This window comes from Ostrinia furnacalis, unplaced genomic scaffold (genome assembly GCF_004193835.3).
Source record: "Ostrinia furnacalis isolate ACB-3 unplaced genomic scaffold, ASM419383v2 OfSCF4587, whole genome shotgun sequence".
Classification (NCBI taxonomy): Eukaryota; Metazoa; Arthropoda; class Insecta; order Lepidoptera; family Crambidae; genus Ostrinia; species Ostrinia furnacalis.
In genome coordinates this window covers 1-66238 of record NW_021134826.1, presented here as the reverse complement: position 1 = coordinate 66238, position 66238 = coordinate 1, and the positions used below count along the sequence as shown (strand labels likewise).

The 66238-nt window shown below is 41.7% G+C and overlaps 4 protein-coding genes across 10 annotated transcripts; 2 read left to right on the top strand and 2 right to left on the bottom strand.

Moving 5' to 3' along the window:
* Positions 1-8230: 8230 nt before the first annotated feature.
* LOC114359683 (RNA pseudouridylate synthase domain-containing protein 1) lies at positions 8231-16306 on the bottom strand. Of its 2 annotated transcripts, XM_028314162.1 has the most exons (7): positions 16085-16306; positions 15817-15911; positions 15100-15242; positions 12911-13025; positions 12589-12638; positions 9581-9698; positions 8231-8468 (listed from the first exon to the last, which is right to left on the bottom strand). In XM_028314162.1, exons 1-7 carry the CDS (start codon positions 16175-16177, stop codon positions 8264-8266), a joined length of 819 nt encoding a protein of 272 aa, XP_028169963.1. In that variant the 5' UTR covers positions 16178-16306; the 3' UTR covers positions 8231-8263. The 2 variants fall into 2 exon arrangements, with proteins under 2 accessions (XP_028169963.1, XP_028169962.1); XM_028314161.1 differs by lacking the exon at positions 12589-12638 and having other exon boundaries at positions 12861-13025.
* A 198-nt stretch (positions 16307-16504) lies between these two features.
* On the top strand, positions 16505-25065 carry LOC114359680 (DNA ligase 1). 3 transcript variants are annotated; one of them, XM_028314154.1, is made up of 6 exons: positions 16505-16822; positions 17073-17240; positions 17753-17945; positions 19456-19505; positions 20216-20294; positions 22683-25065. In XM_028314154.1, exons 1-6 carry the CDS (start codon positions 16598-16600, stop codon positions 25007-25009), a joined length of 3042 nt encoding a protein of 1013 aa, XP_028169955.1. In that variant the 5' UTR covers positions 16505-16597; the 3' UTR covers positions 25010-25065. The 3 variants fall into 3 exon arrangements, with proteins under 3 accessions (XP_028169955.1, XP_028169956.1, XP_028169953.1); XM_028314155.1 differs by having other exon boundaries at positions 19456-19511; positions 20222-20294; XM_028314152.1 differs by lacking the exon at positions 20216-20294 and having other exon boundaries at positions 19456-19584; positions 22683-25064.
* Positions 25066-26020: 955 nt separating this feature from the next.
* Positions 26021-55279, top strand: LOC114359681 (zinc finger protein 37). Of its 3 annotated transcripts, XM_028314158.1 has the most exons (13): positions 26021-26253; positions 26742-26867; positions 27711-27836; positions 28451-28588; positions 30146-30296; positions 31727-31881; positions 47964-48046; positions 48962-49058; positions 51111-51226; positions 52162-52273; positions 53142-53240; positions 54024-54155; positions 55158-55279. In XM_028314158.1, the coding sequence occupies exons 1-13, from the start codon at positions 26149-26151 to the stop codon at positions 55236-55238; spliced, it is 1521 nt and encodes a 506-aa protein (XP_028169959.1). In that variant the 5' UTR covers positions 26021-26148; the 3' UTR covers positions 55239-55279. The 3 variants fall into 3 exon arrangements, with proteins under 3 accessions (XP_028169959.1, XP_028169957.1, XP_028169958.1); XM_028314156.1 differs by lacking the exons at positions 47964-48046; positions 48962-49058; positions 51111-51226; ... (2 more) ...; positions 54024-54155; positions 55158-55279 and adding exons at positions 36337-36429; positions 40690-40896; positions 42373-42579; positions 43169-43417; positions 44179-44611; XM_028314157.1 differs by lacking the exons at positions 47964-48046; positions 48962-49058; positions 51111-51226; ... (2 more) ...; positions 54024-54155; positions 55158-55279 and adding exons at positions 36341-36429; positions 40690-40896; positions 42373-42579; positions 43169-43417; positions 44179-44611 and having other exon boundaries at positions 31727-31885.
* A 2335-nt stretch (positions 55280-57614) lies between these two features.
* On the bottom strand, positions 57615-66238 carry LOC114359682 (mitochondrial ribosome-associated GTPase 2). Of its 2 annotated transcripts, none has more exons than XM_028314159.1 (4): positions 65938-66238; positions 60804-60890; positions 59838-59970; positions 57615-58815 (listed from the first exon to the last, which is right to left on the bottom strand). In XM_028314159.1, the coding sequence occupies exons 1-4, from the start codon at positions 66167-66169 to the stop codon at positions 58650-58652; spliced, it is 618 nt and encodes a 205-aa protein (XP_028169960.1). In that variant the 5' UTR covers positions 66170-66238; the 3' UTR covers positions 57615-58649. The 2 variants fall into 2 exon arrangements, with proteins under 2 accessions (XP_028169960.1, XP_028169961.1); XM_028314160.1 differs by lacking the exon at positions 65938-66238 and adding an exon at positions 65527-65776.

Here is a 66238-nt window from a genome sequence, read left to right as displayed (position 1 = left end):
TTATGTTAACGACGCACAACTACGGAACCCTACACTGCGCGTGCCACGACACGCACTTGGCCAATTTTTTTATTTATAGCTTACAGAATAAACTGGATCTATCCGAAAATTGAATGTTTCCAGATTCTAGAAATATCTCCAATGACAGAACCGGAACCGGTGCAAGAGCCTTCGAACATCAATATACTGGGGGTACAAACGTTAAGGGACGGTATTGTAGTGGACGAAGGCGACGGGAAGGAGGCACAGGTGGTCAAGCGACCTGTGATGAGCGGCAGGATTGATTGGGAGGACAAGATACCGATGGATGTCATATCTTTTGTGGTGAGTCTTGTTTAATAGTTATCGGTACACGCTAATCATCCATGATCCTCTCCATCATCAGGTCAGCTCGATGGTACCATGATATTGTATTGTTCTACATAATAAATGCCAAGTTTCATGATGATAATGTGCGTGTAATTCAGATTCTTAGATTCCATTACATAGTTACATACACGACGACCTAATAAAAGCGTGTTAATGAGGGCTATCGTTTTTATACTTAACAGTTGGCACCCCTGGCGATTGACAGGACCTTACTCTACAGTGGCGCCATCTTGATGAGTGCAAATGCGATAGTCCTCCTACCACTTTCGCGCTCACCAGCTGGCGCCACTGTCTTCGCTACTAGCAAGTGACAGGACCTTACTCTACAGTGGCGCCAACTGGTGAGCGCTAAAACGATAGCCCTCATTAGTCCGCCCGACTTCTCTCTTCTCCGCTCCGGACCTTAGTTTCCGTTATGCTTCAAAATTCTATTTTTATTTATCTCTTAAAACTTTGCACTTTTTAAAAATTTACGTGTGCGTGTGACTGCGTGCAGTGTTAAGTTTTGATAAATTATTTTATTAACCTTACATTTTAGGACTTTTTCAAACGCGACTTACTAAGCATATTTTTTAATAATCTTTCAGGACTCCACAGACATGTCAGTGATAAGTCAAGACAGTGAAAGTGAAAAGCCCAAAAGAAAAAGACACAAAAGTGACGTCATAGACTTGTGCTAACCTAAGTGACTCCAGTGAGTGATATTTGAATTTAGTGTAAAGCCCGGTCCGTGAGCACGTAGAATTTTGTCCAATGACCCCAAGCTACCCATCCTTATCGCTCGCGCGTAATTATATTGCTGTCGCGACTGTGCGACGGGCGCCCGCAGTGAGTGTGCGAGCGCGACAGCAACATAATTACGCGCGAGCGATAAGGATGGGTAGCTTGAGGTCATTGGACAAAATTCTACGTGCTCGCAGACCAGACTATAGTTCCTGACTGATTCGTATACGGTGGTGTATGCAGAAACCAAACTTTTCGCTATAGGTTTAAGGGCGTTTATAGAACGAAGCTCAAAACTCCGTTTTAAGCATAGATTGAGCTTCTGATTGGTTGAATTTCATTTAGGATGAGTTGCACCACCTTCACTTTAACCATAACTATAACCGGTTCATCCAGTGTCTAAGTAGCTCAGATGGAAGAGCAGTCGCCCGGCAAGCGAAAGGTCGTGGGTTCAATTCCCTTTAGGCAGTTCAATTTTTTTAAGTTATTTGTAATTTTCAAATTAGTTTGAGATGAACTCTCTCAACTCTTAACGCTTAAAATTAAATAACTATGTTTGTACGAAGTTCGACAGACTTCGGGACTATTCCCACCACTGCAACTCCTGTGTAGCCAGGATCTACAGCTTGACCGCCACAAAAACCGAATCAATGAAGGTCAAGTTTGTCCCGGGGGAAAGTTAAACTGTCATTGGACCCGCAATGAAATTAATCAGAAGAACATAGGAGGAGTTCGAAATTAAGGTTCGACTTCCCTCCATTGCAAAGCGGATGACAGGTGACAAACGAAGGTTTAAAACCTCTAAGAAAAGATTAAGTATTTATGTATGATTTGTAAGTTCGACAGACTTGACGTTTGCTATAGTTAAAGTAAGATGGTGTAACCCAGGGTGACTTTAAAACCAACCGGTCTGGCAAGCGGGTAGTGTAGACCAAATCCTCCATTTGCCTCTGGTATATTGAGCGTCAATAGTGCGTGACACCCAAAGTAGCCAAAAAGTTCGCAACACGTCTTTGTTACAATGAGGGCTATCGTTTTTATACTTAACAGTTGGCACCCCTGGCGATTGACAGGACCTTACTCTACAGTGGCGCCATCTTGATGAGTGCAAATGCGATGGTCCTCCTATCACTTTAGCGCTCACCAGTTGGTGCCACTGTCTTCGCTACTAGCAAGTGACAGGACCTTACTCTACAGTGGCGCCAACTGGTGATCGCTAAAACGATAGCCCTCATTGCAATAAGGTGGTGTTGTCAACTTTTTGGCCACTTTGGGTGTCACTGAACTGTTTTTGAAACAGAAAATCTTTATTTGACATGAAAACATACACGGAAATACAAATAAAATCTATACTAATATTATAAATGCGAAAGTAACTCTGTCTGTCTTGCTTTCACGCCTAAACCACTGAACCGATTTTGATGAAATTTGGCATAGAGATAGTTTGATTCACGGGAAAGGACATAGGATAGTTTTTATCCCGGTTTTTGAAACGGACGNTACTAATATTATAAATGCGAAAGTAACTCTGTCTGTCTTGCTTTCACGCCTAAACCACTGAACCGATTTTGATGAAATTTGGCATAGAGATAGTTTGATTCACGGGAAAGGACATAGGATAGTTTTTATCCCGGTTTTTGAAACGGACGCGCGCGATAAAGTTTTTCTGTGACAGACAAAATTCCACGCGGGCGAAGCCGCGGGCGGAAAGCTAGTAAGTAAATTTGGCGCTGACTGTACATTAGAGCAGCGGTTCCCGAAAGGTGGACCGCGGAACCCTGGGGTTCCGTGGAAAGGCCGCAAGGGTTCCGTAAAAAATATTATCCCACGTTTCGTGACCGACGTTGTTCGCGCGCACCGACTTGTTTACGCACAAGGGAGGGGCAGGGCGTGCGGGCGGAGTAGTACGGGGGTTCCGCTAGGAAAAGTATAATCAAATAGGGTTCCTTGGCAAAAAAAAAATTGGGAAACCCTGCATTAGAGGGTCGTGCTCCTAGAGTGGAGACTCAATGACCTGATGAATGATTCATTCAATCAAACCAATGACAGAATAATCTATGACTGAGGAATTTAGTTTTGTGCATTTTGTGATACGGATTTTAGTCTTGTAGGCCTTGGATGCGCGCCGCGATATCTTTTGTCGCACCTTTTATCGATAACCGCCTCTGTGGTCTAGTGGTAAGACCACCTGTTTCAGACGCAGAGGTCCCGGGTTCGATTCCCAGTGGGGGCAGATTTTTCTGTTCGGTTTGGTTGGTGGTAGGGCATGTTCTAAGTCCGCCTGGCTAGCTACCACCATCTAACCTAAGTCTGTCGCCATAACAACAATGTTAACAGTAACAGCATTGTTGTGTTCCGTCAGTTAGAGATAAGATAGCCAGTACCTCCGTGGTTGAGACTCGTGGATAAAAAAAATCCTACGCGATAAGCCCATACATTTGTCGTCTAAATCGATAAGATTATATCACGGCATCCTGTCCGACTAGACCGTATATTTCGTGGTAATTTTATGTTTGTTAACTAAAAGCGGATGTAAATAATTTTAGTTGGTTTAAATATCGGTGTTTTAGACCGATTGTATGGGGAACTATCTTCGAAACGTTCAAATCTGACTACTAATACAGAATAAAAAAAAATGTGATCTAATAGAATTCAAAGACGAAATGAGATTTTTTAAATGTATTTTTGTGTATTTAAGTATCCCTGTATTTCAGTTATATGTCTGATACTAGTGTTGTTTAAATATCGATAGATAATTTTATCGACAATATTATCGGTTCGTCCAGTACCATCGATATACACATCACTAGTTATCTCACTTACAACACAAAGCTATTAGATGTAGGAATATTTTCAATGAAGTTACCTCTTCGTTTGTTTATAATCATTTCGACCGTGTAGAATACAAATAAACAATAGGTTATAATATTTTGAATCTCAATAATTTACTTTTACTGTCTGTATAAAGGTCGTAGCACACTTATCAACCCGGAAAGGGATCGTAACCGTATCAACTCCAGGCGGTCAGTATTCTTCAGTGAAGCTATACTACGACGCACACTTATCTTATACACAACCCTCGCCTCGCCAATTGTCAGCGCGCGAAAGGTGATACGGTGTTTATCCCTTTCCGAGTTGATAAGTCTGCTATGACCTTAATAGGGTTAAATTTTCTCAAACTCTCCTGACCTGGACACCACTGTGTGTATGTAGCTAAAGTCCGGTCGCCGAGCACATAGAATTTCGTCTACTGACCCCAAGCTACCCATCCTTGTCGCTCGCGCGTAATTATACAGGGTGTTGATTTCAATACTCGCCATATTTATTTAGGTGATATATTATGACTTACATAAACGCATTATCCACCAAAAAATAAATTACAAACGAAAGTGGAATTTTTAGCGAATATTTTCCGTGCAACATCAACTGTACTATGGCTCGCAATAATGCAATATACGTTTACTGTGGCACGGGCACCCATCGAGCTACGCGGATCGCTCGCTTATCATGTTGGATAGTCTACTGAAGGATACGTAAAGTTGGTAGTGTAAATAGGTATTTTTCTTTGACTAACTAAAGTTAAAGTTCGTTTTAAATTAGTTTGCTGTTTCCTATGTGTGTGCGAGTGTATTGGAGCGCTTTCCGCCACTACCTACCGCGACGGCGGGAGTATTTTCTACACAAAATTACAAGATTCACTTCCTACATTAAAAAGGAATGTCCTTTAAGTTTAGAGTTAGGTACTTACCAATGCGACTTCAGATGCGTTTCCACGTGCCCTCCCGTAACAGTAAACCATGTTTACGTACCTATCTACTCACGAGCACTGTACGTATGGTTAGGCATATTCCTAACACTCACTCACTATTACCACACTCACTATCACACGTTCATTATTGTATTTAAATGAAAGAAGTGCTAAATGATAGAAATTTTGTTTAGATACTGAAATCAATCGAGTTTAAAAACAAAATCTTGTCTTATCTCCTATCGAAAGTGAAGGAACAAGAGTTTGCCAGTGTGTTATTTCTAGGTGTTCAGTTTGCGGTAAGTTAAGTTTTATTTTAATAATTACTATCGTAAAGATGTAAAAGTTATTAAGGTAGAGAGCTAGTAGGTATGTAATGTAAGGAATAACGAACCTGTATGAGAGAGCATTATTGTCATCTGTTTACAGTACTTGTGAATGATAAGTAGGTACAAGCTTATCACACACATAAAAGCATGGTTTAATTTAAAAAAAAATGTAGCTTCTGTAAAATTTTTTATTTTGCGGAAGGAAGCAAATTCGTGTAAAAGGTTTTTTTATTAAAGACCTACTTAATTAATTAGTTTTTAGAACAAAAAATAAACTCGTAACGTGATAAGGTGTAATTAACTAATTTACTCATTACATTTTTAGGGTAGATTTGGATTAAGCTCCGTCCAGTAGTCGTCGTTGAACTCACAGCTGATTGTGGCTGATAGTTGACTGACTCATGGGCGAGCGCGGGTAGTGGGGCGCGGGACGGGGGGCGCAGCGCTTGCCCGGGTCACCGGGTGAGCGCCGCGCGCCGTTTGCGTTGGGGGACTATTCTGCACTGTAGTGGTCGATTATGGAAATCGTAGATATTTAAAATATAATTTAAAAAAAATTTGAAGTCAGTTTTTTTGCTGATTCCTGATCAGAATAAGCTACTTAATCAACTCCCTAAATATGGCGGGTATTGAAATCAACACCCTGTATTGCAGTCGCGACTGTGCGACGGGCGGCCGCAGTGAGTGTGCGAGCAGTGAATGTGCGTTCGGCGACCGGACTTTAGTAATGTAAAATAGTGATAGAGCCTGTAGTCCACGGCAACTGTAAAGTTTTTAAAGTGATAAGCTAGATTTATGACCATGTTTTAAAACATAGTACATAGGGATTGAATATAAGCGTGTATTAATGTGTTTATTTTTAATGTATGTGTCTATTGGAAAAATTGTTACCGATACCAATACCGAAAAGTGTTGTATTGTTATGTAACGTCGAAATTAACGTATAAATAATGTAACTAAAATATCCAGTTTTGATGTGCATGTGGATTGAGTGATCCTTGCTTCAATCTTAACAAAAATCGAGGAAGTTTTACTTAAAATATGTTAAAACATTGCGATGAAGTTTAAAAATTTGTTAAACCTAAGATAAAAATGTTATGGCCAATAAATAGGAGCACTCATACCGCACGCTTTAAGAAAACGTCAACATGTTTATTTCAGAAAATAAAGCCTTTCCACTTCTTTTTATAGTATTGAAAAATTGTTAAGAATATGTTAAAACTATTAACAAATTCAGAAATTCCTTGCACGTCCCGTTCCAAAGTTATGACGATTATTTAGGATCACTCACACCGCACACGGGCCGTATGAGTGCTCTTCAAAATAATGACTTTTTATTAATAAATACGTTTTATTTCTGTTGGGAAATGTGTGCAAACTGACGAGCGAATTTGTTAAAGAATAAGTGTGACAAAACTTAAAAGCTGAAGGAAGAAATTAACCTTTATTCTTTCCTCCAATATGCCGTGTGAGTGATCCTTGGACGGGTAGGCTGGCGCTCGAAGACCTTGGCAGCAGTGATGGGTGGGCCGGGCTATACCCTGGACTCCGTGGGCCGGGATTTCCCTGGACTCCGCTCGAACATGGGCCGGGCTATACCCTGGACTCCGTGGGCCGGGATATCCCTGGACTCCGCTCCTTCAATTCTTCTTTAAGGTGTGGCCGTTAGCTCAAGAGTTGACGTGGCATTGTTGGCCAAATTAAGACGTGTCAACTCACGGCGCAATGCTTTCATAGCTTGGTGACGGCATTTTTTGAAGAGGTAGTATGCGAGTGAAACCACCAAAATGATGAGTACTGCGATCACCAGAATTTCAGCAAGTTGTAGACCCGAAGTTTTTTGCGTGTGGGCGTCGCCGCTGGCAGTTTGAGCGATGATAACTTCTTCTTTGCTTTGCTTGTGTCCCATTTTGAAATGCAGCTAATAATGTTCTTCAATAATTTGTTCAATTTTCTCGTAGTTTCTAGAGTCTTGCCGGTTGATTTTCGCCAGTTGTTCTTGAATCTTCAGTTTCTTTAGGCAGGGTCGCCATGTGGTATGTTAAGTGAAAGACATGCGTAGGGTTTGAATGTCCAATCTTTAATAATTCGAAAAGTACAAATTTACTTAAAACTAAAATATAGCTAACTCAACACATTGAATGTGACACCATGTTGCAGTCACTAATTAAAATATAAATGTTACAGTACAACTAATAAATCAGTATACTTCACCTCCCCGAAAAGTACATATTACACCCCCGCTATTAAAAGAAAAAAAAGTAATGCAATGGNTATACTTCATAATAAACTATTTTTGTTGAATTTTTACTTTACATTTTATTTAACCTCTTAGATTAGAGTAATAAAATGTTGTTTTTAACTGTACCTATCATGTAATTTAATTATTATTTATCAGTTACACTTGGGCCACACATCGCGATAGCATTCGGGCGACAGCGGAGCGAGGTCTATTCGACTGTAAAAAGCAGTAAAGTATACGCATATACACTCGACATCAAATAAATCGCACCTCCCGCGACAAGTACTTTCAAACGAATGCTTCCCCACTTCCCACTAACATTGGCACCATTTAAAAGCCTAGTTCTAAACTTCATTTAATTAAAGGAAAGGTTTTTACCCCAAAAATGTGTCTTTAGAAGGATCCAGAGTCACTTCTTCCAAAAATAGGTAGTTACGCTTGAGCCAACTTTTATGGCTATAAAACTGTTAAGTTGGGATTAATCGCTATTCATCTGTTAAAGAGGACACGTGAGGTCATTATTTGGTTTTATAACCATAAAAATTGGTCTAATTTATCCCAGAGGGGAGCCCAAAGTGAGGTCTTTTTTAAAGTCACATTTATGGTATATGTGAATCATTTATTAAGAAATTAAATGTGTTTTTCTTTTAAAGATATTTATTGGGCTTTCAAATAATACCTTTATTGTTGGGGTACCATGATTGTGTTAGAAGAAAATCTTTAAAGTTCACGTCGCGGAAGGTGCGGTTTATTTGATGTTACTTGGCTACGCACCTTTTTGGGTTATTGTGACGTGGGTGGCCTAGGGGTTAAAGAAGCTAAAAAAAACGCTGTAAAATAAAAACAAACAATTTAATCGCTACAGTTAAACACAGTATACTTCAGCCCCACTTCGTAAGTCTTGTCAATGATGTCACACGCGGCATTGAAGTCCGCTTTTGTCCGGTACTTGCGGAGAACCTTCTCGGATTTGAACTTGCTACTGAACTGGGTATCGGAGAAGAACGGCTCTTGTGTCTGGATGTCCAGAGGTTCGGTCTCGAGAGGAAGAACTAGCCTGGGAAAGAATAGCAGAGATTAAAGTCTGGTCGCCGAGCTGATAGAATTTCGTCCAATGAACCCAAGCTACCTATCCTTATCGCTCGCGCGTAATTATATTGCTGTGCGACGCGACGGGCGGCCGCAGTGAGTGTGGATGGGTAGCATGGGGTCATTGGACGAAGTTCTATGTACTCGGCGACCGGACTTTAGTCTGAAAATTTTCTGGTTCCAGCAGATTTTGCTAAATAGACTTAGGCCGAGTTGCACCATCTTATTTTAAGTTTGAGAAACGTCAAAGATCTGTCAAACCCCATACAAAAAGCACCGGTTATTGTTACGGTTAAAATAAGGTGGTGCAACTTAGCCTTATAACCTCAAGAGGGTAGTTAGTTAGCTATAATGTGTGTTAAGAATTATGTAGCAAATACTCTCTGCTTGCACTATTGAGATACAGCCAAAGAAAACATACGCTATAAGCAAGGAACAGAAGATTTATCAGTAATCAAGGGCTGGAAGACGTAGCGTGGGCAGGCATTCTAGGTGGACCGACGACCTGGTAAAGTTCGCGGGAAGAGCCTGGATGCGGGCAGCGCAGGACCGTTAATTGTGGAAAACCTTGGGGGAGGCCTTTGTCTAGCAGTGGACGTCATTTGGCTGAAACGAACGAACGAACGTTCAGTAATTAAATCGGAAAAAGAAAAAGCTGGACTGGCCCACTGGAAGACTCATGGGACATCGGGATGCGATTTTGCAATATGACCCTTATTCCAACTATACAGGTTGTCCCAAAAAGTAGTGTCAAGCCGAAGCCAACCGACCCGAATCATCACGGTTTTGATAGTTTTCGAGTTATGTTTTTTTACAATATACAGTATTTTTAACGTTTTTAGTTTGAATTCACGTTATGGATGTAAATACTTCTAAATCGTCTAGGCCTAGTATTCATCTAATAATAAAAAAAAACAGGTATGTGACTTGACTATTCGCGCCACAGTGACAAAAAATGTGCATCGAAAATTATCAAAAATCGCAGAACATATTATGGGGGTGATTCGGGTAGATTCGGCTTGACACTACTTTTTGGGATAACCTGTATATGGTGCGTGTAGCTTGTTGATATGCTGTCACCTTGTGGCGTGCAGGAACATCCTATGCGGCGCCGTGTCGAGGGTGTCGCTGTATGTGTAGTCGCCGAGGATCGTGTGTCCCGTAGCCGCGCAATGCACTCGGAGTTGGTGGCGACGACCTGGAAATAATCCACTAGGTCAGAGCTCGGTAACATTTTGAGATAGAAGAACCAGAAGTGGCAATTTATGACCTAAATTTTAAATATACTTCCCGCGACTTTTAGATCGCCAGTCCACCAACCAGTAGGAGGCCTGCCTACAAAAGGACATTGGTCGACACTCGAGAACTTATCGGTTTTACGAGTTATGTGCCCCACCCAGGCCCATAGTAAGTGACCTTCGTCTCCATTCCGTACGCCATCGTTAGAATAACTAGTTTACTCTATGGTTATGGTTTTCAACTTACCAGTGATCGACTTAAGCAGTACCACAGTGACCGGGTCCCGCTCGTAGTGCCCGGTCTCTAACGCCAGTAGCCGGGTGTGCGTCGCTAGAGGCGCTGTAAGGAGGTCTACGTTGGTATAATGACGCACTAGTTCAGCTCACCAGTAATAGGCTTGAGCAGTACCACAGTGACCGGGTCCCGCTCGCAGTATCCGGTCTCTAACGCCAACAGCCGGGTGTCCGTCGCTAGAGACGCTGTAAGGAGGTCTACGCCTGGTATAGTGACACTAGTTCAGCTCACCAGTGATCGGCTTGAGCAGGACCACAGTGACCGGGTCCCGCTCGTAGTATCTAGTCTCTAATGCCAGTAGATGTGTCGCTGTGAGGTCTACGCCTGTAATGGTGATGGAAAAGTGTGTCTTCGCCTGGCATTTTACTCCCACTTACCAGTGATCGGCTTGAGCAGCACCACAGTGACCGGGTCCCGCCCTTAGTGCCCGGTCTCTAACGCCAGCAGCCGGGTGAGCTCCAGATTACAGTATCGGTATGGAGGAGAACTAAAGAAGCCCTTCTTGTACTGGAGTAACGTACCAGATGGACTATCGGTATTTAGGACGGCTGCGAAGCTCTATAAATTCCCTTTTATACCAACTCACCAGTGATCGGCTTGAGCAGTACCACAGTGACCGGGTCCCGCTCGTAGTACCCGGTCTCTAACGCCAGGAGATATGTCGCTGTGAGGTCTAGGCCTGTGATGGTGGATGGAAAGGCGTGTCTTCTCCTGGCAGCGATTGATTACTCCCACTCACTCACCAGTAATAGGTTTGAGTAGTACCACAGTGACCGGGTCCTGCTCATAATATCCAGTCTCTAACGCCAGAAGATATGTCGTTGTGAGGTCGACGCCGGTAATGGTGATGGAAAAGTGTGTCTTCGCCTGGCATTTTACTACCACTTACCAGTGATTGGCTTGAGTAGTACCATAGTGATCGGGTTTTGCTCATAGTAACCGGTTTCGTCCGGGAGCAGCCGGGTGTGCTCCAGATTACAGTATCGGAATGGAGGAGAACTACAGAAGCCTTTCTTGTACCGGAGTAGCGTACCAGTATCAAGGAGCCATGCTTAAAATGGACTACCGGTATTTGGGACGGCTGCGAAGCTCTGTAAATTCCCTGTTATACCAACTTACCAGTGATCGGCTTGAGCAGTACCACAGTGACTGGGTCCCGCTCGAAGTAGTTTTAGTACCAATCAATATGTTGCCCAGAAGTGGTGATAGAGCAAGCTATATTGGGACGCGTGTAAGTGCCCTCAAAGAGTAACTAATGCAGGATTAATCCAGCTCATCAGTGATCGGCTTGAGCAGCACCACAGTGACCGGGTCCCGCTCATAATATCCAGTCTCTAACGCCAGAAGATATGTCGCTGTGAGGTCGACGCCGGTAATGGTGATGGAAAAGTGTGTCTTCGCCTGGCATTTTACTCCCACTCACCAGTGATCGGCTTGAGCAGTACCACAGTGACCGGGTCCCGCTCGTAGTACCCGGTCTCTAACGCCAGGAGATATGTCGCTCTGAGGTCAAAGCCTGTGATGGTGGATATAAAGGTGTGTCTTCGCCTGGCAGCGATTGATTACTCCCACTCACCAGTAATAGGTTTGAGCAGTACCACAGTGACTGGGTACCGCTCGTAGTACCCGGTCTCTAACGCCAGGAGATATGTCGCTCTGAGGTCAAAGCCTGTGATGGTGGATATAAAGGTGTGTCTTCGCCTGGCAGCGATTGATTACTCCCACTCACCAGTAATAGGTTTGAGCAGTACCACAGTGACCGGGTCCCGCTCATAATATCCAGTCTCTAACGCCAGGAGATATGTCGCTGTGAGGTCTAAGCCTGTGATGGTGGATATAAAGGTGTGTCTTCGCCTGGCAGCGATTGATTACTCCCACTTACCAGTGATCGGCTTGAGCAGTACCACAGTGACCGGGTCCCGCTCGTAGTACCCGGTCTCTAACGCCAGGAGATATGTCGCTCTGAGGTCTAAGCCTGTAATGGTGATGGAAAAGTGTGTCTTCGCCTGGCATTTTACTCCCATTTACCAGTGATCGGCTTGAGCAGCACCACAGTGACCGGGTCCCGCTCATAGTAACCGGTTTCGACCGCGAGCAGCCGGGTGTGCTCCAGATTACAGTATCGGAATGGAGGAGAACTACAGAAGCCTTTCTTGTACCGGAATAGCGTACCAGTATCAAGGAGCCATGCTAGAAATGGACTACCGGTATTTGGGACGGCTGCGAAGCTCTGTAAATTCCCTGGTATACCAACTTACCAGTGATAGGTTTGAGCAGTACCACAGTGACTGAGTCCCGCTCGAAGTAGTTTTAGTACCAATCAATATGTTGCCCAAAAGTGGTGATAGAGCAAGCTATATTGGGACGCGTGTAAGTGCCCTCAAAGAGTAACTAATGAAGGATTAATCCAGCTCACCAGTAATAGGTTTGAGTAGTACCGCAGTGACCGGGTCCCGCTCGTAGTACCCGGTTTCTAACGCCAGCAGCCGGGTGTGCGTCGCTAGAGGCGCTGTAAGGAGGTCTACGCCTGGTATAGTGACACTAGTTCGGCTCACCAGTGATCGGCTTGAGCAGTACCACAGTGACCGGGTCCCGCTCGTAGTGCCCGGTCTCTAACGCGGGTCTCCGCCGCTACAGACGCTGTAAGGAGATCTACGCCTGGTATAGTGACACTAGTTCAGCTCACCAGTGATAGGTTTGAGCAGTACCACAGTGACCGGGTCCCGCTCGTAGTGCCCGGTCTCTAATGCCAGCAGCCGGGTCTCCGTCGCACTAGAAACGCTGTAAGGAGGTCTACGCCTGGTATAGTGACACTAGTCCAACTCACCAGTGATCGGCTTGAGCAGTACCACAGTGACCGGGTCCCGCTCATAGTACCCGGTCTCTAACGCCAGCAGCCGCGTGTGCGCCGCGCGGGTCTCCGCTGCATTGGACGCGCTGCTCGTCTTGGCTACCATCCTGTGGCTGGACGTCGCTGTGAGGGGGTCCACGCCTGGGAATGATGTAGATGATGTAGATGTAGATTTTGAAGAGGCTGCTATGAACATTTAATTTTAGCAGGTAAGGCTTCTTATACACGAGCGGCTCGTCGACAAGTGGCGTTAGCTGCAGTTGTAGCTGTCTCTTTGTACAGGATGCGACAACTACAAGCTACAAATGCAGCTAACGCCACCTGTCGGCGTCAGTCGTCGACGTGGGGACGTAGACAAAAGGTGGCGACAGCTGCCGTTGCCACTGCCGTCGGCTATGAGCCACACGTGTATTAGAACACTAACGGCAGAGCAGTAAAAGATCACCCTCACTCTTCCCGTAGATATCGTAAGAGGCGACTAAGGGAACAGAGGCCCCCCTAAACCCGTCTGGGCAACGTATGGACTAATGAATACGGACCAGCCCCTGTTAAATTATTGAGGGTCATCCTCGCCATTCATTCAAACTCACATATTTCCCTACTATTTTAAATGCGACAGGTTTGTACAAAACGTTACATTTCTCACGCAAAATCTACTGAACAGATTTGATGACACTTTTCAGTATTATTTTTAAACGGAATTTCATCTGAGCAGTCGTAGTTTTTTTTTTCATCATCATCATCATCATCATTTCAGCCATAGGACGTCCACTGCTGAACATAGACCTCCCCCAATGCTTTCCATGTTGATCGATTGGTAACGGCCTGCGTCCAGCGCCTTCCCGCTACCTTTACCAGGTCGTCGGTCCACCTTGTGGGTGGACGTCCCACGTCGCGCTTTCCGGTACGCGGCCTCCATTCCAGAACCTTACTGCCCCATCGGCCGTCAGTTCTGCGTACTATGTGCCCTGCCCACTGCCACTTCAGCTTGCTGATCCGTCGGGCTATGTCAGCGACTTTAGTTCGTTTACGGATCAACACCAACCAATCAATTGACGTACCTACTTCTTAAAACTGTCAAAACGAAACTCTCCCATAGATTTTGTATGGCACTACAAGCAAGTGACGTCACTATTTTGTCAACTCAATTAAACTACTTTTTTCAATTACAATGCGACCAAAAATCGTAATTTACAGGTAATTTAAAATGAATTAAGTTTTTAAGACCAGAATTAAGTGTCTTTTTAGAAAAGTTGTGATTTCGAATTACTTATTGGGGAATTGTGTCAAATTGTCTATGATTGATTATTCGGATTTTAAGAGGCAGCGAAGAAAACCTAGCTTTTGTAGTTCCGAAAAAGTAGAATAAGAGTAGGACCACCCTCACTCTTCCCGTGGTTGTTGCAAGAGCCGACTAAGGCCCGGTTTTTTGATTCGTAGTTAAAATAACCAATAGGGATAAAAATAAGGAAGACAAGCCCCCCCTTTTTTTGTAAGAAAATGCATAGAACTACATACCCTCTCGCCGCTTTGATGGCGATTGGTTATGTGGGCCTACCCACTAAAATAATCACGAATGTCCATCTCTCTTACCCATCTGGCCAACTTAAAATTTATTTAAAACTAGCTTTCCGCCCGCGGCTTCGCCCGCGTGGAATTTTGTCTGTCACAGAAAAACTTTATCTCGCGCGTCCCTGTTTCAAAAACCGGGATAAAAACTATCCTATGTTCTTTCCCGGGACTCAAACTATCTCTATGCCAAATATCATCAAAATCGGTTGCGAGGTTTAAGCGGGAAAGCGTAACAGACAGACAGACAGACAGACAGAGTTACTTTCGCATTTATAATATTAGTTGGGATGCCACAGGTTTGTGAATTGTGAGGATAGATGTTTGTTACTCTTTTACGCTTACTTCTGAAAGGATTTTGTTTAAAACATTACCTATTCTGTGTCACACGGGCGAAGCCGCGAGCAAAAGCTACCAGAGTAAATATAAATGAGTAGGTTATCTTCATAGAAACGCACCGGGCGCGGTTTGTATGTGGGTATATTTTGTCAATGTGTGCGTGCGCGCCGCATACGTATTGGCGCGCTCACATAGAAACCGCGCTCGGTGCGTTTCTATGATGATGACCTACTCATTTGTCTTTACTCTGAAGCCACTTTATAATATTAGCAGGAAATACATTTATTTCTTTCTATTCACCACTCACCAACATCAAACTCGATGTCCGCCACGTCGTACTTCAAATGCCCGCGGACGACGGCCAGGTAGTACTTCCTGGTCTGCCGCCGCTCGAACAGCCGCCCGGCGCGCCCTGCGGCACTCTTGGTCTTGGCTATGCACATCACGCCGCTGGAAACAGGTGGATTTCAGGGATGTTATGGATATGGTTACGGATATTAGAATAATATTATACCGGTTTCGGTTACGGATAGTAATCATTTCGGATTATCCGAAAGTTTCGGATAATTTTGGTTACGGATAGTTTTAAAAAGGTAAAATTCAAATTGCAAGATGCTGCGCGACCCACATAGCCACTTTATGTACTATGACGGTGCCTATGATAAAGGTAAAACAGGCGGGTATATCAGAATTGTGCCAGGGGATGCCAGACAAGTAACAAACATTAAAAATTTTCAGAGTTAGACTCCGCCTTTATCCGAAACTTTTGAATCGGTTACGGATATTTTTTTATTTCGGATATCCGATAGTTTCGGTTACGGTTACGGATATCCATAACATCCCTGGCTGTATTTCGTATTAAAACTAGACTTAGTTAGCCGCAAGTTTGGTCGGCTTCCAATTTGTATGAGGAGTCAGCCGATAGCAAATAAAATGTCTGTAGTCTGCCGGGTGTCTTAGGGCCTCCGCTACTTAGAGCGGAGCGGAATTGATCTCGTACGTCTTAAAAAATGTTGAGGTTTACCTTGTTGAGTAATCCAGTCGCTGTACAAAATGCAGAGGGTTCGCTGAGGTTGACAAATGGGAATCTGGAGATGCAATATGTTGGGTCACCGTATTCTGTAAAAGAACGAAAGAAAGAAGTTATGCATTTGTTATGAACAAAAAAATATCGATACACCAATCAATATTTTATCGACCATTACCCCATCACTAGTGTTTTGTTTGGGTACAAAAACATAACCTCAAAGATGGATTAATTATATTTTTTTTCATGAAACTGAACTACGCACCTTCTCATTCTCATCATCGGAGTTGATATACATATCAAACGGTTTGTTAACCACAAGAAAACTATCACTTTCATACAGTTTTTCTACACCCATTTTTGTTTTGTTAAAATCTGGCTTAATGTTGTGTTCGTCTTTTAGTAATTTCGAAAGTCTAAAAACGCTTTAATTTCATTTTAATTTAAATTTAAAACACGATAATTTTGAGCCAAAATATCAATTGCAATTTCAAAACATTTCCAAATGTCAAATTATTGTCATTATGTAAAAAAGTTTGCCTGTTTCCAATACACGTTTCGTTACTGCACTGCCAGAAGTGAAAATAAAATACGTGAACGCATTCATTTATCTGTCAGTAATGTCATTAATGACACTCATTATGCGACCAATTTATGATGGTAACGTTTTTCAACACGTTTAGCCGAAATCTATACTTTTTTGATTTAGTAGGTTATCAAAAAACAAACTTGCAGGCTTGTGATAATATATTGTAATTTATTTGTGAAATTAAGCAAAATGAAGCGATTTAAAAGGCATAAAGTAAAAGAAGAGAAGCCGGAGGCTTCCACGTCGTTTAGCCGGCGCGTAGACGAGTACGATTTAACTTATTACATCCACGACAGAGTGGAGCTGATGCACCAAGTGTTTTCCATTCTGAAACACAAGGATCTGAAGACGATGGCTCCGGAGTGCGTGCGGAATATCTCTAAAGACAATTTGCAAGAGCTCTGCACCGAAGAGGTACGTCTAAAACCTTTTTCTAGTCTATAAAATAGGATCTTAATACTACATTGGTAACAAGGGTTATCTAAATTGCAATTTGACTTTTTCTTGTTAAATACTAGTCTCTCGCGACTCTTTGAGAGTTCAGACCCATTTGTAGTTCATATCAACCTCATATTATTGCAGTTATCAGTTCTTTTTACATAGATAAATATGAATGTTTAAAAAAAATGGTTGTGATTGGTCAATAAGTAATTTTGATTTTCAGCTCCTAGGTATAAGTTCAAAGCGCCTTTGTGCGATCCTGGACGGGGCTGAGCCACCGTCTGATACAGAGTCGTCGAGCGAGTCTCCGGAGCGCTTGGAGACGATATCTTTGGACAGCATATCATCGGATGATGGGATACTAAGTGAATCGAGCAAAAAGAGTAAAAAGGTATGTTGACTTTTTCTTGTATGTTTTATTAAGTAGCATTACAGTATTACATTATGTCATTTTTATCTAGACACACGGTAGGGTATCAAGCCAAGTTCAAGTAACAGAATGGTAATAATAACACTACACAAAACACTTATTTGACAAAGACCTCCAACTGCTGCTATTTCTCTCTACTATTGGCTATTCTTCTGTACTACGTGCTATGGCTTTGATGTCGTCAATCCACCATCTAAATGATCTGGACAGAGAAAGTCAAGCTATGCGAACAGCTAGGGACTGGAATTCTCCTGTTGCTGTCTTTCCTGAGCACTATAATCCGGGCCTTCTAAAGGCGAGAGTAAATAGGCACTTACAGGGCAGATATGTACCATCCTAGACTGCATCTCACTTAACACCAGGTGCGATTGCGGTCATATGCCTGCCTTGTATTGCATAAAAAAAAGTCTAAAAGTGGAATGATGACAAACATTACCCAGTAATTATTAAAATTTATAAATTAATTTTCCCAGCACAAACGCCACCGCCGCGACTCCAAAACCAAGCCCAAGAAGAAGAAGTCCAAAGACAATCCCGAGCCAGCGAACACAGCAGACGCTGACAAGTCGCGGGCGTCACGCGCCGGGCTCACGGTGCTCGAGCTATTGGAGCTACAGGCGCGAGCTAGAGCTATTAGAGCTCAGCTACAGCAGGAGCAGGCAGCGAGTAAGTAGCTCAGTTGATAGCTCGTGAACTAGTTCATATTTTGGAGCTGATGGAGCTACAGGCGCGAGTTAAAGAAGCTATAAGAGCTCAGCTGCAGCAGGAACAGGCAGCCAGTAAGTAGCTCGTGAACTAGTTCACATTTTTGCGACATCAAAAATCAAAATCAAAAATATTTATTCAGTTTAGACCACAAGTGGCACTTATGACTAGGTATATGCCACATCCAATACAAGAGCTACCTATTAAGCTACAGGCGCGAGAGGGAACCAACTCAGTAACTCAGTTGATAGCTCTTCAGTTAGTTACTTAAGACGCGGGCGTCGCGCGCCGGGCTCACTGTGCTCGAGTTATTGGAGCTACAGGCGCGAGCTAGAGCTATTAGAGCTCAGCTGCAGCAGGAGCAGGCAGCCAGTAAGTAGCTCGTGAACTAGTTCAAATTTTGGAGCTACAAGCGCGACCTAGAGCTATACGAGCTCAGCTACAGAAAGAACAGGCAGCCAGTAAGCAGCTCAGTTGATAGCTTGTGAACTAGTTCACACTTCACATTTTTGTAAAACATCCAATGCAAGAGCTACCTATAGGCGAGCTACAGAGGAAACCAGCAGCTAGTAAGTAGCTCAGTCGATAATTCGTGAGCTAGTAATAAAAGTCGCGCGCCGGGCTCACTGTGCAGGCGCGAGCTAGAGCTATACGAGCTCAGCTGCAGCAGGAACAGGCAGCGAGTAAATAACTCAGTTGATAGTTCTTGGACTAGCTCACATTTTTCAGCTGATAGTGCTACAGGTCCGAGCTAGAGCTATACAAGCTCAGTTACAGCAAGAATAAGCAGTAAGTAAGTAGCTCAGATAGTTCTTGAGCTAGTTCAAATTTTAGAGCTGTTGGAGCTACAGACGCGAGCTAGAGCTATACGAGCTCAGCTGCAGCAGGAACAGGCAGCGAGGAAGTAGCTCAGATAGTTCTTGAGCTAGTTCAAATTTTAGAGCTGTTGGAGCTACAGACGCGAGCTAGAGCTATACAAGCTCAGTTACAGCAAGAATAAGCAGTGAGTAAGTAGCTCAGTTGATAGTTCTTGAGCTAGTTCAAATTTTAGAGCTGTTGGAGCTACAGACGCGAGCTAGAGCTATAAGAGCTCAGCTGCAGCAGGAACAGGCAGCGAGGAAGTAGCACAGTTGATAGCTCGTGAGTTAGTTCACAGTTTTGTGAGAGCAAAAAAGCAAGAACTTGCTTGGGCTACATGCGCTCAGTTTCAGCAGCTTTTAACGAGTACTGTTTATCTCCATGCTTAGTCGAAAAAGCCATTAATCTTCTTTTCGTGTCAACAACAAACCTGAACAGTGTCAGCCCAAAACTCCGCCACAAGAGTGGCACTGTCAGCAGCATTCATCAAATCCTCCTGAGTGCAGTTGCTCGGGCACTCAGGGCACGACATCAGGTGCTTCATCGCATTAATTAAAATTTATGATTTTCGTTTTTTTTTAATAATGATATTTCCTTGTTTCATGTACTCCAGAGCAAGCACTGGAGCCGACGACCGCCAGCGACCACTCGTCAGACAACGAGGTGGAGATCAAGGAGGAGGCAGCTGAGGTCGTGGAGATCAGCAGCGAGGATGAAAAGCCCGACGTGGAACAGCTGAAAGGTGAGCACAAGAGCTAAGACCATCAGCTAGTAACTCAGTTGTTAACTCGTGAACTAGTTCATGTTAATGTGACACCCAATGCAAGAGCTATCTAAGCTACGCCGCGAGCTACAGAGGAAACCAGCAGCTAATAAGTAACTCAGTTGATAGCTCGTGAACTAGTTCACGTTTATGTGACACCCAATGCAAGAGCTACCTAAGCTACGGCGCGAGCTACAGAGGAAACCAGCAGCTAGTAAGTAACTCAGTTGATAGCTCGTGATTCGTGAACTAGTTCATGTTTATGTGACACCCAATGCAAGAGCTACCTAAGCTACGGCGCGAGCTACAGAGGAAACCAGCAGCTAGTAAGTAACTCATGCCCTTATTCACAAACATTATTATGAGGTCTCACAGTGCGCGTGGACGTACCGGGTAATATACGATATTAGCTCTATTCAAAGCTGTGCGTTCGATTTGCTGCTTCATTTGTGAATACGGGCGTCAGTTGATAATAGAGCTCTGTGATTGGTTCGTATGTCACCCTGTGCGTCCACGCGCACTGTGAGACCTCATAGTAATGTTTGTGAATACGGGCGTTAGTCGCGGCTGTCACGTGCCGCACTCACAGTGTCACTCGTCAGACAACGAGGTGGAGATCAAGGAGGAGGCCGCTGAAGTTGTGGAGATCAGCAGCGAGGATGAAAAGCCCGACGTGGAACAGCTGAAAGGTGAGCACAAGAGCTAAGACCATCAGCTAGTAACTCAGTTGTTAACTCGTGAACTAGTTCATGTTTATGCGACACCCATTTCAAGAGCTACCTAAGCTACGGCGCGAGCTACAGAGGAAATCAGCAGCTAGTAAGTAACTCAGTTGATAGCTCTTCAGTTAGTAATCTAACGTCCGTATTCACAAACGACGCTTGCTTAAGTGAAGCAGAAAATCGAACGCACAGCCAGGCCTGGCTCACTCCGCGCGGTACATCCGATAATTACCTACAGCGAAGCGCCCCGCCGGCGGGTATTATATCAGTCGAGTGTCACGCGCGCGCCCGTCAGGACGCTGGCGTGAGTTGTAGTACCTAATTCTATGATCGAAGTATTATTTAAAAATGGACATAAAGGGAAAGAAATATTATTGTGCGGCGTTCGGGTGTTTCAATTCGAAAATAAATCTACCGGATTTATCTTTTTTTTCGCTTCCCAAAGATGCTGAAAGGTATGTTGGCCATGTAGGTAATCAATAATTTTTAGGATAGTATAGGAACCTAACCTACCATGACTACTGCTCAGAATGCGTTCGTTCGTTACAGCCAAAAATGACGTCCACTGCTGGACAAAGGCCTCTCCCAAGATTTTCCATAATCAATGCGTACTTACCTACATACGTACCTCATTACAAATAAGTAGATTATAGCCTGACCAGGAACATAAAAACCCTCGCCATGTTGCGGAAAACTAATGGTACTAATTTCTTTTAATGGCAACAGTAACTGAAAACTTCATTGACATGTCACCTTGCATGTCAGTCTATTGCTGTCAAAGTGTAAACAAACTTTATTTTAAATGTGCGCAATTGGTTTTATGAATTAAATTGCTAAAATATTTTTATAGTCGTGAAAGAAAAGTGGTTCACAATGTGTTAAAGTATTTGTCGAAGAGAAATACTAAGGGTTCGGACAATATTTTCATTGAATAATGTTTCCGACAAAGGTTGTCAAATTGACTGACATGTTTATCGTATAGTACAGTCCACTATGAAAATTAGCTGTGGTTTGTTTCAACTACCTATTTTAAAAATTTTGTCACTTTCTAAGTGTTGAATTTTATGGGATTGGGAAAGAAGTACCGAGTTTGAAGCGTTCATGAGCAGACATTGCAGTTGAATATTCAAGTTCTGAATTTGATTATTGATGAATAATAAATTAAATCTACTAGCTCGATTGATGGTTTCATTTAATTTATTTAAATCAGGTTACCTATAATAATATTTTTTCATTAATTTATGAAAATATCAAATTAGCCCGTAATCCTGAATCCTGATACATAAAGTTAGCCTATTAATTTAACACAGGTACGACTGTACTCAGTGTTGCACTATCAAATGCAATTGAAGCGCCTCTATGCCAGGGTTTTTATGTTCCTGGTCAGGCTATAATTATTATTTTACTAGACACTACTAGACAGCAACCCTAACAGCGTTAGAAGAGTTCAGAGGCACGCGATAGAAAGAGACAAAACTTGTAGGTGAATAAAATTGTAGGCTTAGTGCTGTGCGAGCTGAATTCCACTGTATCGCGTCGTAGCAAGACTCGCATTTATTTAAATCGTCTTGCGGAGTAATCCTTCTGTACCTGTACTATTACTTATTCTGTGGCACAGCGTTGAATAGAGCTCTGTGATTGGATCGTGTGTCACCCTGTGCGTCCACGCGCACTGTGAGACCTCATAGTAATGTTAGTGAATACGGGCGTTAGTCGCGGGTGTCACGTGCCGCACTCACAGTGTCACTCGTCAGACAACGAGGTGGAGATCAAGGAGGAGGCCGCTGAAGTTGTGGAGATCAGCAGCGAGGATGAAAAGCCAGACGTGGAACAGCTGAAAGGTGAGCACAGCACAGGACGAAAGAATGGTCCGGTCCCCCTCCCCTCAGAATAGTCTGCCCCCCCCCCAATGGTATGCCCCCCAGAATGGTCTGATCCCCCCTCAGAATGATCTGGTCCCCCCTCAGAATGATCTGGTCCCCCCTCAGAATGATCTGGTCCCCCCCAGAGTGGGAGGCCTTTGTCCAGGCAGTGGATGTCATTTGGCTGAAACAAATGAATCGGAGGGGAGACTTAGCTCCTTTGCTGTCGTCTACTTTGCAATGGAGGGTTTGGAATTTGGATTCTTTTGATTAAAATCGTTATGGGTCCAACCAATGACAGTTTAACCTTCCCCCGGGACAAACTTGACCTTCACTGGTTGGTTTATTGGCGGATAAGCTGTGGCTACACAGGAGTTGCAGCGGTGGAATAGTCCCGTATCTTCTATTTATAAGTTTTCTGTTTCTCGAGCAAAAGCTGGTAGATCATTGTGAATTGACATTATTCTTATCACAAAAACCTTTACCATTCCAGAGAAAGCCACGCCAAAGCCTACAGAGCCCGAATCGCCATCGGAGGATACTCAGAACACGACTTCGGTCACCAAGCGGATCAACGACCTCATCATCACGGTCCCGCAAGTCAAAACCACCAGGAAAATAAAACTGAACCGAAGCAAAATCGTTGTCTGCGTCCCCAACTCTGAAAGTAACGAAAAAGATCAAAATAGTAACAATGAAAGCAACAAACCTAAAGAGGATTCAACTCCAGCTACAAGCACAGAAGTTATAGAGAAACGTAAAGAAAAACAAGTAAATGTCAAAGAAGTAAGCAAAAAGAGCAAAGAGAAAGAAGCTAAGACGAAAGAGAAAAAGAAAAAAGATAAGAAAAACAAAAATAAAAACCAAGACAGTGATCATGATGAGATTACGCTGCAGTTGTCGGATTCGGAGAAAATGGATCTGCTAGAAGACCTAGATAGAAAGAACTTTGATAAGTTGTCTAGTTCTGAATCGGAGGACTCGGAAAGCAGTTCGGAGAGCGAGTCCGAAGCAAGCGAGGCGTCTAAAAGCAGTCCAGAGAAAGACAAAAGCAAAAACAATACTGCCAAAGAGAAACCCGAAGTACCGGTTTCAAAAAGTGCAAGCAAAGATTCTTTAGTTGAAATTCAAGATAAAAATACTGTGAAACCAGTTGATGAAGAAACTTCTTCCCTTAAAATTCAAGAAGAAAGTATCATAAATATAGATACTGAGAGTCAAGACACGATATCAGATGATAAAATGTTAGAAACTGTTAAACCAACTGAAGAGGCTTTGGGCACAAATGAAAGTAATTTGGACATAGCTTCGATCGACGATATTCCTGTTATAACACATGAGAATGACGAGTCCCAAAGCAGTGCTGTTTTAGTCGCAGAATCTGATTCGAGGTCTACTGATCTGTCCAAACCCGATACGATTACTAAAGCAGATGCAAGTAATACGGAAAAGGGTAATGATGAAGATACTCAAACTAGACAAGTGACTTCAGAGTTGAATGCTCATGGAAAAACTTTGAAAATTACAGTTGAAGTCACTACGCCGGTTACTAGTGATAGTCCTTCAAAAGAAAATACACAAGATAATAATGAGAATGATGATAATGAAACAACTAAGAAAGAAGGTGAGAAATTGTCGGAAGGAGAACTCTCAGACAAAGACAGTACTGACATAGAAGCAGTGGAACTAAAACCAGAAGTAGTTTGCATATCTGACGACGAGATTGACAAGGTAGCCGTAAAAAAGAAGAAAAAGAAAGAAAAAAAAGCTAAAAGCAAAAAATCTAAGAAATCCAAGCAGGATTTTCGGGAAAGCGGTGATCAAAACTTTTACACTGAAGAAAAAGAGGAAGAAACACAAGTAAAGACAAACGAAGTGATTAAAGTCGATGAAGATGACGTCAGCAAAGAAAAGAACGAAGTAGAACAAGTAGAAATGAACGAAGTAATAAAAATAGAAGAAGATGAAGTAAAAATATCTTTAGAAGATGATGATTATGATGACGTGTGCGAAATAATGGAATTATCAGACGATTCGTCGTGCTACGAAGTTGAAGGCACTGTGTTGTCAAAAGAACCGACTGCAGAAGAGATTGAGGCGCTTTCTGCTAGAATAGATGAAATAGAAAGAGAGGATGTAGTGACAGAAGAAGAAATAAGACAACATGAGAAGCGTATCGCGGAAGAAGAGAGTATTAAAGAACTAGAAAACGTGTCGTGGAAAGATAGGTATTTGGACAGCAATAAAGTCAAGAAAGTGCTCAGTACTTCCAGCATTTTTAACGCGATGAGGAAGAAAAATAGAGATTTGAAAAAGAAGTTGCTAGAAAGTAAGAAGAAAGAAGCGGAGATTCAAGAAGTGAAAGAAAAAGAAATTGTTGAAAAGGCTCTGCCGCCAGTAGAAGGCTCAATAGAACATTATAACATGCTAGAAGGCTCAACTAAATACGTGGATCCGGTTCCAGAAATAGTAGAAAAGATCGATAAAGATGCAGCTTCAGAAATAGTTGAAAAAGACGATGCAGAAACTCAAAATGGCGGTGAAGAAAACGCGAAAGATTCACAAAATAGTGAAGAAATTCAAAAGAAAAGTGACGAAATTGAAGAAGATACGAATGGAGTCGACAAAAACACAGAAGAACAGTCTTCAATGGCGAAAGAACTTACGAAAGACGCTAAACAACTGCTCAAAATGTATAAGAGGCTGTTGAAATACAATGACATGTACAAACAAAACGCGCAGAAAGACCCAAATAAAAAGAAGAGGAAGAAAACTAAGAAGAAAAACAAAGATGATGGGAACGCGGTTACTACTATTTAGTATTCTAGATTTTAAGTGATGTTAGAAATAAATAAATAAATAGGTTTATTTATGATAAAAAATAGTAATCGAAATAAATCTGCATTTATTAAAAATGCAGATTTATTTCGATTACTATTTTTTTTTCATCAATTCCATAAGAAAACCTTTAGGAAGTATTGTATAAAATCAGAAATCTTCAAGAAAATATTTCTATAAAATAATACTGCTTTTCACTAATATTATAAAGAAACTAGCGACCCGCCCCTACTTCGCACAGGTACAATGGATTATACTTACAGAAACCTTGCTTCCTCCTATTAAAAAAAACCGCATCTAAATCCGCTGCGTAATTTTCAAGATACTTGAAGCATACATAGGGACAGACAACGGAAAGCGACTTTGTTCTAAACTATGTAATGATAATAATTTGAAAGTTCGTAAGAATGGAATGGATGTTTAGTTACTCTTTAATGCAAAAACGACTGAACGAATTTTGATGAAACCATGCAACCAACCATTTCGTGTTTATAAATCCGAATAACAGGGTAAAATGGATAACGAAATTGAGTTCACCTGTTGTAATTTCACGCGGGAAAAGCTAGTAAAAGTATAAACCTCCTTCTGGCGCAATCGGGTAAAAAAAAGTGTCGGTGTCGAGACCTTCGGACCTTGGGGACCGAATGCTAAATTATTGTTTCGGACCATTTCCCCTAAATTAATTAAAATTTCGGAAAATCTAAATAAATGCTGGCTCTTTCCTTGCACAAAGGCTTAGTATTGCCATTCAGCGAGGAAATGCTGCCAGCATCCTCGCCTCTTTGCCTCACGGACACATTTTCATTTTTGAGTAAAATAAGTTTATGTTTTTATTTTGTTTAGAGTTAAGTTTGCCTTAGTTTAAAAAAAAATCTGTTTATTGAAAAAAAGTTGTTTCATTTTCAGTTCGGCCAACGAACGCGATTCCAGGCCAGGATGGATTTAAAAAATGTAACCTTTAAAAAAATAAAAATGTCGCTGTCAAACTCAAATTTGACAAAATGACGCTTTGTTGGGAATTTGTGTGAAAACATTTAAAAATCAATAAATATATTGAAAATAAATGTTTCTTGAGTGAAATATTGGTTGTGTTTAAAAGCCTAAAGCTGTAAAAACTCATAATGGATGACTTGTGCACTGCATGCCTGTGTACGGGCCGAAACTTGTACTTTATTGGTGAAACGGGATCGTATCACTTGTATTCTCAAATTTTAAATGAAATCCCTGTAAGTATACTATTTTTCTTATCACAAAATGTACTTGGAACAGTAAGGATCCGACATCACTCAGTGTTTTTGATTTAGAATTGAATTACGAGCAAAATCGTGATAATGAATATTTCTACCAATTAAATTCAAATAGTACCTTCGATATTTAGTAGAAAATGAAAATGCTAATGCTACCAACTGTGCGATGTGGAAGTCATTGGGAGAGGCCTATGTTCAGCAGTGAGCGTCTGTGACTGAAATGATGATGAACCCGTCGAAAATTTTCAAGTGTAATACGCTGTTACGGCCAGCGATTGTTTCATCAATATTGGGTAGCACTATCCTTCAATATTGCATGCCGTGGCAACCTATAATTAAGGCAGCACTTAGATTAAGTTAAATACGTTGTAAATATTGATTGTCTTCCAGTGTATGTCTTGTTGGTTGTCCTATTAAATAAATAAATAAACATTTGATTCTTGCCTTTCAACACACGATATCCGCAGGTGTACGACTTCTCATCGGTCTGTGTTCGAGTCTGCTGGGAATGCCGAGCGCTGCTCCGTCGCTTCGGGGAGTTCAAGGCGCTCGTCAAGCGCTCCTACTCCGAACTGCTGCAGCAGTGCCACCAGGTATCTCCACTGAGTGTATTGTACACAGTTATCTTCGCTATAGGATTGTTATTTGGCTCGCCTACGCACACACCACGACCTGCCCCCACCGCTGACTGGGCTGTGACGTATGCGCTCGAGACAAATTTTATCTACAGTACCCACTGAGAAGGGTCCAAAATTGGCGGAACAGTGTGCCTTCAGTGGCGAAAAAAATCGCAAGTCCAAAAGAAGAAGAAAAGGGTCCTATTCCACTTTGAGTCATAGAAATTAAAATTCATCATTTCAATTTCTGGCCGGTCGGGTATCGAAACCGGGACCTCTTCTCATAGTAGTCCGTTCTGAACCACTACACCAAACGGCCGACAAATTATTCGGCCGTTTGGTGCAGTGGTTCGAAACTGACTACTATTCCGGAGGTTGCGGGTTCGATTCCTGCACAGTACAAACATTTGTGTGCATGAACATGTTTGTTTGTATTGGACTGGGTGTTTTCAGGTGTTTTCTATGTATAATAAGTATGTATTTACAAAAAAAAGTATTTAAGTATGTTTATATCCGTTGTCTAGTACCCATAGTACAAGCTTTGCTTAGTTTGGGACTAAAGCTTGGTTCGTGAGCACGTAGAATTTTGTCCAATGACCCCAAGCTACCCATCCTTATTGCTCGCGCGTAATTATATTGCTGTCGCGACTGTGCGACGGGCGCCCGCAGTGAGTGTGCGAGCGCGACAGCAACATAATTACGGTCATTGGACAAAATTCTACGTGCTCACGGATCAGGCTTTAGAAGCGCAGTGATAAAGTGTCCAAGGATATTTATTTATTTATTTTATAACGTCATGACCCCCCCCCCCCCTTTCAGAACGACCCCCCCTCCCGCCTGTCGCTGGCGCGTGCGCCGCGTCTGCAGACGGCCGCGGGCGTCGCGTTCGGCTGGCCCGACGAGACGCACGTTAAAGAGGAGCACGACGAGCTGGTGATTTACGAGGTGGGTTGATGCTGTACTTATGTCGCTTAATTCACTTAGTGTACTTGTCATTTAATTCACTTAGTATACTTATGTCACTTAATACTTATGCCACTTATTTTACTTAGTATACTTACTTCACTTATTATACTTTCTGCAGACTACACACTATACTTACTACACTTATTTTACTTACTTCGCTTATTACACACAGAAGCACAGCGCCCCTAGCGGATACTTTCAAGAACTAAAATCTTCATAGACATTTTTGACGCACTCGATATCGAATACATTTGATTTATATTTATGCTAGCTTTCCGCCCGCGGCTTCGCCCGCGTGGAAATTTGTCTGTCACAGAAAAACTTTATTGCGCGCTTACCTGTTTCAAAAACTGGGATAAAAACTATCGTATGTCCTTTCCCGGGACTCAAACTATCTCTATTTCATCAAAATCGGTTCAGTAGTTTAGGCGTGAAAGCAAGACAGACAGACAGAGTTACTTTCGCATTTATAATATTAGTATAGATGTTAGGTACCAAATATGACAATCATCAATTTTTTTTTCTGACGATGTCCAAAACCGTCCAAACCAATCTTCTTTTATATTGTTAACTTTATTTTGTACTCTTTTTAGAACGGAGATGAAGTGAAGCCTCTAAAGGAAGAGGAGATACATGAAGCCCCGCACAGCGAGCCTGAAGTCCAGGCATACAACGTGCACGTAGAAGATGATGAGGACAATAATACTAAGAAGAAGAAGACCACTAAAAAGGTTGGGAATTAATCATTTATTTAGCTCAGTGGTTCTTAACCTTTAAGTCACGAGAGACCATTTTACCAAATTTCTATCTTGTCAGGGACCACTTTTTTTTTCTAAATCTTTTAAAAGGGGAGGTCGATTTCTCGCCCACTGTGCGCCATTTGCGTTGTGTTTACTCGACTCATCACGTCACGTCACTTGTTTATTACGACGTCTTCGCGGACCACTTGGAATGCCTCCAGGGACCACCAGTGGTCCACGGACCACCGGTTAAGAACCACTGATTTAGCTGAACGCATGCTTACAGCAAAAAACTAGAACGCATACAAGTTAGGTCACGCAACAAATTAGTTGAGGCCATCAACATTTGTAAGTATCTGTAAGACTCCCCACAAACTACAAACTTTTAGGGCCTTGTCACACTGGCGGATTACGGGATTATTCCCACGTCTCGATCCCACCGCTGCAACTCCTGTGTAGCCAGGATCTACAGCTTGACCGCCAATAACCCAACCAGTGAAGGCCAAGTTTGTCCCGGGGGAAAGTTAAACTGTCATTGGACTCGCAACGAAATTAATCAGAAGAACGTAGAAGGAGTTCGAAGTTACGTTACTGAGTTCACTAAAAAGGTAAGAAGTTGAAAAGAAAGTCGCAAAACAGAGTAAACTCTGTTTGTAAAAGAGGAGGAGATACATAAAGCTCCACAGCAAGCTAAAAGTCCAGGCTTACAACGTGCACGTGGAAAATGATGAAGACCAGAACACAGGGAAAAAGAAGACCACCAAAAAGGTAGGATGTTTCAAAGAAATTCCAAAGAGAGTAACGCCCGTATTCACAAACATTACTATGAGGTCTCACAGTGCGCGTGGACGCATAGGGTAACACACAAACCAATCATAGCTCTATTCAACGCTGTGCGTTCGATTTGCTGCTTCACATAAGCAAGCATCGTTTGTGAATACGGTATTAAACTTTGTTAGTAAAAGAGATACAGGACGCGCCGCCGATGCAAGTCTTGTTTATATTTATGCCACTTATTTCACTTAGTATACTTATGTCACTTATAACACTTAATATAAAAAGTGTAAAAGTGCTTTCGAAATCTTATTTGCAGAAAGTAAATGACATCGACTATACTTTAACCACTAAAAAGGTACATAGTTGTTGCAATTCACGAAGGCGAGTGAGCTTTACATGTGTGGTGGCTCACTATTGTTCGTTTTTGCAAAATTTTGGAGTGATAAAGATACTTTGAGAGACATAACGATGTATGTGCATGTACATGTACACACACAAGTAATAATCTCAATATCTCTGTTCTGCTCAAGGTCAGCTGGTAGAGAATGACTTATGGCATTAAGCTCGCCTTTTTGTACGGAACATTATTATGTGTGTGCAATAAAGTCTTTAAATAAATAAATAAATAAAGCTCACTCGCCTTTGTGCGTTACAAGAACTATTATATATAGGATGTTCTAAGAAATCTCAATCGGGGGAGAACACACAAAAATAACAGTATTTTGCCTACAGCCAACAAATGAACCAATTTTATTTCCTCTTATATTTCAGACTGCAAAAGAGAAGAAGAAAAAGGTGAAATCGAAGAAAAAACTAAAAGCAAAAAAGGTGAACAGCAAGAAAAAGACAGAAGAAGTTCGCTCCGAGACCCCTGAGGACTTGGAGCTTAACGTACACGATGACATCAGCGACGGAGGAGTTGGTGAGTCACACAGATCATAGAAACTAAAGGTAGATGTGAAAAGAGGGCGTGAAATTTAAATTTTGGGGAAGCTTGATGTGGCGTTTACTGTACACTTGACTCCTTTTTACCCGACTGCGCCAGAAGGAGGGTTATATTTTTCGAGTGTATGTTATGTATGTATGTATATTTCTTTAGCACGGCCTACAGCCTAAACGGCGTGACTGATTTTAGCGTGAGAGGTGTCATTAGATTCGTGTTAATCGTGAAAATTACATTGGCTATATTCAAATTGAAAAAAATCAAAACGGCGGATAAATCCCTAAAGGGCGCCATAATGTCTTCAAAAAAATTTTTGTTTTTTGTCAAAACCTATCGAGTGGGGTATCAAAATAAAGGGCTTTTATATGTTATTTAACTAAAAATATTAAAATAAAATTATTGGGTCATGTAGTTATGAAATGTCCTGAAAAGTTGATATATCCAGGTTATGAAACTCAGCTACGAAAGTGGATAAAATGTTTATTAATTAATAACCAGATAAGAACAGAGAAAACGTAAACCATTTTCGTAGCTGGTTATGAAACATGGTTTTACAAAAACGACAAGTAAATTCCATTCTCGTAAATGGATATCAAGCAAGAAAATAAATCCATGTTCGTATCTGGTTACCAAAGGTCACTTACGAACGTGGATTAAAGGCATCAGGCCTCCCAAACTCGTCTGGCCAGCGTGGGGAGGGTAAGCCAAATCATTCAGGGACTGGGTAGTCAATGCGAAAAAACGCTCAACGGTTGGAATGTGCAGGTGTCAAAATGTCCATACGGACCGGCTGTTAGTGTGGCAGAAAGTATGAACGTCAAAAAGTCCCAGTGCCAAATGTACATTGTTACCATGGTTACAATGGTTTAGTGACAAATGGTACACATCACAAAATACAAGTACAACAAAAGGTGTGATAGATAAAATGATCAACTGATATATTGTGCTCATGAATAAATTAATAAAATTAAATGTCAAAATGTTCAATGTTCTTGTAGTCTAGTCAATAAAGTTTTTTTGGACATTTTTACCTTGATGCATTTAAACACGTGTTCACGTTAGCTATTATACAATAAGACGCTTGTTCAAATAAACCCGAAGACATTTTAACTTTAGATCATTTTAACCATTGCTCATTTCGACGTTCATACTTTCTGCCACACTAACAGCCGGTCCGTATGGACATTTTGACACCTGCACATTCCAACCGTTGAGCGTTTTTTCGCATTGACTACCCAGTCCCAGAATGGGCCAAATCCTCCATTAGCCTCTGGACATTAGAGGGTCGTGTCGTGCTCCTGCAGTGAAAACTAAAGGACCTGACGATGATGATCATGGTATTACAATGTGGGCGCACCTCAAAAGAGATTCTCAAAACTCATTATAATTGAACTTTTTTGTTGTCACAGGTGACACGGATGAAATCGAGCCTGACCCAGTGACGAGGATCGAAGAAACAGAAGCGAAAGAGACTGAAAAAGTAGGACCGAGGAGTAGAAAGAAGAAAGAAGCATTAACCGCAGCAGGACAGGAGAACAACCCTCTCGAAGAAACGGCGAAAAAGGTAAGTGAACTCATGGGAAGTTTACTTTATAACATGAACTAGCGAGGGTACAATAAAATATCCTTCTTTTTTAATAAGTACAGCCGATAGCATGTCAGCGTAAACACTGTGGTATCTTACGTAGTTGCGATAAGGGCGAATTTGAAACGAAAATGTATAGTATGATGTGCTGTCGTCTGTACATGAAATTAACTTTAGTTTCATCAAAATATTAAACGATTCCTGTCGGTTTAGGATGCTCGCCATGATAATTCAAAATTCTAAAATACATAAATTGCGTTGAACAATTCGTCGCTTGCCTCTCTAACTGACGAATCTGCCATTTTTCTCGAAACTGAGTTATCTACACCATCTTAATCAATTTTGCAAGACCAATCGATCTGTCTAATCGCCTGAAAATTTTGCTCAATGTCAGTTACGTCAGTTAGAGAGGCAAGCGACGAATTTACAAAAATACATTATTGATTCTATTTGTTACAATTAACATGTCATTTTTAATAATCATAATAAAAAAAAATCAATCTTATCGACGATTATAGACGATAAATGTATGGTCTTATCGTGCAAAATCGATAAAAGTTTGTAGTGGCGCGTATCCTAGACCTACTCGTTTATAAACTATCCGATATAACTGTAAATGTAATATTTGGTAGCAAAAGTTAAAAGGTTTTTCTCTATTTGAAAAGAGACACTTCGCAAGTCTTCTAAACTTTTTGTCTCAACTACCCTCGAACGTATCTTGCAGATAAATGTGTTGACCAAAATAATCCTCACAAATCGTGTGGTCTTCTCCCCGCGTTATTCCCAGCTGCCCCCACTAGTTTTACCCCCACTGGGGGCAACTGGGAATGTATTAACAAAAATGCTCCACTTTCCCCCACTTGTGGGGCAAACGGTATTATAAAAGTACTAAAAAATATTACACTCGCGAGCAAAACTATGGAATCACTTACATGAAGTTGTTTCCACGCGATCTTGTGTACTAACGAATTGGTTGGGAACAAAAAAAGTGGCACCATTTTAAAGATTAAACTTTTATCTTTAAATTGATACCAAATTAATTTAAATCACACCGGTATTTAAAAAGATATCCCGGCTGATGTGAAGAAGTAACGAAAAAGACATGTATGAACTGTTTGATACGTCGCGAGTTGCGGCCTATTTACCCCCTATAAAAGCACGCGTTTTCGGATTTTTGCTTTCACACGTTGATTCATACACATCTCCGCTTCTTTTGACACTTTACCTGGGATTCTACACCTTCAGAAGCAGCACAAATCGTTGCACTATTGCAAGAAGGGCTCAGCCAGCGGGCTGTCGCACGTCAGCGCCACATAAGCCAGTCCTGGGTTTCGAAAGTTTTAAGACGCTTTCGGGAGACTGGTGGCTTTATCCCGAGACTAAGTTCTGAACAGCGCCGGCGCACATCGCAGAGGGAAGACCGTTTTTTCATGTCAACCTCTCTATGAAATCGTCATTTGACTGGAATCGACGTCCAGTAAGAGCTCAGAAATGTTCGAAGGATAGCTGTTAGCGAGTAGACAGTTTGTCTAAGACATAAGCAATAGAATTTAACTCCAAAAAGGCCTGCCACAGGCTCGAAACTGACGGCAGGTCACCGATAAGCACGCTTTCAATTTGCTCGTACACATCTCGATGTTAAGTCGAGCAAGCCACCCCCATAAGCCACTGTTTCAGCGAACCAGCACTGCACAAATCGCTCCTCAGGCCGCCTATAAACCCGACCTCTTCGACTGCATTCATCGGAGAACAGAACTCGCTTCCATTACTCGCCTTCCCATCGAGATGTGTACGAGCAAATTGAAAGGGTGCTTATCGGTTACCTGCCGTCAGTTTCGAGCCTGTGGCAGGCCTTTTTGGAGTCAAATTCTATTGCTTATATCTCAGACGAACTGTCCACTCGCTAACAGCTATCTTACGAACATTTCTGAGCTCTTGATGGACATCGAATCCAGTCAAATGACGATTTCATAGAGAGATTGACATGAAAAAACGGCCTTCCCTCTGCGATGTGCACCGGCGCTGTTCAGAACTTGGTCTCGGGATAAAGCCACTAGTCTCCCGAAAGCGTCTTGAAACTTTCGAAACCCAGGACTGGCTTATGTGGCGCTGACGTGCGACAGCCCGCTGGCTGAGCCTTTCTTGCAATAGTGCAACGATTTGTGCTGCTTCTGAAGGTGTAGAATCCCAGGTAAAGTGTCAAAAGAAGCGGAGATGTGTATGAATCAACGTGTGAAAGCAAAAATTCGAAAACGCGTGCTTTTATAGGGGGTAAATAGGCCGCAACTCGCGACGTATCAAACAGTTCATACATGTCTTTTTCGTTACTTCTTCACATCAGCCGGGATATCTTTTTAAATACCGGTGTGATTTAAATTAATTTGGTATCAATTTAAAGATAAAAGTTTAATCTTTAAAATGGTGCCACTTTTTTTGTTAATAACAAATTCGTTAGTACACAAGTTCGCGTGGAAACAACTTCATGTAAGTGATTCCATAGTTTTGCTCGCGAGTGTATTTTAAAATAAAGTAGCGTCTGAACGCAATACTGAAAAAGAAGCAACGGATTCAAAATTAAAAATTGTCATTAACAAAAAAATATTTACAATTTTGTGCCGATGATTCCCAGTATTAGATATAGTATAAGAGATATTGTTTTGGGAATATTTTTCCACCCGGTTTTTATAATTTCTTCATCTCTTTGGTGAAAGTCGAGAGTTATACCTTGATTTTTTAGAATCCAGCAGAGATGTAAACAAACACTTTCATACACAATTACACCATAATCACTTACGTGTTCATAATATCATACACATTATTTAACAAGCCCATGAAACCAACTTTATTTTCACGTTTATACAAGTTTGAAATCAATCTTTGAAACAAATTATTTTAGCAAAATACGTGGACGATGAAAATTTGTGACATTGTCAAATTGACTTGACGTTTAAAATCATGTGTTATCTCCATATTGTCTATGACTTGTCTCTGACACATCAGTGCCGTAACCTGTGAGTCATAGACAATAATCTGTAAATTTAATCGATATTATTTTAAGTATTCACTTATTTCGATTACTGATTAATTTTAAATAAAAAATATACGATACTTTGTTTAGTTTTCCAGCGATAACTTCGACAATATTGGAGATAACGTAAATTTATTTTTCTACTTTTAGTGTTTACTTTTTCGGAGTCAGTTTAATTTTTAGTCGGTTTTATTTAAACGAAATTATGTTACTTTTTTATGCAATTATGCTTACGTATTGTTCCATTGTTTATTTTTAAGAAAATAAAAAAACTTCTTTCAATGAGGGTTTTCGCGATTGAAAAATCCGCCAGATGGCAATACGTAGACGCGAGGTCCAAATGCTGCATGATTGGTTATTTTTGACATGACATTGACAGATATGTCAAAATCCACCAATCACGCAGCAAGCAACAGCAAGCAACAGAAGTTTAATAACTTTACGGATATCATTGATTGTTTTACTGTCCAGTGTGCTTTTTGATTACATCTGTGCATACAGTTTGTTTCCTGTTCTCGTAAATTTCATAATCAGTTCACATTCAATGTTGCGACTTTGTTGCATATTTTTAGTATTTTGACGATCACCCGGCGATGATACGCAAGTACTACAACATTTCACTTCGCGATTAACGAGAGGTTTTGTCGCATCACTAGTTCACAGACTAAAAATATTTTTATGTCAGTTGGCCATATTTGATGACATTTCTGCTGATTTCTAAAAAATTAGACTGTAGATACGAGCCCCCAATTTGTAGGAATTGAAATGCGGTTCTAATTCCCACGTATTCATTTGCCCAAGATAGAAAATAATAAAAATTGTAATTTATAAACAATCGTCGTTCGTCTACACGTCGTCGTACGTCACACTCCCACTCTTCCTTCACTTTCACACATCTTTACGTTCCGTTTCGCACTCATATCCTACACTCGTATTACACGCGGTGCTGCTCGCCAGTTCTGTTACTTGAACTTGGCTTGTCACGCTACTGCGCGCCTAGATTTTATAAATTCGGACTTGCTGTGTGACCACGCCCTTTATTTATTTGAACACCAACAAGGTTACATTGAGGCTTCACAAAAGTAACTATAAAATTGACACTTGTTAAATGCAAACTTAATTATAGGTGAAAACATCATGCGTTAGAGACTAAAGCAACAGCAATTAGGGGTTAAAAACTGAAAATATTTAATGTGGTGTAAAGAAGTCCCTATGCTTGTTCAAATCGGTGAGATTTGTCCAAGCATGTGGACTTGTATTTACGTAAACTAAGGAAAAAAATATCAACATTAACATTATTGGACCTAGACAGGGCATTGTATTGATTAACATTCTATTCAAAGGGGATTTATCATTACGGATACGGACTTTAACGACGAAAATGATAGAATCTACGTTTTGCGTAGGTAGACGCGGTGTGTGGTTCCGCTAGTGGCTCAGTGGTGACGGATACGGACGAAGAACGGACTCTTGGCTGCACTCAAGAAAAGGATGCAACCGTTAGTAAACATATTCTTTATTATTCAAATATACACCTTTTCAAAGCTGGACATTTATTGGTCAATGAAACTGATCCCCAAGTACGAAATCTCGTAATCGTAGAGCTGTAGTTGTCATGACGACGGATTGTTTTGCTGTCACAAGAGGAAATAATTTTATTATTAATTTGTAAAAGTAAATAATAAAGTGTGTTACCCACTAGCTTTTATCGAAATATAATAACACAATTATGCTATGTGTATATTGTCTTGTAATTTGTAACAGCAGATAATCCGTTGTCATGACAACTACAGCTCTAAGGCTGGGTTCCACCATCTTATTTTAACTTTGACAAACGTCAAAAGTCTGTCAAACTCCATACAAAAAACATCGGTTATCGTTATAGTTAGTGTTAAAGTTAGGTGGTGCAACTCAGCCTAAGAGTTATTCATGCTTAGAACAGTTGAACTGATTACATCCAAAAACAGGCTGTGTACATTAACATTTTAACGAGATATTACACACACGGTAAATTTTTGGAGATAGGGTATGTCCAGCTTAAAAGTATATGGGGCTTATTACAAAAAGTTGGACGGGTATTGAACACTTGTTAATTGTTTATGGAAAAAACCGGCCAAGTGCGAGTCGGGCTCGCGCACAAAGGGTTCCGTAGCAGCAAATATAATAAACTTATTATGTCAATTTAATCAACCTATCTCAAAAACTATAAGAGATACTTTGATCAAACCAAAAATCGTTGAAAGAGTTAATTAGCATGCATCACCTCTATTTTTTTTAGAATTTTATACCCCGTAGTTATAAAAATAGAGGGGGGGGGACATACTTTTTACGGGTTAGTCCCAACGGCCCCGGTGGATCTGCCCCGTCAACGGGGCGGATGGGAAAAAGTGTTTCAACGTCCCCGGTAGTCATAGTCTTAGCGTTCAACGGGGTGGTTGGAACACATCAAGTGTCAACCACCCCGGTATATCGTTTAACGGGGCGGATGGATCAAATCAAGTTTCAACCACCCCGGTATTTCACTAATCGTGGCGGATGACACAGATCTAAAAGGTTCCACCTCGGTATTGCATACCGAAAATAAAACCTGTTAATAAAATAAAAAATAATAATATGTAAATAATAATCAGTTTTATTTAACACTGTTTAAAAAATCTTCAGCATAAAAGTAAGTTTAATTGTCACAAAATATTATGGTCATAAACCTATAGATTACGTTTAGAATCACAGATGCGCAATTGCATTAATCAGTCAATATTTATAACACACTAATAGTCTAATGTGATAAAAAGTAACTCTAAAATTGTTACAAAATATTATTATTTAAGAATCATAGATACGTATTTTTTATTTGTTTGTATTGGACTGGGTGTGTAGGGGTTAGTTTCTACGTATAATAAGTATGTATTTGTTACGGTCAAAGTGATAAATGTGAAAATTATGAATAATCACCGGTTATTATTAATAACTAGCGGCCGCCCGCGACTTCGTACGCGTGGACCCCGTTTTAAAACCCTTAGAGGTGAAGTTTCGAGTTTTTTAGGGTTTACCCGGAAATTATTCAAACTTTTCTCGCTGTAAAAACCATCCTTGGACTTCAACAAACATTTAAAAAAAAGAATTGGTAAAATTGGTCCAGGCGTTGTTGAGTTATGCGCTTACCAACACATTTTGCGATTCATTTTTATATTATAGATTACCGCATGATTTGGTAAATGTGATTAATATGAGGTCATTTATGTGTGTATAAAACTAAATAGGCGGCTTAGGGGTGGCCCAAGGGCCACCCCCGCCGCACCTTAACCTATTTTTCACTTTAAATCAAAACATTATGTTATAGGCATCATGGAAAAGTAATATTATGCAAGAAACACTCCAAACTCATTATGCCAAATTATATTAATATATGATATCAAAACGTTCAAAAATTTGGCTGTACACGAGCACGTACACAAGATGTTGTTCTCTTTTATGAAATTTGTTAGTACTATGCTTGAATTATTAAATAATCACTGTTAAATGTGATTCATTTATCACTTTTACCGCGACTGTCGATAATTATTCATAATAACCAATTATTATTAATAACTTTCAATTTATCACATTAACCGTAACATATTTACAAAAAAAAAGTATTTAAGTATGTTTATATCCGTTGTCTAGTACCCATGGTACAAGCTTTGCTTAGTTTGGGACTAGAAGCGCAGTGTAAATGTCTATGTCTAAGGATATTTATTTATTTATTTTATTTATTTAGTTACATTAATCAGTTGTTGATTAACAATAAAAGTAAGTTTAACTGTCACAAAATATTATGGTCATAAACTTAAAGATTACTTTTAGAATCACAGATGCGAAATTAATAATAAGACTCCTGTAAACGTTTACACTGTTGAGATGCTGACAGATTTTCTACTTGTTTTGAAATCACTTCATAATAGGAGGCGTCGCTGAGCAGTGTGTTTAACAACTCTATGATATTCGGTTGCTTTTTTTTTTTTTTATTAAGCTTTTTGTGCCATGCCATGCCTCAAGCATATTAGTAGTCCGGTGTCTCTCTCCAAATACGCACCAGATTGGAATAAACTCGTCTCGTAACCACTGACTGAGCATTTGCGGAAAAGCTTGCTTTTTCCATCGTCAGGGCTCTGGGCAGCTATGTACCATCAACCGTTAAAAATTTGATTTTGTCAAGTGTACTGTACTGCCTCATTTGCCTCAAAATCAATTTTTTAATAGTAAGAACTCTGTAAAAAAAACGGGTCACGATCATAGCAAATGTTGTGATAGGGATATAGACATGCCATTTTTGGTTTTACAAAGGTAATACGATAGAGAATAATACAAAGTAATAAAAACCACCGGTTATAGAGGCATTTTTTGGAGAAATTTATCAAATAACCAAAAAAACACGAATTTAAAAGCAGATTTATTTCAAAATGTATCATTTTTTATTATTTGTTGGCCTTTTTTGTGTATTTGAAGTATTTTTTTAGTATCGCCTGTTATTAAGCATTATTACTGTTTTTATTTTATCAGAATATACCGCTTAGTTTAAAAGTTATTACGTTTTCTTTACAATAAGTAATTGGAAGAAAAAAAATTCTATAAGAAACTAAACAAAAAATTCTCAAAATTTTTTTTACCTCTTTTTTGTCGATAAAAATAGGTTTAGTTTTATCTATTTTCATATGTACACTTTAACGTGACTCACACTGTATTTTGTAACAATTTTAGATTTCCTTGTTACTATTTGTTAGTGAGGAGTTTTAGAGTTACTTTTTATCACATTAGACTATTAGAGTGTTATTAATATTGACTGATTAATGCAATTGCGCATCTGTGATTCTAAAAGTAATCTTTAAGTTTATGACCATAATATTTTGTGACAATTAAACTTACTTTTTTATGCTGAAGATTTTTTAAACAATGACTGTTAAATAAAACTGATTATTATTTACATATTATTATTTTTTATTTTATTAACAGGTTTTATTTTCGGTATGCAATACCGAGGTGGAACCTTTTAGATCTGTGTCATCCGCCACGATTAGTGAAATACCGGGGTGGTTGAAACTTGATTTGATCCATCCGCCCCGTTAAACGATATACCGGGGTGGTTGACACTTGATGTGTTCCAACCACCCCGTTGAACGCTAAGACTATGACTACCGGGGACGTTGAAACACTTTTTCCCATCCACCCCGTTGACGGGGCAGATCCACCGGGGCCGTTGGGACTAACCCCTTTTTACGACTTTGAGAGCTGATATCTCAAAAACCGTTCACTTTAAGAAAAATGTTTTTTAGAAAACTTTATATCATTTTAAAAGACCTTTCCATTGATACCCCACACGGGTATGTACATCGAAAAAAAATTTTCATCCCTCAGTTACATGTATGGGGGGCCCCACCCCCAATTCTTTTTTTTACTATTTAGTGTCATAATTTTGTAGCGGTTCATACAACACATATTCCCATCAAATTTCATCACTGTAGTACTTATAGTTTCCGAGTAAATCGGCTGTGACAGACGGACAGACGGACAGACGGACAGACGGACATGACGAAACTATAAGGGTTCCGTTTTTGCCATTTTGGCTACGGAACCCTAATAAATGACAGTGACTATGACTTGTTTAAATTGAATAAACACGTGTCTAACGTCTGTTTAAGTTTTTTGTAATAACGCCATTATTTGTTTTTCATTTTTTGACCTAATTCTTTCATATTTGATTCACAAAAGACATCAAATTCCAGGAGCCCGACAACTCCATATACACATCTTCTTGGCCCGATGTGCCCGAAGCAGTGACCAATGCATCCTCAGTAGGCAAAGAATGCGTCTTCTGCCACAAGCAATTCGCGGCCAAAACTAGATCGCACCAGCTTCTAGCGCTAAGGACTGACACTCAGCACCATGTTCGTATTAAGAACATGATTTTGGAGCGGCTTCAACCTGAACAGGCAAGTATCTTTTCATCATCATCATTTCAGCCATAGGACGTCCACTGCTGAACATAGGCCTCCCCCAATGCTTTCCATGTTGATCGATTGGTAGCGGCCTGCGTCCAGCGCTTCCCTGCTACATGTATCTTTTAATACTTGAGTCATGAATGGATGAGATCTCTTTAGCATCATAGCTCATGAGTGAGTACAACAACTATCATTTTTGAATCGGTAGCCCAGTATCCTGAAGGGGGGGCAATAGACCATTCTGGGGGAGGGACAACGGACCATTCTGGGGGAGGGACAACGGACCATTCTGGGGGAGGGACAACGGACCATTCTGGGGGAGGGACAACGGACCATTCTGGGGGAGGGACAACGGACCATTCTGGGGGAGGGACAACGGACCATTCTGGGGGAGGGACAATGGACCATTTGGGGGGAGGGACAACGGACCATTCGGGGGGAGGGACAACGGACCATTCGGGGGGAGGGACAACGGACCATTCTGGGGGAGGGACAACGGACCATTCTGGGGGAGGGACAACGGACCATTCTGATGGAGGGACAACGGATCATTCTCCCCCAAGGATTTCCATAACCACTGGTCCTGCGCTGCCCGCATCCATGTTACTTCCTGCCACCAGATCGTCGGTCCACTCCATCACCGGACCATTCTAGGGGGTAAAGGTAGCAGGAAGATGTTGATGAAGGTATGTACGTTTCAGCCAAATTCCGTCCACTGCTGGACAAAGGCCTCCCCCAAGGATGTCCATAACGATCGGTCTTGCGCTGCCCGCATCCAGGCACTTCCCGCGACCTTCACCAGATCGTCGGTCCACCTAGTGGACGTAGAGTACTCCTCAGAACAAAGGCCTCCCCCAATGCTTTTGTGCGTATGTTGCACTGAAAATTGCGTTTATTACGCTGGTTCAGGGAATTTGATTTGAAAGTGGACTGTATAGGTTTTTTGTAATAGAAAATTGATGAAAGGTAGATCAGTCCTCGCAACACAGAGACAGGTAATCTGAGCTTCACCAACCTTAAAATCGACCCTCGCCACGGACGGAAGCCAACCTGCAGACGCACGGCGTTCTGGGCGGTGGAGCACTGCCAGAGTATGCTCGGAGCTGATGCTGATGATGATGATGGTACGCGGAGCACGGCTACACGCGAATTATAGCAAAAGACACGGTCTTTTGAGGGAGTGAACGTCACTCGTAGACTCGCTAAGCGTGCGCGACACACGGGTGTGCGCGATGAGCGTCGCCGGGCAAGTGGGACTTGCTCCGACCATTGGACGATGGTAGGATAATAAAGTTGGCGAAGCAAATGTGAGAATACCCGCCAATATTTTTACAAGGACTGAACAGCTTTTCATATTGCCCGGTTGGTAGCGGCCTGCGTCCAGCGCCTTCCTGCTACCTTTACGATGTGATCAGTCCACCTTCCCTACCCAGAAGTCAGTAAAATCAAAGTCTAATACGATTTTAGGTCCGTGCCTCCCACTACATATGCCACCCTTGCTGGCAAAAAGCCGACAGAGCGGCCAAGCACTATTCTACACCGTCGTCAAGCGCAGTCCCGCGGGTGGTATTGAGGTGTGTCAACTGCAATATTGACGTGGAGCGGTTGAGGCGGCACGTTCTGGACGATGAAGAGATTCTGTTGAGGGTGCAGAAGCAGATCGCGCCGAGAGTGGTAAGTGCTTGGTTTGAAAGAGTAAAATGTATTATTAGAAGCTTTTAACTTGTTTTAACAAGTACTCTAGTCTTGGATGATATACAGGATGTGGTTTTATGATGGAGCTAATTTTTAGTTAGAGCATTTAAATAAAAGCTGGTTTTTTTAAAGCTTTTTTATAATTACTAATTTATTTTATTACTTGACATTAGAGATGGGTCGAATTATCTATCGTTAGACGGAGGGGTCAGAGGAGGCGACTATCGTTTGTAGTCGCCTCCTCTGACCCCTCCGTCGTCGAAAATTATGACATCTACCTTAGGTACTGCAGTAATGTTGCATTTTATTTTTTCTCATATTTTAAGAAATCAGATTTCTAAGTTCTCTCTTATGAAATATAAATAAGAAATGTAGATATTCTTCCGACAAGTAAGATTAGTATGATCGGCAAATTTAAAAAACCCAACTACGACAAAAAACGACGCTGAAAAAGTATAAAACAAGATTTTCAGAATACTGAACTGAATAAAGTAGCTAATGTAGTTGCATAGTAATTTTCATGTTTTATTTTTTCTGTTGACCAACTAATTTTATTTTTCTATTACAGGCGACATCATCCGACTACGTTTGCACCACATGCCATACATTAATACTAACTGACACCATCGACGCGACAATCTCAGAAGTCAACAACGCAAACACTGCCATAGACCCCATCGTAGACCCCATAGTGGGCCATAAGTTCGTCTGCGTTGTATGTGGGAAGTCACTGGCGGGTGCGAGGTGTCACGACGTGTGGGAAGAAAAGAGACGCCATGTTGTGGTCGTGGTGCAGAAATGGGTGGAGCCACGAGAGGTAAAATAATATAATCACTATCGTAAATCTTTCGATCATCATCATCATCTCAGCCATAGGACGTCCACTGCTGAACATAGGCCTCCCCCAATGCTTTCCATGTTGCCCGGTTGGTAGCGGCCTGCGTCCAACGATATCGTCGGTCCACCTTGTGGGTGCACGTCGCACGCAGCGTTTTCCGGTACACGGCTTCCACTCCTGTGGCCTAATTCACGTATTTTGACAGTCAAGATCTCGCTGACGTTCAGAAGTCGTCCCATTGGAAAACAGTTCTAAATCCGTATTCACAAAAGTCTTCTTGATAGGATCGCACTGTGTTTTGTTGTCGTTGAAGTTTTGTTACGTGAATAATGCTACAGAACCTTGCTACCCCATAGGCCACAATCTTTCGTTCGTTTCAGTCAAATAACGTCCACTGCTGGACAAAGGCACCTTCCAAGGATATCCGCTACGACTATCGTAAACATTTTTTTATTTGTTCTGTGACCAGAACATTTTGCCAGTGTCCAGAACATTTTAGTTTAATTATAAATTAAATAAAATGCATTAAATGCACAAACGAAAATGGGCGAAACAATTGAAAAAAAAAACGAAACCATAAAAATAAGGTTTCAATAATATTGGTTATTTATACAAATTAGGATAGGGCCCAACTATCGGCAGTGGGGAGTCTTAGTTTCATCCATTTTGGTTTTATTATCTAAAGACACTGTATTTCACTTACCAAATAAACCGCATTAAAACAACAATTTCTTTCACAGCTGGAACCGTCCCACCGCGTATGCCACAAGTGTTTCCAGCGAGCCGAGGCCGCTTATAAAAAGGAAACCACCAAACCGGAGCCCAAACCTGACCCACCTGACATGGTCATGTTACCAGATATCAAAAGAGCACCTGACACCCACGCCAAGTGTATATTCCCAAAATGCACAGCGAAATTCATGAAAAGCGTCCCACTAAATATACGAGTCAAGTTATTTATATACCACAGCTTTTATGTACCTAAAGACTGTCGAATATGCTCTGACCATTTGAAGGCAGAGCTCTGGTCGGAGTTGGTGGAAGGAAACCAGAACCACTATTTCACGGTTGCGTATGTCGACGATTTTGAGGAGCTATTGAAGGCTAATAAAAAGCTTAATTTGAAAAATAATAAAAAATAACAATATTTTGTCTATCTATAGTCTGGTCTGCGAGCACGTAGAATTTTGTCCAATGACCCCAAGCTACCCATCCTTATCGCTCGCGCGTAATTATATTGCTGTCGCGACTGTGCGACGGGCGCCCGCTGTGAGTGTGCGAGCGCGATAGCAACATAATTACGCGCGAGCGATAAGGATGGGTAGCTTGGGGTCATTGGACAAAATTCTACGTGCTCACAGGCCGGGCTTTAGTTCTTAGTTAATTATCTACGGTTACTTACTCCCGTATTCACAAACGATGCTTGCTTAAGTGAAGCGCCAAATCGAACGCGCAGCGTTGAATAGAGCTCTGTGATTGGTTCGTGTGTCACCCTATGCGTCCACGCGCACCTAGACCTCATAGTAATGTATGTTTATGAATATGATATTGTTAGGAGCACCACAATTGTCTACTGTCTCGAATATTTTTCATTTTATTTTATTTATTTTTATTTTCACCAACTTATACTATCTTTACAGGTCAATAATAAATGGATAAAACACAATTAATTTTATTTTTTAAGTTATTTGAATGGTGCGGATGAAAATCTTTGTTATTTTTGGTTGGTGGGACAACAGTGCGTCAGAATGGACAGTCACTGCCCATATTTTACATCGAAACAAATATTGAAAGTTGCTACCCAGTAACTGTTGGTTAAAAACAAACTCTTAACTAGCGCAGTTTGTTCTCGCTGGATAGGTGACCAGCCATTCTGAGGCTAGGATGGCGAGTCACCTAAGAAAGTAGATTATTTTCTTTAAATCGAGGGTAGCAACTACTCATAACACTCATTTATTTATGTAAATAGGCTTAAAAAAAGCACTTTTACACGTCCCAATATTAACCCTACCACTGCTTCGGGACAATAAATGGGCCAGTGCTGAGAAGAAGCAGCGCAAGAAACTCAGTCACTATTGTCAGCCTCTTTTTCAAAGGTTTACAGGCTTTAAAATATACATAGTTATAAATATTTATGCGAGCTAGGCAGTTACGCATCCCAAACATTTTTATCTTTTAAATAATCATCGACTTTATAGTAGCCCTTTTTCATTAAGGTACTTACTAACTAACAACTAGTAGCAACAGGGTAGCAACTTTCAATATTTGTTTCGATGTGAATATGGGTAGTGACCGTCCATTCTGACGCACACGGACAACGGCATTTTCGAACTTAGAAGCATGTGTTTTTATTAGTTTTACAGCACTTTGAGCATAACTACGTATGTAAAGATTACCATGTATTTAACTTCAAAATGTTGTTAAAATACAAATAGAGAATTTAGTTGTTTTTTGTTATTTATAATATTATTATAAATAAAATTGCTAAATTACAATCTGAGTTTCATTGACTAATCTTTTCCAGACATAAAAAAAATGAATTGTAATTTCTAGGAGTCTAGAATACAGGATTTTTATAACAAATTGGGAAAAAAAGGTAAGCTATCCTGGGAATTTATACTTTGAATTTGTTTATTTGAAGGCAACCCTTAAAAATTCAATTTAACAGCTGATTTCTTAAACATCTGCAGACTTCGGACTTTTTTGACGGTCGATAGTTGGCAAAGACAAACTGGTGTACCTAGAGCACGGTAATACTATCTAATTACCGTGCCTAGAGTATGTGCGCACATTCATACCTTTTCATACTAATTAACAGCCCTACTTTACCATCAGAAAAAAGTCTATGGTCACCTCCAAAAGACAGACGAAATTTTAATAGGGCATCTAATTATATTAGAAAAATTGGACCCTAGCATTAAAACAAAAAAAAATAGGCTAGTTTCTGTTTTTACTTTTCCTAACAAACTAAATGTAATACCTTTATTTTTAAACCCTCTCTGTCATCACATTAATGAGGGCTATCGTTTTAGCGCTCACCAGTTGGCGCCACTGTAGAGTAAGGTCCTGTCACTTGCTAGTAGCGAAGACAGTGGCGCCAACTGGTGAGCGCGAAAGTGGTAGGAGGACCATCGCATTTGCACTCATCAAGATGGCGCCACTGTAGAGTAAGGTCCTGTCAATCGCCAGGGGTGTCAACTGTTAAGTATAAAAACGATAGCCCTCATTACATAAGCTGCTGGACGTGACGTCCTTGTATACGGATGCACTGTCTGGCACGATCGATGCCATGCCTCCGGACCGCACTGAGCACTTCGGGTTCACTCGACATAACATCAAAAAATCTCGAAAACTAGCAATCTAAAAATATGGTTGTACTAGCTTTCCGCCCGCGACTTCGCCCGCGTGGAATTTTGTCTGTCACAGAAAAACTTTATCGCGCGCGTCCCTGTTTCAAAAACCGGGATAAAAACTATCCTATGTTCTTTCCCGGGACTCAAACTATCTCTATGCCAAATTTCATCAAAATCGGTTGCGAGGTTTAAGCGGGAAAGCGTAACAGACAGACAGACAGACAGAGTTACTTTCGCATTTATAATATTAGTTGGGATTGAATTTAAGATGTTTTATTTGTCCCTTAAATATCGTCTGTCTTTTGGAGGTGACCTTATACAGGGTGGAAACGATAAGTGATCTCACTCGATTATTTCTAAACCATACAAGATATCGAAAATCTGGTTCCTGATCCTGAAAGTGCTTTACGAGCTCTTTCAAACGGCACCAATAACAGGTTACAGAATAAACTGGATCTATCCGAAAATTCAATGTTTCCGGCTTCCATACATTTGGTACAGCCTCATAATATTAAAAACTACAGAAGGTATCGTAAAACTGGTTACTGATCCTAAAAGTGCTTCACGAGCTCTATCCAACGGTATCAATATTAAGTTACAGAATAAACTGGATCTATCCAAAAATCCAATGTTTCCATCCCCCATACATTTAGTAGGTACTACCAGAGTCATGGCACTCATCTCTTGATACTTGATACAACACTTTATAGCAAGTAAAGCCTAAAACTATTTTTTTCCTTGAATAATTTTAAATAAAAATGCAATTTACGAGTTTTTTTTAGGTTCATTATTTAATTTTAAAAAATTACACTTAATATTGTGTGGTTGGCATACATTTAGTATGGAAGCTGGAAACATTGAATTTTCAGATACTTCCAGTTTATTCTGTAACCTGTTATTGGTACCGTTTGAAAGAGTTCGTAAAGCACTTTCAGGGTCAGTAACCAGTATTTCGATATCTTGTATGGTTTAGAAATTATTGAGTGAGATCACTTATCATTTCCACCCTGTATAGTTTGCGGGAAGTCTTAAGAAGTTTGTAAACTTGTGTGGTTATAAAGGAATTCTGTAATTGGCCATACCACATTGAAGTTCCTGTCTATGTTAGCACTTTATACCGCTGTATATTTTCTCAATGAATAAATAAATAAACAGATATTATCGTGTTCCAGAACGGCGCGGCGGACGAGAAGCCGACTTGCGAGGAATGCGGGAAGGTGTTCAGCTCCAAGAAGACCTACCGCTACCACCTCAAGTAAGCACCGGAGTAAACACTCCAAACATAACATTGTGTAGAAAAATGGAAGATTTGGTGGAAAGCCACGATATCCCTTTATGATGGTTTAACGTTCTTACCTACGTTGACAAACTTTCAACTTATATTAATAAACAGCTGACCCGGCGAACTTTGTTCCGCCTTAATGGCAATAAATAAGCAGACTTTTTTTTAATTTCGAACGGGATAAAAAGTATCCTATGTCCTTCTCCTGGCTCTAAACTACCTCCCTGTCAATTTTCAGCTAAATCGGTTCAGCCGTTCTTGAGTTATAAGTGGAGTAACTAACACGACTTTCTTTTATATATGTATATAGATAACGAAGGTCTGGGTTTTGACAGCTCATAATAATATGTCAATTGACTGGTGGTTTAACATCTCCTTTTTCTTTATCATCATCAAGTCATTCATTTATTTAAAGGCACAACCACAGAATACAATTCAATAAAATTACATAATGGTGTATTAAATTATGTATGGGAACACAAAACAGAAATTTGGTTTCCATAGGGGTCACTTAATAATTAGGGATTGATGGTGAAAACGGGCATTAGTCTCCTCTACAATAGAAAGACGACCCTCTCTAATTTACCAGAGGCAAACTGGGAAAATTAATTTCTTCTTCAGAATTTTTATCTAATTTAGTGGAACGTGGACGTCCATCCACAAGGTGGACCGACGACCTAAAGGTAGCAGGAAGGTGTTGGATGCAGGACGCTACCGGATAATATGGAAATCATTGGGGTATAGCAGTGAACACCTGTGGCTGATACTATGATGATGATAAAATTTATTGAACGTAAAATCAAAGTAAAAAGGGCGAACTAAATGTTATTGCATTCTCTGAACCAGCAGAAAAGTACCCATACTTATTAGCTATTTGCATCCTTGCAGTGTTCTCCACAAGGGCCAGAATCGCTACCCGTGCCCGCGCTGCGGCAAGGTGTACCAGTGGAAGTCCAACCTGGGCCGACACTTGCGGACGCACAAGGTATGAAGCAATCAATTAATAATTTACAGTCGTATGTACATACTATGCGTGCCAAAAACGGATATAAATGTTGCAGCAACTAGCTTAATGAGCCGTTCAATACAACAGCCTAAAGTCCGGTCGCCGAGCATGTAGAATTTCGTCCAATGACCCCAAGCTATCCGTCCTTATCGCTCGCGCGTAATAATATTGCTGTCGCGACTGTGCCACGGGCGCCCGCAGTGAGTGTGCGAGCGCGACAGTAATACAATTACGCGCGAACGATAAGGACGGTTAGCTTGGGGTCATTGTACGAAATTCTACGTGCTCGGCGACTAGACTTTAGTCCTGCAAGTTTGCTGGTGTATTACAATTAATAACACTGTGTATAGTTCGTTTCATCCACTCGGCCGCGCCCCATGTGTGGTCCCGGTCGCGCGGGGTGCGGGGAGTGTGGTCCGAGCAAGCCGTAAGGCATTACTGTAGTGTGCGTGTGCACTCATGGAGCATTCGCGTGTACCGATAACACGAGAACATTCGCGGGAGAATGGTGGGGCGCGTCCGAGTGGATGAAACGATCTATAACAGTTAATCGCCTCTGTGGTCTAGTGGTAAGACCACCTGCTTCAGACGCAGAGGTCCCGGGTTCGATTCCCAGTGGGGGCATATTTTTCTGTTCGGTTTGGTTGGTGGTAGGGCTTGTTCTAAGTCCGCCTGGCTAGCTACCACTATCCTACCTAAGTCTGTCGCCATAACAACAATGTTAACAGCATTGTTGTGTTCCGGCAGTTAGAGGTAAGATAGCCAGTTCCTCCGTGGTTGAGGATTTCGGGTGAAGCTCGCTTCCACCTTCGGCCTGATCGTCACTTACCATCAGGTGAGATACAGGCCAAGAGCTTCCTCGTTGTAGATAAAAAGAAAAAAGGATTTTTCACTTTTTCAAACTATTGAAAATTGAAAGAGATAAAGCCAATGTTCAAAAGAAGAGGCCTGTCACGTCAAGAAGTAGTGTATGTAGTGTAGCACTTTGTGACGTCACGCGGCATTTCAACGCATCATAACTTCGTAATTGTTTGATTGACAAGTAAAATTTTTGGCTAATATAATTGACGGACTAAAAGTTTTTCTAGGTATACAGGGTGGAAACGATAAGTGATCTCATTCGATTATTTCTAAACTATACAAGATATCCAAAAACTGGTTTTTCTGATCCTAAAAGTGCTTCACGAGCTCTGTACCAATAATAGGTTACAAAATAAACTGGATCTATCCGAAAATTCAACGTTAATAGCCTACATTTATGTGTTTTTGTTGTTTTTTTCTGTTCGTTCGTTCGTTCGTTTCAGCCGAAAGACGTCCACTGCTGGACAAAGGCCTCCCCCAAGGATTTCCACAAAGACCGGTCCTGCGCCGCTTGCATCCAGGTACTTCCCGCGACCTTCACCAGATCGTCGGTCCACCTAGTGGGAGGCCTGCCCACGCTACGTCTTCCAGCTCGTGGTCGCCACTCAAGAACTTTTCTGCCCCAGCGGCCATCATCTCTTCGAGCTATGTGCCCCGCCCACTGCCACTTGATTTTAGCGATTCTGCGGGCTATGTCAGTCACTCTGGTTCTCCTACGGATCTCCTCATTTCTGATTCGATCACGCAGGGAAACTCCGAGCATAGCACGCTCCATCGCTCTTTGGGTGACCTTGAGCCTTCTTATGAGGCCCATAGTAAGCGACCACGTCTCAGAGCCATACACCATCACTGGCAACACACACTGGTCAAATACTTTTGACTTGAGACACTGCGGTATTTCGGACGTGAGAATTTCGCGAAGCTTCCCGAACGCTGCCCAGCCGAGTTGGATTCGACGATTAACCTCTTTCTCGTTTTTTTCTGTATTGTGTCTTTTTCATTGTGTCAATAAACCTATTCTATACCGTTTGAAAGATCTTGTGAAGCATTTCAGGATCAATAACCAGTTTTTCGATATCTTGTATAGTTTAGAAATAATCGAGTGAGATTATCGTTTCCACCCTGTATACATAAGTCCGTCTCACGCTTGACCAATATCCATCTGTCCAGGCGCGCGACAGCGGCGAGCTGTACTGCGCGACGTGCGACAAGCGGTTCGCGTCCGTCGCCACGTACCGGCAACACTTACGAGTGTCGCGCCGACACGTGCCCGAGAGCGACTTCAGGTGAGGGAGAGGGGGAGAGGAGAGAGAGGGAGAAAGAGAGAGCGACAGCGGCGACACGTGCCCGAGAGCGACTTCAGGTGAGGGAGAGGGAGGGGGAGGAGAGAGAGGGAGACAGATAGATGGGACACAAGAGAGAGACACGACACGTGCCCGAGAGCGACTTCAGGTGAGGGGGAGAGAGAGGGAGAGAGGGGGGAGGGAGAGGGAGTGAGGGAGGCTAGAGAGAGTAAGGGAGGACAGAGAGAGTTAAGGAAGAAAAGGGAGAGGGAGCGAGGAGAGAGGGAGGAAGAGAGAGGGGGAGGAAGGAGAGAGTAAGGGAGAGGGACGATGAGAGAGAGGAGGTAGGCAGGAGAGATATAGGGAGAGAGTAAGCGAGGAGAGAGGGAGGAAGAGAGAGAGAGATAATCTTCTTCCTTATTATAATTATAAACATTCGCCAGTGTCGCGGCTGCGATGTGTCTGAGAGCGAGTTCAGGCGAGAAAGCGAGGGAGAAAGAGAGATTTTTATTGCCTTTATTCTGGTTTACTTAATTTTTTAACTTATTTATCAAGACACATTTTTCTCTCAAGAATAATGTGTAGTTCAATCAAATCCAAATATTTTTATTTCCTCTATTTATTGTACTAAGCTTTTACTTTACTAATAGTGTACTCGTTGTTGAAAAGCCAAATAAGCTATTTGTTTTCCATGTCAAAAAATATTAAATCTTGTTTTAAAGTTTTTAAACTTTCGCGTTCCATTTCAATTAAAATAGTAAGACACGGGTCTTAACGCGACGTTTATTAATAAGCAGACTGCTTGTGACCACGGCTGCAGCATCGCAGCCGAAACGTCAAGCCGTGAGTACATAATGTAACACATTAATAAACTTCGCGTTAAGACCCGTGTCTTACTATTTTAATTGTTTTAAAGTGTTATTAATACAAATTTCCAGCTTCACTTGCAACGAGTGCGGCAAGAAGTTCGTGAACAAGACTCGCTTACGAGACCACGTGGACTGGGAACACTTACACAACATCAAGTTCCGATGCCAGCTCTGCAACAAGGTACACACACTTCCTTCGTTCGTTTCAGACCTTTGTCCAGCTGAACGACTTTCCGCTGAAACGAACGAACAAACAGTGCATGCAATCATAGACGGATACTTTTTGGCCCATGGTAGTCCCTGGAAGGTACCACGGAATAAATTTACCCGTGGTCACTGAATTTAGTATAAGCCAAGTAATTTCAAAATTACCTGTATAATAAAATAACTTACAAATTTACAAACTGCGTGGAATTTTGTGTCACAGAAAAACATAATCGCGCGCGTCCCTGTTTCAACGCCTGTTTCAAAAACCGGGATAAAACTATCCTATGTCCTTTCCCGGGACTCAAACTATCTCTATGCCAAATATCTCATATCTCTAAGACAGACAGACAGAGTTACTTTTGCATTTATAATATTATAGATTGATAATAATTTTATACGGCAATAACAAAACAAATTATAAGTACCTACGCGTGGACCTCGTTTTACCCCCTTAGGGGATGAATTTTAAAATCTCGTCATAGTGAGCACCTAAGTTCTAAAAGAAACCCCCATATAATATTTGAGACTCCTAGCACTTGTAGTTTCTGAGATTTCGTTATAAGTGAGTGGGTCAGTCGCTGATCTTTCGCTTTTATAGATAACTAGCTTTCCGCCCGCGGCTTCGCCCGCGTGGAATTTTGTCTGTCACAGAAAAACTTTATCGCGCGCGTCCCTGTTTCAAAAACCGGGATAAAAACTATCCTATGTTCTTTCCCGGGACTCAAACTATCTCTATGCCAAATTTCATCAAAATCGGTTGCGAGGTTTAAGCGGGAAAGCGTAACAGACAGACAGACAGACAGAGTTACTTTCGCATTTATAATATTAGAAACATTTTCCAGCCGTTCAAGTGCCACACGTCGCTGTACGTCCACATGCAAAATGTTCATCGAAACAAACAGAAGGAGAACCTATGCCACATCTGCGGGAAGTCCTACCAGGTGAGCTGGATACTTTATTATCATCATAAATTAATTATTACAAATAAAATAAATAAATCCTTTGACACTTAGGCCCGGTTCCCACTAGACCAGACCGGCAAATGTGCCGGAAACCAGACGCCGGACAGTGTTCACATTACGCCGGATCCAATTTGTAATGTCTCCAATTCGTTCGCGTTTCATCTTCAGTATACACTCCAGTCACGCTCCATTTTCATTCCAGCTGATGTGCAATTCGGTATCGCGGTAAAGTTCACGCGTAAACCGACCAAACAACGGATTTATGCACTTTCCATTAAAATTCCGAATACCTTATTAAAACTAAATCACAGCAAATATTCGTAAAGCGTTTGACTTGCGTATGAGAAAAAGTAGCTTTCTGACAGCTTTTATTCAAAGGCGCAGATGCCCTCCATTTGCGTTACAACTTCGTTTGAACTAAAGCCTGGTCCGTGAGCACGTAGAATTTTGTCCAATGACCCCAAGCTACCCATCCTTATCGCTCGCGCGTAATTATATTGCTGTCGCGACTGTGCGACGGGTGCCCGCAGTGAGTGTGCAAGCGCGACAGCAACACAATTACGCGCGAGCGATAAGGATGGGTAGCTTGGGGTCATTGGACAAAATTCTACGTGCTCACGGACCAGACTATAGCTGTCAAAACGATACCGCGATACGGATTTGTCAAAACAGCTTATGTTCGTTCGTCGTCCAGTTGCGTTGCAGTAGAAAATATTACCGCAATCGGCGCGCTGAAATGATGATGAACTCATATTGTTCCAGAACGCAGCCAAGCTGAAGTACCACATCGTAGCCATGCACACGAGTGAGACGCCATACCAGTGCGCGCACTGCGCAGCCGCCTTCGGCTGGTACTCCAGCCTGTACCGACACGTCCGGGAGGTGCATTATAAGGTACGAGCAAGGATCCCCTGCGAGCAACGATCCCCTAGTAGCTAAGATCCCCAGGGGACAGGATCCCCTAGTAGCCACGATTTCTTGTTAGCCATTACCTCCTACTAGCCAGAATCCCCTGTTAGCCACGATCCCCTGGTATCTAGGATCCCCCGCTAGCCTAGATCCCTCAGCAGCCAGGATCCGCAGGTAGCCATGACCCTCTTAGTAGCCACGATCCCCTGTTAGCCATGACCCCTAGTAGCCACGATCCCCTGTTAGCCATGACCCCTAGTAGCCACGATCCCCTGTTAGCCATGGCCCCCTAGTAGCCATAATCCCCTGTTAGCCATGACCCCCTAGTAGCCACGATCCCCTGTTTGCCGTGACCCCCTAGTAGCCACGATCCCCGGGAGCCAGGATCCCGCAGTAGCCAAGATCCCCCAGTAACCAAAAAAAAACAGGTTTCCCCAGTGGCCACTACTGCAACTCCTGTCCAGCCAGGATCGACTTGACGTTACACCCGGTGGAAAGTTTTATTTGTTGTATGAAAGTATATTGTATCTTACTAATTCCATGTCAAATAGACAGTTTGCCACCATACCCCAATAATTCGAAACCACAATTTTTTTAAAAAGACCCTTAATTCTGGTCTTAAAAACTTAATTAATTTTAAATTACCTGTAAATTACGATTTTTGTTCGCATTGTAATTGAAAAAAGTAGTTTGATTGAGTTGACAAAATAGTGACGTCACTTGCTTGTGGTGCCATACAAAATCTATGGGAGAGTTTCGTTTTGACAGTTTTAAAAAGTACGTTATAGATGACCCACGCTGAACTGTCCCGCCAAACTCAATGACAGGGGGGCGCTACCATCGTTCAACTATATGGTTTCCAACATGGCAAAAATCTGAACCAGCGATCCGATATTGACGGTGGCGCCCCACTGTCAATGTCATCGACAGGACAGTCCAGTATTTTGGAACTATAATTGATTGGTGGTGTCAACATGTCTATTCCAGATGAAACTCCAACCGAAGAAGATGCGCAAGCCCAAGCGCGCTTCCCCGCTGCCGCCCGCGCCGCACCCCCTGCCCTTCTAGACGCCCTGTATGACCCATACAGGGCTAACACTTAATCATACCCTGAGGGCCTAGTCAGTCAAAAAATGACATTAAGGGCTATATTTCACCGGGACACCATGGCGGCGCAACCAGTCGCCGCTACCAACAAAATGTATACAGCTTTGCGCAACCAAACGGACACCAGGTGAGTAACTCTCTATAGAGCTGCATACATTTTGTTGGTAGCCGGCGACTGGTTGCGCTCCCATGGTGTCCCGGTGAAATATACTCACACTCGGCCCACTGCTGTATAACATCATACAGGACATGATAGGAATATGAATGTTAAGAAAAACAAGTACGAACAAAATACGAGGGGCGGCTGAAAAGTTTTGAGCCTAAGTATCTTCAAGTGCTATTATTGACTCGCGCTTAATTTAATTAATTTGCCAATAACCTCCTTAGTATATGTACAAAGTTTCATTTCATTAGCGTCATCACGCTTTTAGTAATTAATCCGTAAACATCATCATGTCTCAGTCATCCGCGCAATGTACGAAATCGATGTACACAGTTGTCATAAAATTCCTCAAAAAGAGGAACAAAACGCTGACGGTAACATTTGAAGAGATGTCTACAGTTTATGGGGAGTCTGGGCCTTCATTTGCCATCATGAAAGATTAAATCCGATAGTTCAAGCATGGCAGGGAGTCGCTAAAAGATGACCGAAAGTCAGGGCGGCCAGATTTCGCCTAATGGCGAATAAAATAATGAAAATTTAAAGAATCTTGCTTTAGAGATCAGCGAATTAAGCTGTGACAGGTAGCTGAAGCCATAGACATTAGCAAGGAACGTATCGGCGATATTTTTCATACTCATTTGCACATGAAATAGGGGTGCGCGCGATGGGTGCCAAAAATGCTCACGCCGCTCGACAACCAGCGTCGAGTCACAACTTCGCAGGAGTTTTAGGACATCTTTGGCCATAGGCCTAACAATTGTTTTTCTCACATTATCACTATTGATAAATATTAGATTCGGCAGTACGATTTAGAGTCAAAATAAGAGTCAATGCAATGGATTTAAAAGGGAAAACGCCGACGTGGAAATTCAAAGTGGAGCGATCGACACCCAAGCTCATAGCCACTATTTTTGGGATTGTGGAGGAATTTTATTCATTGACTACCTATTTAAAAAAAACTACAATAAACGGGGATTATTATGCTGTACTGTTGATAGGAGTGCGTCAAGTGGTTGTTGAAATATTAAGAGGCAAACTGGCGAAAGGAAATCTGTTACTGCAAGACAATTCACCCGCGCACACCGCGCATGTTGCATGGCTTGCCCCGGGTAAAACTGGATTTCAAGAAATTAATCACCCACCACACAGTTTAGTCCGAATCCCTAGCTATTTTGTCTAATTCTCAATTTGGAAAAAAAATCTCCAGGAACGAAGATTTTTGAGTGACAAAGAAACGAAGGCGGCGTTAAAGGCTCATTTCGAAGGCAAAGATTGCGAATTTTTTTCAGTGGGTTAAAAGCTCTTTTACACAAATGTAAGAAGTCCGTTGTAGTAGAGGGAGATTAAATAGAAAAATATTTTTTACACTTTTCTATCGGCATTTTTAATACCCTAGGCTCAAAACTTTTCAGCCGCCCCTCGTATCAACTCTGTAACAATAAATATCTCAATTTGTTTGAAAAATGAAAATGCCAGATTTTCACTTTTTTGAAGAATTAAACGGGAAATAACTTTTTAACAAGTGAACTTAACTATGTGTTGAGAAAAATGGACTAGATAATCTATAAAAATTTATTACATACTTTTAAATGATGGTAACAGTGAATTCCCATTTTCCCCTGAAATAGGGAAAGCAGGAAGAAAATGTTGTATTTTCCCTCGAATTTTATTTTACTATTTTATTTTGGAATTTTCGTTTTACATGGTTTTTTATATCAAACCCTGTTCATCACGAAAGTATTATCAGTATTAATTATGTACTTATTTAATTTATAAAGTTAAGGTTCGTGTTTAGAACTTTAAAATTAAATTGTGCTCGAGAAACATGAATTAATTTCAATCTTTAGAAGAAAATTATTTGGAATTAAAAACTATATTTGTACATAACATTATGTATACTTATAGATCGTTTCATCCACTCGGACGCGCCCCACCATTCTCCCGCGAATGTTCTCGTGTTATCGGTCCACGCGAATGCTCCATGAGTGCACACGCACACTACAGTAATGCCTTACGGCTTGCTCGGACCACACTCCCCGCACCCCGCGCGACCGGGACCACACATGGGGCGCGGCCGAGTGGATGAAACTATTTATCTACTTTGAAAGACATTATTTACAATATACATTTTAAAATTTAGTTTTCCAATTATTTTCTTTATATTTTTCACATCAATTATTATTATTATTAAGTTACCAATCAATTTGCCTTTTATTGAACTGACTGAAATTATTATTGTATTATTAAATTAGGATATAGATCTGAGATTGTGATTAGAATAATTAAAGAAATAATAATAAAATAAGAATTTGTAATTGATGAATTGTTTTATTTACATTTTTACATCATGTCAAGTCTAATTCAGTATTAAATTAATAAGAAAATAGCGGGGTCAAATTATGCACCCAGTGTACCCTAAATAAGGAAAATTATCCCCAGTTTTCCCTAGTGGAGCACTGGGGGCGATTGGGAAATGTTTTTTTTAATAAAATGAAATAATTTTATTTGCCATAATAATTATTGAAAATATTACTTGCCACTGCTGAGCACTTTTCGGTTTAGCGCTTAACTCAGTCAGTGCCTGAGGTATGGCAGCGAAACTGGAGGGGTGACATTGACACAATAATGACGTGACATCTACACTAATCTATACTAATATTATAAATGCGAAAGTAACTCTGTCTGTCTCGCTTTCACGCCTAAACCACTGAACCAATTTTGATTAAATCTATACTAATGTCTAATATTATAAATGCGAAAGTAACTCTATCTGTCTGTCTCGCTTTCACGGCTAAACAACTGAAGCTATTTTGATGAAATTTGGCATAGAGATAGTTTGAGTTCCGGGAAAGGACATAGGATAGTTTTTATCCCGGCTTTTGAAACAGGGACGCGCGCGATAAAGTACTGTGTCAGCCAAAATTCCACGCCGGCGGAAAGCTATAAATCTGAAGTCTCGCTGACGTTTGAGGTAACAAAAACACCCAGGCACTGACTGATCTAAAACTCATTTATGCACTTTTACACGTCCCAGTATTAACCCTACCACTGATCTAAGAAAAACAATCGACTAGTGGTGATATGGAACGTATGATACGGGTGCCTAAACATTCCAGTGGGGTAATATGGGAAGTGTTTCAATTCCCAATCGCCCCCAGGGTGGCAACTCGGAATAATATAAATAGAGCTAATTACTAAATATCACACTTTCAGCTTTTCCCGCTATCGTACATGCGTCTAACAACTTTTAGCAGTTCTACCAGATTCTGTCCGGTCTTTGCCGATATACCGATGACTTGCATCTGCTTCTTTAGTATTTCGAAGTTCTTCTTCCCTTCTGGGAGGTCAATCTTGTTCACGACGACGCATTGAGGCCTGGGACAAATAAAAAGTTTTATGTTGAGGGAGATTACAGCCCGGTCTGTGAGCTCGTAGAATTTTGTCCAATGACCCCAAGCTACCCATCCTTATCTGTCGCGACTGTGCGACGGGCGCCCGCAGTGAGTGTGCGAATGCGAGAGCAACATAATTACGCGCGAGCGATAAGGATGGGTAGCTTGGGGTCATTGGACAAAATTCTACGTGCTCACAGACCAGACTATATAATAAAAAAAAAAATAAAAAAAAATATACCTGGTATCGGGGTCAAAAGTTACCCCAGGACATCAATCTTTTCCTCATATCTTTTTAGTTTTACAATTTAAACACCTGTGCTCCTAGGTAATCACTTTACGTTGCGGGGTGAAACGGTTGACAGACTTGCGTCACTCTAAACCAGGGGTGGCCAACCGGTCGATCGCGACTATTAGTCCAGTCGATCGTGGCAAGTCAAAATATACTACATGATTGTGTACTAAACTATGCTGGTTCATTTGAGATTTCAAGAAGTATGTAAGTGGTAGATGCCCAGGGTTTTGTTAGTAAGCAGTAGATATTATGGCTTATCAAGTTGGCCACCCCTGCTCTAAAGTAACTCCGAAGAGAAGGTACTTGCACCATTGGGGTCAAAAGTGACCCCCGATAGTAGACAGTATTGTCGCGATAACTAAAAAATTCATCAAGTGAGTAGAAGCAGTTTGAGATTAATTGAACCAATCGCGAATCGGACTAATCGCGATTTTGTAAATGTTTCACCACGATTGGACCAATGAGGGCTATCGTTTTAGCGCTCACCAGTTAGCGCCACTGTAGAGTAAGGTCCTGTCACTTGCTAGTAGCGAAGACAGTGGCACCAACTGGTGAGCGCTAAAGTGGTAGGAGGACTATCGCATTTGCACTCATCAAGATGGCGCCACTGTAGAGTGAGGTCCTGTCAATCGCCAGGGGTGCCAACTGTTAAGTAACAAAACGATAGCCCTCATTGCGAATTGGACCAATCGCGCGGAACGCCATCTCACCTGTCGGCCAGATCCGCGTTGTATTGCGCCACCTCGTAGGCCAAGCTCTCGTACTGTTCCTGAGGATCTGTGGACCCGTCTAGTAGGTATATCAGCCCGCGACATCTTTCCACGTGCTGGAGGAACTGGATGCCTGTGGAGTGAGTTAATATTTATTTGTGTAAACAGGCTAAAACGATAATACAATGTGTTTAGATTAAGGTAAAATGTATTTGCGGTTTTCGTAGCGCAACCCCTGCGCGGAACTAACAGTTCCAATTTTCGTTAATAGATGGCGTTGACCGTAATTGACTCGCGCTAACATTTGATTTTTTACGGACTTTATAGGGTGTTTTGCATAGCTGGTTTAGTAAAGTTTTTATCAGCCTACGGAAGTTGTGTTATATACTTGTGTGATGAGAAGTGTGAACACAATGAATTTAAAAGAAATACAGACATTTTCGAACAGCTTTTGGGAAAACGATAATAATAAAAACTTTATTTTTCTTCCACGAAACTCATGCTTACAATTTAATGGTAGAAAAACGTAAGAGCAGTATAATAGAGGTAGGTATAAAGCTCTTTACGTCTTAGCAAATTAACCAGGTACCCACTCCAAAGCAGTAGTAGGTTTATCTAAATCAGCCCAGATGTGAAATTAAAGTCGATATCATCGATTTAAGGTCGTCGCACACTTATCAACCCGGAAAGGGATTGTAACCTTATCAACTTGAGGCGGTCAGTATTCTTATGAAACACTGCAATGCACATTTATCCTAACTGTAACGTAAACGCCTCACCTCGCGGTTGAAAGCGCTCGAAAGGGGATATCGCCTTTCCTCGTTGATAAGTCAGTTATGACCTTTAATATGAGTGTTGACCCACCTATCCTATAAAACAACTAAATATGATTCAAAAATATAATTCAAAGATTATTTATTCACAGATATTATTATTTAAGGAATTGTTATTGTTTTGTTAACTGACCTAATCCATAGTTCTTGTGCGAGCCGGGAATCAACCCGGGTAAGTCCGCTATCGCCACCTGCTCGTAGTCGTCGTACTGCACCATGCCTGAGGATACAAGTTCAGTGGTGGGAAAATGGCTGATAAATTGAGCAGAAATAAATAGAAAAAAATATTGACATAATGTATTTACATATAAAATACTTTCTTTAGACGAATTACACTGTGACGCGCCTCGCGACGCATCGACAGCCCTAGCACCCAGCGCAGAGATTTTGACAACCCTACGGCTGCGCGGCCGCACGCCGCACGGACCGAGCTAATATAAGAGACGGCGGCGACCGCGGGCGCCTAGCATTCGCTCGGGAGCCATCGTAACAGCCAGACGATCGCGCGCGCGTCTACGGCTAATTACGCAAGAGTCCCTAGCGAATAGCTACCCTCACTGTTCCCACTAACCTGGCTCGATAGGACTTTCGGCTCGCGCGGTTTCCGTGACACGAGCGAACCATCGTTGCCTGTATACACATTCCAATCCTTACCGAGTGCATGCTTTACTCAATCCCGACCTGCGGTAGCAATCCCGCTGCCACCCTTCCTGGATTCCTCCCCACTCGCCACGTAGGTCCCAAGCCTTTTTACCTTTGGTACTCGAACCCCCACTTCGTTGACCTCGGTTACCGATTTGGTGAGCGGACCATCCTACCCCCCTAGTTTATAAGTATCCAAACTAACACTTGCTAAACCTCGCACAGGGCGCCGCCCCTCTCGCGGATACGTAAACTAGTCTCGGGACGCGAACCGGGCGCGTCGCTATCCCTCTTGTCATAGTAGATTTGCAATTGTAGAATAACTTGTTCATTATTTAAATAATAGTAATTTAGAGTCAGTGAAACTAGAATAAGTAAACTATTGTGGAACCTGAATTATAAGTGCCATTGTGTTATTGATTGTGCGTTTCCTTGGTCGAATATCCCTGTAGGCATCCTGGATAGGTACACATCCCTCATCGCAGAAGGCGAACTGGGACTTAGTACTAAACAGCGGGGTGTCAGACTGAGCTAGCTAAGACGCCCCGTTGCAATGGCGCCCAACTAAATAACCCACGGAACCTACAGGGAACACCAGATCGCTAGACACAAGCGAAAGACCAAAAGGAAAGCAAAACTTGGCACCAAATTGATAATCACACATGTCAGAACCGACATCTTGGATATACAAACTCAAGAAGACAGAACTTGAGAACGAGTGCAAAAGAAGAAACATAAAAACGGAGAACAGAACCGTACAAGAACTGAGACAGAACCTCACAGAAGTACTCAGAACCAAGCAATCCCGTCAACCAGTCCAGTCCGCCAGTAAGTCCGCCGAAGACAGTGAGTCAGAAACCGATTTCGAAGACACTGAGATGCACCAAGAACCAAACATGTCGTACACCATAGATCAGACTGAAAGCATAACGGCAAGATGGAACATAAGTTTTGACACATGCAACGACCCAGTGGAGTTTTTAGAGCAACTGGACGAACTAATGTCATCGGGCGAGGTCAAGCCAGATAAAGTGCTCAAAGTGCTACCCAGATTCCTGAAAGGTAAAGCTGTACTGTGGTATAGAAATAATAAAAACTCGTTTACTACATGGAACGAATTCATAGAACTCTTCAAGTTGACATTTGTGAGCCGTGACAGTGACCTGTTAGCTAAAATAGTGAATTATAGGCAACATTACCGCCAAAAATTCACAGACTACCTGATTGAAATACAAACACTCATGCGCAGATACGCAAAAATGTCAAAAGAAGAAGAACTAAATAGAATCTACGAAAACATGAACACAAAATACAAGTTTTATATCAAGAAATCAGAAGTCGACTCGATAAGCAAATTAATACAACTGGCAAACGACTATGAAAATGTCACAGCAGACCGTCAAACTAGCTTCATACAAAGAGAACCACGAAATGATCACCACGAAACAAGCACAAATTTTAATCAAGAACACAAGGAGACGGCGTCATACATACACAATTACAACACAAATACTTGCTGCTGGAGCTGTGGAAAACAAGGACACTCCATGAAAGATTGCAGAAGTAAGAAAATACTGTTTTGTAACGGTTGTGGCAGGATCGGCAAAATGAGTAAACAGTGTTGTAAGAAAACAAATGAGTACACACAGTCCATGACAATAAACACAAGTCCGCAACTCAAAGATAACCGTCCATTCGTAGATGTATCGATACTAGGCGAAAAATATCAAGCACTCGTAGACACCGGCGCCACAAGATCATACATCAACGACCAAGTGTACAATAAATTCGTGAAAAGAAACTTGAAACCGAAAACAGTAAGCATAACAGCTAGCATGACAGATGGGCACACAACTCGAATAAAAGAAGCACTAGACTTGGAAATAAAAATAAAAGGTAAAACAGTTAACCACCAAGTGTTATATCATCCACAAATCACGACTATACTGATCGGCATGGACATATTAAATAGAATAGGAGCCAAAATAGAATGGCCAAAAGATTTCCCAAAAAAATTATAGAATATCGATGTTCCCACTAACCTGGCTCGATAGGACTTTCTGCTCGCGCGGTTTCCGCGACACGAGCGAACCATCGCTGCCTGTATTCACATCCAAATCCCTACCGAGTGCATGCTTTACTCAATCCCGACCTGCGGTAGCAATCCCGCTGCCACCCTTCCTGTAATTCCTCCCCACTCGCCACGTAGGTCCCAAGCCTTTTACCTTTGGTGCACGAATCCCCATTGCAACGGGGCGTCTTAGCTAGCTCAGTCTGACACCCCGCTGTTTAGTACTAAGTCCCAGTTCGCCTTCTGCGATGAGGGATGTGTACCTATCCAGGATGCCTACAGGGATATTCGACCAAGGAAACGCACAATCAATAACACAATGGCACTTATAATTCAGGTTCCACAATAGTTTACTTATTCTAGTTTCACTGACTCTAAATTACTATTATTTACACAATGAGTAAGTTATTCTACAATTGCAAATCTACTATGACAAGAGGGATAACGACGCGCCCGGTTCGCGTCCCGAGACTAGTTTACGTATCCGCGAGAGGGGCGGCGCCCTGTGCGAGGTTTAGCGAGTGTTAGTTTGGATCTTTTGACATTTTTGCGTATCTGCGCATGAGTGTTTGTATTTCAATGAGGTAGTCTGTGAATTTTTGGCGGTGATGTTGCCTATAATTCACTATTTTAGCTAACAGGTCACTGTCACAGCTCACAAATGTCAACTTGAAGAGTTCTATGAATTCGTTCCATGTAGTAAACGAGTTTTTATTATTTCTATACCACAGCACAGCTTTACCTTTCAGGAATCTGGGTAACACTTTGAGCACTTTATCTGGCTTGACCTCGCCCGATGACATTAGTTCGTCCAGTTGCTCTAAAAACTCCACTGGGTCGTTGCATGTGTCAAAACTTATGTTCCATCTTGCCGTTATGCTTTCAGTCTGGTCCATGGTGTACGACATGTTTGGTTCTTGGTGCATCTCAGTGTCTTCGAAATCGGTTTCTGACTCACTGTCTTCGGTGGACTTACTGGCGGACTGGACTGGTTGACGGAATTGCTTGGTTCTGAGTACTTCTGTGAGGTTCTGTCTCAGTTCTTGTACGGTTCTGTTCTCCGTTTTTATGTTTCTTCTTTTGCACTCGTTCTCAAGTTCTGTCTTCTTGAGTTTGTATATCCAAGATGTCGGTTCTGACATGTGTGGTTATTACGAGGTTTTGCGTTCCTTGTGGTCTTTCGCTTCTCTAGCGATCTGGTGGTCCCTGTAGGTTCCGTGGGTTATTTAGTTGGGCGCCATTGCAGATAAAAAGATAGAAAAAAAGTTGCAACACAAAGCTTGCTGAAGTATGACGCTTAGATTATATGTATTTGCTGACGGCTGCCATCTAATTTGTCGCTTGCTGACGGATGTACACATCTAGGTGTAGTTTGCTGACGAATGATATGTAGAGTAGTGACTTACTAACGGATGAAACCTAAGTGTGACTTGCTGACGGATGACACCTAGGTGTAGTTTGCTGATGGATGCTACCTACACTACTTTGCTGACGAATGACACCTAATCACTCTCTAGGGGTCTTACCTATATGTGGCTGTAGTGTAATAAAGGGATAAGACGCGCCCTTGTGGCCGCACGAAGTAATGTGCTCTTCCCTGCATTGGGAGCCCCTACCAAGTCCACTTGTAGGGTAACTACTGTTGGATAACACTTACATGTTGCTTGCTGACCGATGACACCTATGTGTAACTTTCTGAAGGATGACACCTAAGTGTAACTTGCTGACGAATGCTACATGACACTTATTATTTATTTAAATTCACTTGGTGACAGATGAAAATAACGTGGGTTTTACCTATATGCGGTTGTAGTGTAGTAAAGGGATACGGCGCGACAGCAGGACGCGCCCTTGTGGCCGCACGAAGTAATGTGCTTTTTCCAGCGTTGGGAGTAGTAGTACTACTAGTCCCACGTGTGCTAGCGACCATACTGAGAGAGCTGGCAATTTCACCTAGACGTTGCTTATACTGACGGATGACACCTAAGTGTGACTTGCTGACGGATCACACCTAGGTGTAGTTTGCTGACGAATAACATCTACGCGTAACTTGCTAACGGATGTCACCTAGGTATATTTTGCTGATGGATGCTATCTAAACATAACTTGCTGACCAATGACCCCTAATTTCTAGAGATCTTACCTATATGCGGCTGCAGTGTTGTGAAGGGATAGGGTGCGACAGCAGGACGCGCCCTTGTAGCGGCACGAAGTAACGTGCTTTTTCCAGCGTTGGGTGCTCCTACTAGGCCGACGTGTGCCAGTGAGCAGACTGAGAGAGAGTAGCTGTGTTTGATGACACTTTATACAGAACAAGGCAGGTATTTGACTTACGTAGCTTGAAGACCAATGACACCTATATGTAAATTTCTGACGGATGTCACCTAAGTGTGACTTGCTAACGGATGTCACCTAGCTGTAGTTGCTGATCGATGAAACTGGCAAATTTCAGATAGGTACTTGACACCTAAGTGTGTCACTTGGGTGTAGTTTGCTGACGGATGATCCACATAACTTGCTGACCAATGACATCTTATCTTTCTAGGGGTCTTACCTATGTGCGGCTGTAGTGTAGTAAATGGATACGGTGCGACGGCAGGACGCGCCCTTGTGGCCGCACGAAGCAATGTGCTTTTTCCCGCGTTGGGTGCTCCTACTAGGCCAACGTGTGCTAGGGAGCGGACCGAGAGAGAGTAGCTGTGAGTCTCGCCTATAGCACCTAGTTCTGCTACGTCGGGCGCCTGTAAAAAGAACGTCAGACTCAAAAATATTAATTTGTGGAACATAGGTAACAATTATTTGGTATTTGACATTATTTTTTAACCGACTTCAAAAAAGGAGGAGGTTATAAAATA

What these genes read in the sequence shown, in the direction of transcription:
- LOC114359682 (XM_028314159.1), bottom strand. Translation starts at nt 66,169, where the DNA reads ATGTTCCACAAATTAATATTTTTGAGTCTGACGTTCTTTTTACAGGCG. An exon ending in GCACAAGAACTATGGATTAG is followed by an intron (nt 59,971 to 60,803) that starts GTCAGTTAACAA and finishes CTCACTCCACAG; the next exon opens with GCATCCAGTTCCTCCAGCAC. An exon ending in AACGCGGATCTGGCCGACAG is followed by an intron (nt 58,816 to 59,837) that starts GTGAGATGGCGT and finishes TATTTGTCCCAG; the next exon opens with GCCTCAATGCGTCGTCGTGA.
- LOC114359681 (XM_028314156.1), top strand. Translation starts at nt 26,149, where the DNA reads ATGGATGACTTGTGCACTGCATGCCTGTGTACGGGCCGAAACTTGTAC. An exon ending in AAATTTTAAATGAAATCCCT is followed by an intron (nt 26,254 to 26,741) that starts GTAAGTATACTA and finishes CGATATCCGCAG; the next exon opens with GTGTACGACTTCTCATCGGT. An exon ending in TGCTGCAGCAGTGCCACCAG is followed by an intron (nt 26,868 to 27,710) that starts GTATCTCCACTG and finishes CCCCCCTTTCAG; the next exon opens with AACGACCCCCCCTCCCGCCT.
- LOC114359683 (XM_028314161.1), bottom strand. Translation starts at nt 16,177, where the DNA reads ATGGGTGTAGAAAAACTGTATGAAAGTGATAGTTTTCTTGTGGTTAAC. An exon ending in CGACTGGATTACTCAACAAG is followed by an intron (nt 15,243 to 15,816) that starts GTAAACCTCAAC and finishes ACCTGTTTCCAG; the next exon opens with CGGCGTGATGTGCATAGCCA. An exon ending in ATGTTCCTGCACGCCACAAG is followed by an intron (nt 8,469 to 9,580) that starts GTGACAGCATAT and finishes ATTCTTTCCCAG; the next exon opens with GCTAGTTCTTCCTCTCGAGA.
- LOC114359680 (XM_028314154.1), top strand. Translation starts at nt 16,598, where the DNA reads ATGAAGCGATTTAAAAGGCATAAAGTAAAAGAAGAGAAGCCGGAGGCT. An exon ending in ACAGCAGGAGCAGGCAGCGA is followed by an intron (nt 17,946 to 19,455) that starts GTAAGTAGCTCA and finishes CATGTACTCCAG; the next exon opens with AGCAAGCACTGGAGCCGACG. An exon ending in CGACGTGGAACAGCTGAAAG is followed by an intron (nt 20,295 to 22,682) that starts GTGAGCACAAGA and finishes TTACCATTCCAG; the next exon opens with AGAAAGCCACGCCAAAGCCT.